At 43.6% G+C, this 72089-nt stretch overlaps 3 protein-coding genes and 1 pseudogene across 3 annotated transcripts; all 4 read right to left on the minus strand.

Moving 5' to 3' along the window:
• Window positions 1–13542: 13542 nt before the first annotated feature.
• On the minus strand, window positions 13543–16535 carry LOC145850363 (protein timeless homolog). Its single transcript, XM_082967500.1, has 7 exons — window positions 16530–16535; window positions 16345–16480; window positions 16087–16155; window positions 15794–15930; window positions 15092–15308; window positions 14693–14738; window positions 13543–14592 (listed from the first exon to the last, which is right to left on the minus strand). Exons 1-5 carry the CDS (start codon window positions 16533–16535, stop codon window positions 15117–15119), a joined length of 540 nt encoding a protein of 179 aa, XP_082823626.1. The 3' UTR covers window positions 13543–14592; window positions 14693–14738; window positions 15092–15116.
• A 95-nt stretch (window positions 16536–16630) lies between these two features.
• Window positions 16631–36153, minus strand: LOC106583246 (protein timeless homolog; annotated as a pseudogene).
• Window positions 36154–40373: 4220 nt separating this feature from the next.
• On the minus strand, window positions 40374–47261 carry prph (peripherin). The gene is made up of 9 exons (NM_001173891.1): window positions 46581–47261; window positions 43801–43861; window positions 43057–43152; window positions 42597–42761; window positions 42370–42495; window positions 41893–42113; window positions 41753–41802; window positions 41483–41556; window positions 40374–41324 (listed from the first exon to the last, which is right to left on the minus strand). Exons 1-9 carry the CDS (start codon window positions 47156–47158, stop codon window positions 41226–41228), a joined length of 1470 nt encoding a protein of 489 aa, NP_001167362.1. The 5' UTR covers window positions 47159–47261; the 3' UTR covers window positions 40374–41225.
• A 19211-nt stretch (window positions 47262–66472) lies between these two features.
• On the minus strand, window positions 66473–70549 carry LOC100380681 (tubulin alpha-1C chain). Its single transcript, XM_014167249.3, has 4 exons — window positions 70414–70549; window positions 68535–68757; window positions 67707–67855; window positions 66473–67597 (listed from the first exon to the last, which is right to left on the minus strand). The coding sequence occupies exons 1-4, from the start codon at window positions 70414–70416 to the stop codon at window positions 66623–66625; spliced, it is 1350 nt and encodes a 449-aa protein (XP_014022724.1). The 5' UTR covers window positions 70417–70549; the 3' UTR covers window positions 66473–66622.
• Window positions 70550–72089: the final 1540 nt, after the last annotated feature.

Here is a 72089-nt window from a genome sequence, read left to right on the forward strand (position 1 = left end):
GATCACTGCACCTGTACATAGCCCATCTGTAAATAGCCCATCCAACTACCTCATCCCCATATTCTTATTTTTTGTTGTTGTTGCTCCTTTGCATCCCAGTATCTCTACTTGCACATTCATCTTCTGCACATCTATGACTCCAGTGTTTAACCTGTTTAGGATAGGGGGCAGTATTTTCACGGCCGGATAAAAAACGTTCCCGATTTAATCTGGTTATTACTTCTGCCCAGAAACTAGAATATGCATATAGTTGTTTGATTTGGATAGAAAACACCCTAAAGTTTCTAAAACTGTTTGAATGGTGTCTGTGAGTATAACAGAACTCATATGCAGGCCAAAACCTGAGAAGATTCTATACAGGAAGTGCCCTCTCTGACCATTTCTTGGCCTTCTATAGCCTCTTTATCGAAAACAGAGGATCTCTGCTGTAACGTGACATTTTCTAAGGCTCCCATAGGCTCTCAGAAGGCACCAGAACGGGGAATGATGACTCTGCAGTCCCTGGGCGGAAAACAGTAGCGCATTTGGATAGTGGTCGATCTCAGAACAATGACACGGGTGCGCGCGTGCACGTGAAGAGTCCATTTTACATTTTCAGTCTTTGAACGAAAACAACGTCTACCGGTCGGAATATTATCGCTATTTTACGAGAAAAATCGCATAAAATTGATTTTAAACAGCGTTTGACATGCTTCGAAGTACGGTAATGGAATATTTTGAATTTTTTTGTCACGATATGCGCCGGCGCGTCACCCTTTGGATAGTGTCTTGAACGCAAGAACAAAACGCCGCTATTTGGATATAACTATGGATTATTTGGAACTCAAACAACATTGGGTGTAAAGTAGAAGTCCTGGGAGTGCATTCTGACGAAGAACAGCAAAGGTAATCCAATTATTCTTATAGTAAATCTGAGTTTGGTGAGTGCCAAACTTGGTGGGTGTCAAAATAGCTAGCCATGATGGCCGGGCTATCTACTCAGAATATTGCAAAATGTGCTTTCACCGAGAAGCTATTTTAAAATCGGACACCGCGATTGCATAAAGGAGTTCTGTATCTATAATTCTTAAAATAATTGTTTGCGGTGGGTATGCTAGTTCTGAACGTCACATGCTAATGTAAAAAGCAGTTTTTTGATATAAATATGAACTTGATTGAACAAAACATGCATGTATTGTATAACATAATGTCCTAGGAGTGTCATCTGATGAAGATCATCAAAGGTTAGGGCTGCATTTAGTTGTGGTTGTGGTTTTTGTGACATTATATGCTAGCTTGAAAAATGGGTGTGTGATTATTTCTGGCTGGGTACTCTCCTGACATAATCTAATATTTTGCTTTCGTTGTAAAGCCTTTTTGAAATCGGACAATGTGGTTAGATAAAGGAGAGTCTTGTCTTTAAAATGGTGTAAAATAGTCATATGTTTGAAAAATTGAAGTTTTGGGATTTTTGAGGAGTTTGTAATTCGCACCATGCCCTATCATTGGATATTGGAGCGGTGTTCCGCTAGCGGAACATCTAGATGTAAATTAGTTGCTAAATTGTAATTACTTCGCCACTACGGCCTATTTGTTGCCTTAATCTTACCTCATTTGCACACACTGTATATAGATTTTTTTCTATTGTGTTATTGACTGTACCTTTGTTTATTTCATGTGTAACTCTGTGTTGTTGTTTGTGTCGCACTGCTTTGCTCTATCTTGGCCAGGTCACAGTTGTAAATGAGAACTTGTTCTCAACTGGCCTACCTAGTTAAATAAAGGTGAAATAAATAACATTTAAAAAAATGTTCTTGACAGTCTGACAGCTGAGCTGCAGAGGCGTTTTTCAAAGAAGAATTGCGAGATAATGCAAGGGGTCCAGTCTCAACCCAAAGAGTACAACATTCTTGAATGAGGAGCCTCTGTTTGCCTTTGCTCAGACCTTTGAGTCAGATTTAGAGGACCTCAAACATGAGGTTCATCAAACCAAGAGGCTTCTTGATAGGAGAGAGAAAAGTGGAAGGGACAGACAGTCTACTCTCCTTGACTTTGTTGTGTTTCTAGAACCTTGTAAATGTTTCATTTTTTACATTTTATTTCACCTTTATTTAACCAGGTAGGCCAGTTGAGAACAAGTTCTCATTTACAACTGCGAACTGGCAGTTGTCTTCCATGAGCTATTTCGACTTTGTAAGATTTCTGTTGTTACACCAGTCAGCAGTGCTTCTTGCGAGAGAAGGTTCTCAGCTTTAAAACTGATTAAAACCCACCTTAGGACAACAGTGGTTGATGACAGGTTGTCACCTCAGAATTCTCAGTGTTGAGTCAAGGAGGGCATGCTCCCTCAACAAGGATGAGTTCGTGGAACATTTTGCCAGTTCTCACCAGAACCGCAGAATTATGCTGTTTTAAATCTACCTAGGATAATTTGCCACTTAGGCGGTCCCTCTGGTCATGATTAAAACATGCACTGTGTACTAACTAGTACACTGACATTCTAAAATGATCAATCCAAAGGGTACCATGTCACACAGGTTTAATTTGCTCTTGATTAGGCCAATTCCAAAACGTTGCTTTGCTATTAGTTAACATAATATATATGAGCATAAATATGATACTGTAAGTTTGTAATATTGATGGGCACCAAAATAATTTGTATTTTTCAAGTCCATTTCTGCTTGATACCTGGTATGTAAAATTGCAGTGTTTTTTTGTGAATTAAATGTTTTGTATGTTAAAACTTCTTAAGGACAGAACGAGTGTGGTGGTGTGACAGGTTAAAGGAAATACTCATAGCCTGTTATACATTAAAAAGTATTAGTAAGTTCATAGTATGTGAGGATCTTAAAACATCTAAGGTTAAAAAGATAATGCATTCTGTATTAGTTGATAGAGATTGATAACATTCATAATTGTGTTAAAGTTAAAATCCATCAAGCGTACAAAAGGTAAGAATTGTAAAAGGAATGTGTAAACGTTATATTGATTACTTTATTTTGTGGTGCCTAATTGAAGGGGAAAAGTGTTCATCTGTGATCTACTAAATGCTCTTTAATCTATGAGCCTGAGATCGATTGCTCTGGTCTCCACCCAAGTTCGCGGGGAAATCGCGGTCTTTTCCTCATTACAGTAAAAGTTCTCACTGAGGAAATAATACCGTATCACTCTCGTGATTATTTCTCCCCTTTTTCAGGGGCGTAACATTTTTGGAGGCTCCGCTGAGATTGCTGCTCAGATGTCCAGTTTCCACATCCTGGTCGCTGAATTCCGAGCCAGCTAAATCTCCACATAACAACTCAGGCAGGCTGCAGTGAGGAAAGTGTTGCTGTTCGAGGGGAGCTGGAAGTTGGTGGTTAAGTACGTGTCAGCTGAGGCCATTGATCGACCATCAGAGACAGTAAGGACCATCTAATTCAGAGTCAACTCCTGCACAGTAAAAGTTCCTCCTGTTCTGTCAACATGACGACCGCCTTGGGAGAACTACAGGAAGAGGTAGTAGGAGAATTGCACACCCTGACTAAAGACAAGTTACTAGAGATATGTGATTTCCTTGACATCTCAGGCGAACAGAGAAGAGATGTTCAAGATAAATCCTGCATATCATTGATGACTCACATTATGAGGTTCCTTGAAAGAGAGGAAGCTGCAGAGTTAGAAGATGGCGGCATGTCGGAATTGTTGCTACTTAAAGACAAAATGACAGAGATGATCAGTGGCATAGATAACAAAACAGGGCAAACTGACCAGGATATTGAAACAGCCGGAACACATCACAGAATAGAGGAACTGAGAACTGCAACCCCACAACAAGGGGTGGGAACTGAGCAGATTACTGCAGCCAAAGCCAGTGATTCTCTGCGTCAGCCCCAACCCCATGCTAATCTTCAGGTGAGCGTGCCGCTCTCACCCAGTGCACAGCCCAGCTCATACTGGCGCAAAGAGTTTAAAATTTCTGGTCAGATAGGTGAACCGGGCCAGAAAGATAAACAGATTTTTTCCAGCCTTGCCCATCAGATCGAGAATGGACTTAACAGAGGCTATCCCGAGGTAGAAATAGTAGACGCAGTAGTCAGGGCTATTTCTCCAGGCTCACAGCTACGCAGCTACTTGGAGGGTAAACCCCAGCTAACTCTTCCCACACTTAGATGTATCCTGCGTTCCCACTTCCAAGAGAAGAGTGCAACAGAGCTTTACAAACAGCTAGCTTCAGAAGCACAGCATAGCAAGGAGACCCCTCAAAGCTTCCTGATGCGCGTCTTAGATTTGAGGCAGAAAGTACTGTTTGCATCCCAGGAGTCGGAATCAGGGCTTAAGTATGACCCTGCTCTAGTCCAGCGCATGTGTTTACACACAGTCCTTACAGGTCTCCAGAGTGACAGTATCAGGATAGACATGCAGCCTCTCCTGCTAGATAGCGAAACATCAGATGAGGTTTTGCTAGAGAAGCTTAACATTGCTTGTGCTAATGAGATAGAAAGACGAAACAAAAGGCGGTTTAATTCCCCACAGCCTGCTACAACGGTAAATGTAGTCCAGTTAGAAGATACGCCATCTGCAAAGTGCCCTGTGAAGGAAGCCAAAGCTAAGATACCCGCAGAACTGTTAACAGAGTTAGCTGAACTTAAGACAGGTGTAGCTTCTCTAAAAGGTCTCAGTGCAGAGATTGCTCAGATTAAGGAGACATTACAGCAGCCTATGTTTCAGTCACCGCCTTGTGTCTATGCCCCACCTCCAGTTAGGAGGCCAGATAGGGACCCCCAGCCACCTGTTTCCCATCAGCAGTATTACAGCAACTACAGTCAGCCCCAAGCACCTGACTCTGCTCAGCATCAATATGCACCTAACCTGTATACCAACCGCTCTGCTCAAGCTCCAAGGAGGTGTTTTGTCTGCCAGCAGGCCAGAACAGATGCACGCTGCACACACTGCTTCCGATGTGGGAGTGGAGAACATTTTCAAGCTGGATGTAAAATCCGGGGGAGTCAGACCATCAAGAGAGGCCCCTTTAAACGGGGAAGGGTTACCGCTGAGGGACGAGTGTTAACCGTAGCTACCAAAAAGTCCCAGAAATGTGCAAATTGTGCCCGAGAAGATTCATTTGAGAACCTGAAATAATGTTCATCATGTAAAGAGACACTGTACTGTTCCAAAGTATGTCAAAACCAACATTGGACTAAACATAGGGAAAAATGCACTCACCTGAAAATTGACTCTACCAGGGAAAGGTTTTCCTGCACAGAGGAAAATGCCCACTCTTTACCATCCCTAGCTCAAGGTTGCCACCCCCGTAAGGTCACCTCGCTAGTCGGCAGACAGTGCCTTATTGAGTGTCACCTGAATCGCCACCACCTCCAAGCTCTATGGGACACAGGCTCTCAGGTATCGGTCATTGATGAACGATGGAAAGAGAAATCTCTCCCAAACGTAAGGCTGAGAGATGTTTCAGAAATCCTGGACTCACCTGATGGTCTAAGGTTGACTGCAGCAAATGGGACTGAAATGCCGTACCTGGGATGGATTGAAACAACTTTTCGGCTAGCCTCTGAAACTGACCAAACAAAGGAACTGATAAACCCAGTGCTGGTAATGAAAGGCTGTCACCTATCTCATCCCATCATAGGTTTCAATGTTATCGAGCACATCCTGACAATGACCGACAAGACTAAACAATACAGTACAGTAAAAACAGCTTTCCCAAGCCTCAAAAGAAACAAGGTGAGAGCTTTTATACAGGCTGTTAGCGCAGAACAGACAGATGAATATGCAGTGAAAACCAAGAAAGAGAAGGTTGCTGTACCAAAACACAGAAGCATTCAGATTGAGTGCCGTGTAGCTTCCCAGCCTTTCAAAGAGGACATGACAATGCTTTTCCAGCCAGACCTGAACCCGCAGTGGCCAGACGACCTTGAGTTCTTTGACACACTAGTCAGAGTCAGGAAAGGTGTTTTTCCAGTTATCATGCTTGATGTCTCTAACCCCACTGACCACGACATTGCCCTGCTAGGACGCACAATAATCGGTACAGTACAAACCATTATGACTGTGTTACATGCCCAGGTCTTTGAAAAAACTGTCACCCCAGCCACCGTGAATCACACAAGCGTTCAAACCCCATGTACTGCTACTGAACAGTGGGATCCACCAGTAGGTTTAAATCACCTAACCGAAGAGCAGAGAGAAGTTGTTAGGCAAATGCTTAGAGAAGAGTGTCACTCCTTCTCCAGATCAGACAATGACATTGGCTGTATTGAACGATTGAAAATGACTATTTCTCTAAAGGACTCTGAACCAGTCAAGCGCACATACATGTCAGTGCCCAGGCAACTGTATCAGGAGATGAAGGGTTATCTTTATGACCTCATAGCCCAGGGCTGGGTTAGGAAGTCAAACTCTTCATATTCTTCACCTGTCGTGTGCGTTCGGAAGAAGGACGGGACCCTCCGGTTGTGTATAGATTACAGAGACCTGAACAGAAAGACACATCCCGACCGCCAGCCTATCCCTCGGGTCCAAGACATCATGGACAGTTTAGGTGGTAATTCCTTGTTCTCCCTTTTAGATCAGGGAAAAGCATATCACCAGGGGTTCATCTCTGAAGAAAGCAGACAACTGACAGCATTTGTGACCCCATGGGGACTCTATGAGTGGATACGTATGCCATTCGGCCTCATGAACGCTCCTGCAGCTTTTCAGCGGTGTATGGAGGAGTGTTTGGAAGGGCTCCGGGATAACATCTGCATTCCTTATCTGGACGACACGCTAGTTTTCAGTAAAACATTCGACAGCCATGTGAATGATGTGCGAAAAGTTTTGCAGCGTCTCAGAGAGTATGGCATTAAACTCAAACCAAGTAAGTGTGATCTCTTTAAACCCCAGGTCCGTTGTTTGGGCAGAATAGTGTCTGCAGAGGGCAGCCGAGTTGACCCAGCTGATTTTGAAGCAGTAAGAGCATTGAAAGAAATCAGACCAGAGACTGTGGGCCAGCTCAGAAAAATGCTTGGTTTACTCACTTACTACAGACAGTACATCAAAGACTTTTCTAGGAGGGCCAGCTGCCTCACCACCCACGGAAAACAAAAACAAAGAAAGCAAGTCATGTGGTGCCCTCAAACAAGCCAATCCTGTGGACTGACCAGCATCAACAGGCACTTGAACAGCTGATTGAGTGTTTGCTTCACCCACCAGTCTTAGGGTTCCCTGATTTCACTCAGCCATTTGTTGTACACACTGATGCGTCACACCAAGGCTTGGGAGCAGTTCTGTATCAAAAGCAAGATGGGAAGCTTAGGGTCATTGCTTATGGCTCTCAAACCTTAACAGCCGCTGAGAAGAACTATCACTACCACTCGGGCAAGCTAGAATTTCTAGCTCTAAAATGGGCAATCACTGATAAGTTCCGTGATTATTTGTACTATGCTCCGACCTTCACTGTATACAGCGATAACAACCCGCTCAGCTACATTCTGTCTACGGCGGTACTGAGTGTGGCGGCGGCGGTACTGAGTGTGGCGGCGGCGGTACCGAGTGTGGCGGCGGCGGCGGTACCGAGTGTGGCGGCGGCGGTACTGAGTGTGGCGGCGGTGGTACCGAGTGTGGCGGCGGCGGTACCGAGTGTGGCGGCGGCGGCGGAACGCCTCACCAATGTCCAATGGTAGAGCGTGGAGCGAAATACAAATACCTCAAAAATGCTATAACTTCAATTTCTCAAACATATGACTATTTTACACCATTTTAAAGACAAGACTCTCGTAAATCTAACAACATTGTCCGATTTCAAAAAGGCTTTACAGCGAAAGCAAAACATTAGATTATGTCAGGAGAGTACCCTGCCAAAAATAATCACACAGCCATTTTCAAAGCAAGCATATATGTCACAAAAACCAAAACCACAGCTAAATGCAGCACTAACCTTTGATGATCTTCATCAGATGACACTCCTAGGACATTATGTTATACAATACATGCATGTTTTGTTCAATGAAGTTCATATTTATATCAAAAACCAGCTTTTTACATTAGCATGTGATGTTCAGAACTAGCATACCCACCGCAAACTTCCGGTGAATTTACTAAATTACTCATGATAAACGTTTACAAAATACATAACAATTATTTTAAGAATTATAGATACAGAACTCCTTTATGCAATCGCGGTGTCAGATTTTAAAATAGCTTTTCGGCGAAAGCACATTTTGCAATATTCTGAGTACATAGCCCGGCCATCACGGCTAGCTATTTTGACACCCACCAAGTTTGGGACAACCTAAACTCAGAATTACTTTTTGAAAAATTGGATTACCTTTGCTGTTCTTTGTCAGAATGCACTCCCAGGACTTCTACTTCAACAACAAATGCTGTTTTGGTTCCAAATAATCCATAGTTATATTCAAATAGCTCTGTTTTGTTCATGCGTTCATGTCACTATCCGAAGGGTGACGCGCGAGCGCATTTCGTGACAAAAAAATTCAAAATATTCCATTACCGTACTTCGAAGCATGTCAAACGCTGTTTAAAATAAATGTTTATGCTATTTTTCTCGTAAAATAGCGATAATATTCCAACTGGGAAACGTTGTATTCATTCAAAGGCTGAAAGAAAAAAATTGAGAATTCTCGTGAACGCGCCTCTCAGTCTCACTGTTGCCAGGCTGACCACTAACAAATTCTCCTGCTGTTCTTCGCCCAGAGACAGCAGACACCCCATTCCACTTTCTGGCGCCTTCTGAGACCCAATGGAAGCTTTAGAAAATGTCACGTTACAGCACAGATGCTGTATTTTTGATAGAGATGCAACAGAAGGACAACAAATTGTCAGACAGGGCACTTCCTGTATGGAATCTTCTCAGATTTTCGCCTACCATATGAGTTCTGTTATACTCACAGACACAATTCAAACAGTTTTAGAAACTTTAGAGTGTTTTCTATCCAAATCTACTAATTATATGCATATTCTAGTTTCTGGGCAGGAGTAGTAACCAGATTAAATCGGGTACGTTTTTTATCCGGCCGTGAAAATACTGCCCCCTATCCCAAACAGGTTAAAGAATTCTAGTGAACCACACTATCTGCCACATTGAAGATCTCTGGGTTAAGTGAATTATCACTTCTACCTCTAATCAGCAATCATAGGATTCATTCATGCTCCTTATATGCCAGGTTAGGGTTACACACACATTTTCTGTCATGGTCTATGGACCCCCTGAAGTAGCCTTGGCCACGCCCTGGCCACCCCATGTATAAAACTGTAGTTCCGCCACTGACTGGGAGACTAGTCAGGATCGAGGGAAAGATGAACGGAGCAAGTACAGAGAGATCCTTGATGAAAACTGCTCCAGAACGCTCAGGATCTCAGACTGGGGCAAAGGTTCACCTTCCAACAGGACAACGACCCAAAGCACACAACGCAGGAGTGGCTTTGGGACAAGTCTCAATGTCCTTGAGTGGCCCAGCCAGAGCCCGGACTTGAACCCGATCTAACATCTCTGGAGAGAGCTGAAAATAGCTTTGCAGCGACGCTCCCTATCCAACCTGACAGAGCTTTGGAGAATCTGCAGAGAAGAATGGGAGAAACTCCCCAAATACAGGTGTGCCAAGCTTGTATCGTCATACCCTGGAAAACTTGAGGCTGTAATCACTGCCAAATGTGCTTCAACAAAGTACTGAGTAAAGGGTCTCTATACTTGTGTAAATGTGATGTCAGTAGCAGCGTATGTGATGACCAAAAGGTTAGTGCAAAAAAAAAATAGTTAACCAAATAGCTACACGGACTAACTATTTACCTGTCTTATGGCTTGGGGGTTCAAGGTCCTGTTGGTTCCAGACATTGGTGCATCGGTACCGCTTACCGTGTGATCGCAGAGAGAACAGTCTATGACTTGAGTGGCTGGAGTCTATGACCATTTTTAGGGCCTTTCTGACACCATCTGGTATAGAGGTCATGGATGGCAGGGAGCTTGGCCCCAGTTATGTACTGGGCTGTACGTACTACCCTATGTAGCGCCTTGTGGTCACCAAGCAGTTTCAAATCAAATTGTATTTGTCACATGCGCCGAATACAAACGGTGTAGACCTTACCGTGAAATGCTTTCTTAGAAGCCCTTAACCAACAATGTAGTTCAAGAAATAGTTTCCATAACAAGCGGTGATGCAGCCAGTCAAGATGCTCTCAATGGTGAAGCTGTAGACTTTTTTGAGGATCCGAAGGCCCATGCCAAATCGTTTCAGTTTCCTGAGGGAGAAGAGGCGTTGTCGTGCCCTCTTCACGACTGTGTTGTTTGTGTATGGACCACGATAGATCATTAGTGATGTGGACACCGAGAAACTTGAACATTCCCGACTCGCTCCACTACAGCCATGTCAATGTGTTTCCTGTAGTCCACAATCAGCTCCTTTGTTTTGCTGACATTGAGGGAGAGGTTGATGTTCTGGCACCACACTGCCAGGTTGCTGACCTCCTCCCTACAGGCTGTCTCATCATCGTCGGTGATCAGGCCTACCACCGTTGTGTCGTAAGCAAACTTAATGGTTTTGGAGTTGTGAATGGCCACGCAGCCATGGGTGAACAGGGAGTACAGGAAAGGACTAAGGACGCACCCCTGAGGGGCCCCCGTGTTGAAGGTCAGTTTGGCAAATGTGTTGTTGCCTACCTTCACCACTTGGGTGCGGCCCATCAGGAAATCCAGGATCCAGTTGCAGAGGTAGGTGTTCAGTCCCAAGTTCCTTAGCTTAGTGATGAGTTTGGAGGGCACTATGGTGTTGAATGCTGAGCTGTAGTCAATGAACACCATTCTCACATAGGTGCACCTCTTGTCCAAGTGGGAAAGGGCAGTGTGGAGTGCAATAGAGATTGCATCATCTGTGCATCTGTTAGGGGAGTATGTGAATTGAAGTGGGTCCAGGGTCTCTGGGATGATGGTGTTGATGTGAGCCATGACCAGACTTTCAAAGCATTTCATGGCTAAACGTACAGTTGAAGTCAGAAGTTTACATACACCTTAGCCAAATACATTTAAACTCAGTTTTTCACAATTCCTGACATTTAATCCTAGTAAAAAATCCCTGTCTTAGGTCAGTTAGGATCACCACTTTATTTTAAGAATGTGAAATGTGAAAATAATAGTAGAGCGAATTATTTATTTCAGCTTTATTTCTTTCATCACATTCCCAGTGGGTCAGAAGTTTACATACACTCAATTAGAATTTGGTAGCACTGCCTTTAAATGGTTTAACTTGGGTCAAATGTTTTGGGTAGCCTTCCACAAGCTTTCCACAATAAGTTGGGTGAATTTTGTCCCATTCCTCCTGACAGAGCTGGTGTAACTGAGTCAGGTTTGTAGGCCACCTTGCTCACACACGCTTTTTCAGTTCTGCCCACAACTTTTCTACAGGATTGAGGTCAGGGCTTTGTGATGGCCACTCCAATACCTTGACTTTGTTGTCCTTAAGCCATCTTGCCACAACTTTGAAAGTTTGCTTGGGGTCATTGTCCATTTGGAAGACCCATTTGCGACCAAGCTTTAACTTCCTGACTGATGTCTTGAGATGTTGCTTCAATATATCCACATAATTTTCCTTTCCTCATGATGGTATGTATTTTGTGAAGTGCACCAGTCCCTCCTGCAGAAAAGCACCCCCACAACATGATACTGCCACCCCCGTGCTTCACGGTTGGGATGATGTTCTTCAGCTTGCAAGCCTCCCCCTTTTTTCTCCAAACATAACGATGGTCATTATAGCCAAACAGGTCAATTTTTGTTTATCAGACCAGAGGACATTTCTCCAAAAAGTACGATCTTTGTCCCCATGTGCAGTTGCAAACCGTAGTCTGGCTTTTTTATGGCGGTTTTGGAGCAGTGGCTTCTTCCTTGCTGAGCGGCTTTTCAGGCTATGTTGATATAGGACTCGTTTTACTGTAGATATAGATACTTTTGTACCTGTTTCCTCCAGCATCTTCACAAGGTCCTTTGTTGTTGTTCTGGGATTGATTTGCACTTTTCGCACCAAAGTACGTTCATCTCTAGGAGACAGAACACATCTCCTTCCTGAGCAGTATGACGGCTGCGTGGTCCCATGGTGTTTATACTTGCGGACTATTGTTTGTACAGCTGAACGTGGTACCTTCAGGCATTTGGAAATTGCTCCCAAGGATGAACCAGACTTGTGGAGGTCTACAAATATTTTTCTGAGGTCTTGACTGATTTCTTTTGATTTTCCCATGATGTCAAGCAAAGAGGCACTGAGTTTGAAGGTAGGCCTTGAAATACATCCACAGGTACACCTTCAATCGACTCAAATGATGTCAATTAGCCTATCAGAAGCTTCTAAAGCCATGACATTATTTTCTGGAATTTTCCAAGCTGTTTAAAAGGCACAGTCAACTTAGTGTATGTAAACTTCTGACCCACTGGAATTGTGATACAGTGAATTATAAGTGAAATAATCTGTAAACAAAAAACATTTACTTGTGTCATGCACAAAGTAGATGTCCTAACCAACTTTCCAAAACTATAGTTTGTTAACAAGAAATTTGTGGAGTGGTTGAAAAACGAGTTTTAATGACTCCAACCTAAGTGTATGTAAACTTCCGACTTCAACTGTAGATATTACAGACTGGGTCAGGGAGAGGTTTAAAATATCAGTGAAGACACTTGCCAGCACATGTTCTGAGTACGCATCCTGGTTATCCGTCTGGCCCTGCAGCTTTGTGAATGTTACTCATATCGACTATGGAGAGCGTGATCACACAGTCATCCAGAACAGCTGGTAATCTCTTGCAGGGTTCAGTGTTGCTTGCCTCGAATCAAGCATAGAAGGCATTTAGCTCGGGCCTGGGCAGCCGCTGCGGCCGGACCGGGTGCAGCCCCGCCACATCCGAGTGTCAGAGCCGGTGTAGTAGGATTCGATGTTAGTCCTGTATTGATGCCTTTCCGGTTTGATGTTTCTGCAGAGGGCGTAGTGGGTTTTCTTATAAGTGTCCCGCTACTTGAAAGCGACTGCTGTAGCCTTTAGCTTTGTGCAGATGTTACCCATCATTTTACCCATTGTTTATGGTTGGGATATGTACATACGGTCACTGTGGGGACGAAGTCATTGGTAAACTCTTCAATGGCATCGGATGAACCCCAGAACGTATTCCAAACTGCGCTAGCGAAACAGTCCTGTAGTTTAGCATCGGCAACATTGGACCACTTCCGCATTGAGCAAGTCACTGGTGCTTTTGTTTGTAAGCAGGAATCAGAAAGATAGAATTATGGTCAGATTTGCCAAATGGAGGGTGTAGAGCTTTGTATGCGTTTCAGTGTGTGGAGTAAAGTTGGTCTTGAGTTTTTTTGCCTCTAGTTGCACATGTGACATGCTGGTAGTAATTAGGAAAAACAGATGGTATGTTGTAAAGCTTAAGGATCTTGAAATGTTTAAGGATTAAGAAATTGCACAAATGCTCATCTCTTCAATAATAGAGGAATACTTTTAACATTGGTTCTTTCATGTGCTTAAAAATGTTCTGCTTGGCTCCTGAACAAATCCACCAGGAAATTGAGTTTGTGGTTGACAGATAATCTACTCTACATTGTCATGTGCCCCCTAGTGGTGAAAAGGGTGTGCTGGTGTACTCGAGCACACCCTTTTTTATTCATCAACATGCGCAGGTTTTACCTTGAACTGTAAAAACAGCAGATATTTTATTTCCCCAAAAGTGATTAAAGTTAACCAGTAATCTGCTTATTACAATATTGAGTTTATATGGACTGCCTCGAAATGCCACTTTCCACCCTATGGACCCTGATCCAAAGTAGTGCACTATAAAGGGAATAGGGTGCCATTTGGGACAAATCCATGGAAAGAAACATCTCTTTTTTTAATTCTTAAACCTGGGCATTGACAGTACAATCCCTGTATTGGCTAGACCTTTGAAAGACATACAGAACATTGAATACTGAAGAGAAAGACTGAAGAATATAATGACAAGCCCATCAAATGCATCATGTTTCCAATAAACCTGGAGCTATCTCGCTCTCTGGTCTTTGGATTTTCTCTAAGACTTGTTTACCGCCTTCTCAGAAATATTTGGTAAGTGAAGGTCCAGCTTTCCCCATCCTCAGTCCCCATACAGCCCTGTAGAGGCATTGTGTAAGATGATGCTTCAATCATATTGGGTCCAACTGGATTCCTCAGATTGGTGGAGGATGAGGGGAGTTTCCCCCATTCCATGTAAAACACTGAGCACCTAAGTGGAAAAGCTGGATATAAATAAAATGAATCAAACTGAAGACTTCTCCTCTAATCATCATCTTGCTCATTGTCAATCAAAACCATCTGTCGTCTGCCCTTGGCAGGGGCGGACTGCGTCCCTGTCAGCCCCGAGGTCCAGAGTGAGGGAGTCCTCTATCAGGAGAGGAGACAGCAATGCTAGCAAAACATGTCGTACTAATAATTTTGTTTCTTCTTTAACAAATGCCAGTCATTGTCATTCTTGCCAAACAAAGGCAAAGGAGTTTGTGGGTAAAACTAACAGGACTAGATTATGATTAGGTTAAAGCACAGTATCTCCATCCTCGTCGCTGTCAACAGCACTCTGCTTCTCTTGCTGGAGGTCTTCTTATTCTCTGAAGATCTGTGATGGTCAAGGAGAGGAGAAAACAGGCAGAAAATAAACAGGCAGCGCTATGCTATTGCATAAGAAATACACTGTGTACAGAATGGAGAACTCTCACCTCTGAGGTGCACTGTCTGAATCTATATCCTCAACAGGTGTGAAATCTGAAGAGAAAGAAATGGCTTGTCAGATATAAGTGGATGTTTGCGCATATACAGTAGTTAATCGCATTCCGATTTTTGGTAACACAAAATAGCATCAGTAAAACAACGTACATTTGTGAAGAGTTTGATGGAAATATTACATCCTCTAATAAAGTTACGGTTAACTAAGCAACAACCTTGGATCAATTCTATGAGATCTCCACAATTCAGAGTTATCAATGGAGTATGAGATAATGGCTATTCACTAGTGCACTACTTTTGAACACAGCCAATAGGGTTTTGGTCAAAAGTAGTGCACTACATAGTGAATTGGGTGCCATTTCAGACACATCCAATGTCTTTAATCTGCTGACCTTTGTGTTCTGCTGAGGCAGATGGCTATTTCCTCTTGTGGGCCAGCAGCAGGCCTCGGAGGGCCTGGGCTCTCTGCTCATGGGAGTCTGCCTCCACCTGCGGCTGCTCCTGGATGGGGCTCCTTGGGAATGGCCGCTCTGATCCCTCTCCCCCTACCGTCGGGGATCCCCTTAACTGGGACGGGTTCATCTTGGCTGGGATCCTCCAGAACGTCTCCTAATCGATCATCAGACACACATTACCTATACAGTAGTCTATGGGAAAGCCTGCCGAAGTTTTGAAAAACACAGACATCACTTCAATTCCTTTTATTAATGCAACATTTACAAAGTTGTGTGCCTCATAAGCTGCATCTTGCCTTAAAGTTGGAATCCTTAATCGTGAAACTACCACGTCCGTTTGTGATAATACAACAACAAAGTGACTGCAAGCAATGCTGTTTTTTCTCTCGGACATCAATGAACAGCAGGAATATGTACTGCAATTTTTGGGTGCGCATTGCGACACTCACCTCCGCTCAACAACAAAAAAACGATGATGTCCACTGTGCCGACAGTGGCAGTTTCCCCTACTGCGGATTCCACCTTTTAACTAAGTAAATACTTTTGGGGCTTAGTCCTGCAATTTAATGTGGGTAAGACAAAAAAAAATGATATAAAAATATATATTTTTATATAGCTGAGTTTCCGCCTAAATCCCACCTGCTCATCGGCTGGTACTCGAACCCCTATTTGTGCTTGGACCCCTATTTTCCGTAGTAACCTCTGGAAGCTCCTTTTCTCCATTGCGTCCTCATTCTCCTCCGTCAGAGGGACAGGTGGTACAGGCTGAGACAAGCCTGATGACGAAAATAGAATATTAACTGCCACAATAAATCACAAATGTCCTCAACCACACTTCAAAGATGCAGCAATTCACAATGATAAAGGAATACATACTAAGTGTCCCCCTCCCCCAGTACTTTTAGTCATTTTTTACGTGAATTTCCACTCACCTTCTTCCTCACGGTCATCTGCTGTTTTGTTCAGGCAGTTCTGTAGCCACAACAGGGGTCCTGACATACCTATAACAAAATAATACAGCTTTAGGGACCATTTTTCAAATGTTGACAAACAAACTGTTTTGGGGCCTTCTTGCCAATGGGAAATCTTCTTTGATTTTGTGTAATGTTAAAATGAAAAGAACCTCCTACTATACTGATACCTAGATGGGGTAGTCTGTAAAAATATGAACATGAATGCCCTGCTCTCACCTTCCTGCCGTAGACTGTACACCATGGTCCCCAAGCTGGCATTCTTCTCAACCGTGCTTTCCCGCTCTGCTACCCTGCTTTTCCTCCATCTGGCTCCCTGAGCCTGCCTCTCCTGCTCCTCCCCCTCGCTCTCCTCCTAGTGCATCATCATTATCTCAGCCCATGGATGGGCTCTTCTGTTAGACCGCCATGAGGTCAGCCAGAAACTCTTCTTCAGTTTAACAGATTACACACCAATACTTTGACTTTCTTCAGTCATAATAGTAGTGCTACTTTTATGACATTTCTAGACTGCCAACCTATTCGATACTGGACACCCAATACAATAAGAGTCAACAAATGTGAAATAAATTCCCCTCACCATTCCAATCCCAGAGCTCTTCCCCGGAGCGTTAGGGTTGCGGCATCTTCTTCTTGTGGAGTTCCTGTCAGTCGGAGACTAGGCCCATGCTGAGCAGCTTTTCCACCAAGCGGGCACGGGACCGTTTAGCCACCAACCTCTTCAGGATGTTCCCCAGCACGTCTACGGAAATATAACAATCACTCAGAACTGGGTTCAAATATTATCTGAATTCAAAATACTTTAGCTGGGCTTGATTGAGCTTCCCTGGCACAATGGAACCAATAGAATGAGCGCAAAACGGCAAACTGAAAGATTTCAAATAGTAATTTAACCCAGGTCTGCAACCATTATCACCACGGAGACGAAGAATACTGCAACCCTTATCAACATGGTAACATTGTCTAGCGTCGGAATCAAGAAAACCTTCAAAACGTACCATCCGAGTCTCTGAACTCCTCAAACAGCATCTGTAGCTCTTCCTCCTGTTCCTCTGTCCACAGGACAATATGAGTGCCTTTCCTTCAGGGAAGTCAGATCACAGGTTACAGGTCAGGTTTTGTCCTTTCAATACTCTAACTAGTACTGACATGTAAACAGTATGTTACATCCACAGACATTAATATAGAATCTCAAATGGTAAAAGCTAGCAGGTTACAGGATGTAGCCTAGACATGATGGCCCCCAGACAGACACTGACTGACCTCAGTTTCTTCAGGTCTTTGACACCGTCCACCAGTCCCATCGCCACCAACTGGGCCACCACTTGCTGACGCTGATGGGTGGTGTTGCTAAGCAACGGCAGCAGAGTCTCCACAATGTGTGGCACTGTGAAAGTCAAAAGTTCAAGGACAGAATATGGGACAAGCATATCTATGTATGGAATGGTTACCATAAAACACCAGTTAAATGAAATGATTGGTGATAAAATGTCAGGAAATTAAAAATGAGTGGTGCCGTTTGTTTACCTTCAGAGTCGCGGTGCTCCTTGTAGAGTGTTCACAGCGTCTCCTCTTCCTCTGGCATCCATTTTGCTTTCTTCTTGGACCCCTCTCTGAAACAAACATGAGAACAATAAATCACTTTTAAAAATGGAAACCTTGAAAAGCGCATAGTAAATGCGCACACACTTATTTAATTGACACCCAGGCACATACACACACCCTTCTCCAGGCTTGCTGTTGCCTTCTGTCATCTCACGTACAGCTCCCACATTCTTCAAGAAGAGCAGCTCTACGTAGGCCTTGTTTTTGGCCGCCAGGGCAAGGAATCGGTTCAGCACAAACTTAGCAAAGGTCACCAGCTCCTGTAGGAGGAAGAGAAAAACATGAACTTGTAATTGTATTATAGTCCTTGTGCCTGGGTTAACCCTCTAGAGTAGATGTCCCCATGTAAATTGAATTAGCATAATAAAAAAAATCAGTCTGTTTAAGCTAGAGATCTTTTTTGCATGGGCTCAATCCACCGCATCCGCCAATGGCAGCCTTCCGCATCTGCGGTGGAAGGTGGCCGAGCTACAAGTGTCACGTCTGCTCCTGCCATGCCCTCTAGTGATCATCCTGTGTCTCCTTGACCTGCCGCCGCTCCCCCAGTGCTCTCTCCCTCTCTGTGTGTGTGTGTGTGTGATTGTGTGGGTGGAGACAGGTGTGCTGGAGTCAGAGCAGATACCCATCAGCTGCAACCTGATCCATTATCAAGACCTCTACAAATACTCAGTCCTGCCACTTCCACACTGCCAGATCGTAATCTCTGCTCAGTTAGTCCATGTTTCTAGCCGTTTCTTCCTGTTTTCCCTTGCCTGACGAGGTTTTCATCTCCACTACAGTTGAGCCTGCTCTGACTTTGATCCCTGTCTCCAGTCCGACTTCTCATCAGTCCTACTACTCTGTCCTGGATTCCCCATTCTACGCTCCCTTGGATTCCCCTCCGGACCTGCTTACCCTGTCCCAAAACCTCTCGCTCCAACCTCAGCCTCCGCACCTGGTTTCCGGCAACCCGCCCGAGCTTCCCCTGGCCTGCACTCAATCTTCCCAACCGTGTTTCAATAAATACCCTGGTTACCTCATCCCAGTCTCCTCGTCGGAGTCTGTTCTTGGGTTCGCCTGTTCCGCTCCGCGTGACAACAAGCAGTGTTTGTCAGACCCCGAGACAAAAACTTCTGTAGCGCCTGAACAGTTTTGGCTACACACTGATATGACTCGCACAAACACGTACGTGTCGGTTGTTTTGCTCTAGGACGCTCACAAGCCTCATCTGAAGGTAGCCCGGGAGCCAGTTATAAAAAAGAATATGGAAGCATACTCAGTGTACTAAACATTAGGAACACCTTCCTAATATTGAGTTGCCCTCGTCAGGGCATGGACTCTACAAGGTGTCGAAAGCGTTCCACAGGGATGCTGGCCCATGTTGACTCCAATGCTTCTGACATTTGTGTCAAGTTGGTTGAATGTGATTTGGGTGGTGGACCATTCTTGACACACACGGGAAACTTAAGCGTGGAAAAACCCGGCAGTGTTGCAGTTCTTCATACAGTCAAACCGGTGAGCTTGGCACCTACTAACCCATTGAAAGGCACTAAAATCTTTTGTCTTGTTCATTCACCCTCTGAATGGCACACATACACAACCCATGTCTCAATTGTCTCAAGGCTTTAAAATCCTTCTTTAACCCATCTCCTCCCCTTCATCTACACTGATTGAAGTGGATTTAACAGGCGACATGAATAAGGGATCATAGCTTTCACCTGGTCAGTTTCATGGAAAGAGCAGGTGTTCATAATGTTTTGTACACTCTGTATATGGAAATAGTTTAGTGGCTAGAAAAAGGGGGTTAATATGTGTAAAAAAATATGTAAATAATTTCCTGATCTTTCTTATCTCTTAGATATAGGCCAGACATTTTAAAACAAGCTTCCTTTTAATTAATTTTTTGACTTTCCATGAATGAATCGCTTATTCAAAGCTTTTCTATGGGCTAATCATTTGTTAATATTTGTTTTGATACATAAAGTGGTCATCAAATATCAAATAATATGTAAATGATCCTTGGTATGACAATTTTAAAACAATTCCAAATGTTAGCTTAGTAGAACCCCCCCCCCCCCCCCCCCCCCCAGCTTAGACTGAAGGATTTTTCACCCAAAGGGGCTTGATCTCAATGAATATAATTTTAGTTACCTCCTCATCCATCCTACGTTCAGGGGGGATGGGTCCCTGGGAACAAAACAAACAGTGTCTCTTCATGGAAAGAACGCACATCCAAATGCGCATCAGCCCAGCTTGAAAAAAAAGGAAAAAAAGGGGGTTCTAGTCATTTTAGTACATATGAATGTATCTGCTACTGTACATCTGTCAGATTAAATCATATTGATCCCATGTTTTATAAAGTACCACAGACAGACACTCACTGGGCAGGTTGGCTAACGGGATCTGTTTGAGGAGCTCCAGTTCCTCCTCTTGCTCCACATCAGCTGAACCAAACACATCTCCCTCCGGCCACACCTCCCTGTGAACAGTAATATTTAGAGAGACAATTATGACAACATTACTTTTTGTGATTACAAAGTCAATGGTCCAAAAAGTAGGCTCAGATCAAGATGCTGTTTTGACCATTGGTGGATTGACCCACGTGGATGTAGGGCACTTTGAGTTTAAGAAAAGGACATTCAAATAAAATTAACAAGTATTAGTATTCAATGGCAGATGCATCTACAGTATAATAGACTTTCCAAAAATAAGTCTACGGGAGCTAAGTCAAATTGAGTGGGACTGACCTGGCGGCTCGGAGCAGGCCCAGAGCCTCAGGGCCCAGTCTGTTGAACAGGGAATCCTGGATACGCACCATGGCCTCCGTCCTCTGCTCCTCCAGGGGAGTGTCTGACGCAGCGTCAAACGGCACAGCGCCCTCTGTCAGAGCCTCCGACAACTGCAGCCACACAGAAAGTGAGACCCAGATTCAGCACTCGTACACATGCTGACAGCAACACAATAGGGCTGCATCTCAAATCAAATTGTATTTGTCACATGCGCCTAACACAACAGGTGTAGACCTTATTGTGAAAAGCTTACTATAAGCCCTTAATAAAGCAGTTAAGAAAATAGATGTAAGAAATAACTTACTAAATAAACAAAAGTAAAAAATAAAATAAAAAAGTAACAAAACATTTATGAGGCTATATACAGGGAGTACCGGTACCGAGTCAGTGTGCGGGGTAGGTAGGGGTAAAGTGACTATGCAAAGATAATAAACAGCGAGTAGCAGCAGTGTAAAAATAAATGGGGGTGGCCATTTGATTAATTGTTCAGCAGTCTTATGGCTTGGGGGTAGAAGCTGTTAAGGAGCCTTTTGGACCTAGACGTGGCGCTCCGGTACCGCTTGCCATGTGGAAGCAGAGAGAACAGTCTATGACTTGGGTGACTGGAGTCTTTGACCATTTTTTGGGCTTTCCTCTGACACCGCCTACTATATAGATCCTGGATGGCAGGAAGCTTGGCCCCAGTGATGTACTGGGCCATACGCACTACCCTCTGTAGCGCCATACGGTCGGATGCCGAGCAGTTGCCATACCAGGCGGTGATGCAACCGGTTAGGATGCTCTCGATGGTGCAGCTGTGGAACTTTTTGAGGATCTGGGGACCCATGACAAATCTTTTCAGTCTCCTGAGGGGGAACGGCATTGTCGTGTCCTCTTCACAACTTTCTTGGTGTGTTTGGACCATGATAGTTTGTTGGTGATGTGGACACCAAGGAACTTGAAACTCTCGACCCGCTCCACTACAGCCCCGTCGATGTGAATAGGGGTATGTTCAGCCCTCCTTTTCCTGTAGTCTACGATCATCTCCTTTGTCTTGCTGACATTGAGGAAGAGGTTGTTGTCCTGGCACCACACTGCCAGGTCTCTGACCTCCTCCCTATAGGCTGTCTACCTCAATAGATGAAACAGTCTTCCTCTACTTGTCTCATGTAATACATCTGCACTGATCTGATCTACACATACATAGGGGAAAGCAATATGGTATTTGATTATTTGCTGTCACCAGTCCAGCTCTTTCAGACTAGTCAATATTATGAAGGAAACAAGACAAGGAGAGGAATCCACTTTAGACAGATGCACCCATGAACTCTTCCCTAGCTGTTTGTTGCAGTCTAATACTACAAGGTGAAGCCATGAGGGCAGCAATGCAACCATCTGGCTCAGTGAATGGAATGGACTGGTGGAGAGTAGACAAGAAAAGCTAGCTGCTCCACATGTTAACTGTCCCCTGGCTGACCCTAAGGCTGATCCCCAACAATGACCTTAAAGCCGATGGCCTTCAGCTCCTCTGCCACGGCCCCCCATGTCACTAGGGACAAAGGGTTGGGCCGTCAATTGATGTTTGTATGTTCAAATCAACAACAATCGGTTTTCAAAAACATACGTCTTTGGCAAAAGATAGCAAAATTGCTAAACTATGTGATTCACTATTCCCACTCATTCCTTCAGCCCGTCACCCCTCTAGGGCCCCCTATCTGTCTGTGAGTAGAGGTTGAGGCTCACCTGCACCACCAGGTTGTTGCGTCCCTTGCAGAAACGCAGGAAGAGATGGGTGGACTCTAACAGGTCCCTGATGAAGGAACGCAGCTGCTTGATCTCATCAAACTTCCTCAGCAGAGTCAAGAAGATCTCCCTGTACTCCATCAGGTAGAAGATGTTACCTAGAGGGGAGAGAAAGGATTTAGATGTTTAGTTTAGAAAAATTATGAAAGAGAAAACAAAGAGGTGATGAAACAAGAAAAAAGGAGGAGAGGAAGAGAGGGGTCTCACTCGATGACGTTGACGCCCTGTCTAATGTTCTCGTCTCAGGAGCGGTCCATCTCGTTCACCGTCAGCAGCAGCTCCTGGCACGCCTTCAGAGCCAGGTGCATCCTGGGAGAAAAATACAAAAATGTATTTCTTACGTTCAAAACCAAAGATATACAAATATTTATAAGTTATCCTCCATGTGGGCCCCAAATGGTCCATTATGATAACATTCCAGTTTGACTTCAAACTTTTGGTGCCAACATGGCGGCCTTAAAACAGTTATAACCCAGTTCGCCACATCCACCTACAGGACCAGGACATGGCCTCCTTGCGGTCAGTGAGCATCATCATGTAATAGTTGGTGATGTTGCGCTCGATGAAGTGGAAGACACGGATGCACATGGTTTAGGAGACCAGGTCGGCACGGAAACAGTTGACGCGGTTGAAGGCCATGAAGAAGCTGAGGGCCCAGAGATAGTAGGTCTCGTCATACTGCTGCGCCTGTTCCCTGATCAGCCCTTCCTGTGGAACCAGACAGAGACCGGGGGTGCTTTCAGTTCACTTGAACATTTGTGGAATGGTTTGTACTGAGCGACACGTTTTTCCAAAACGTTCTTGAACAGACTTGGAGATTCCTAAGCTCCGTTCGGTGGGTGTGCTGGGGTGGGGCTTGTTGCAATGAGCGGCGTATTTAAAAAGCACTAAGCATTTTGAACCCACAATCCCTCCCCATTTTTCAACTGGTCATTTAGAACAGCACTGTTTCAGTTCAATTGAAAATTTCTATTACGTTTTTATGTACGGAACGCAGCCCAGCTATCACTGCTGTGGCAAACTGCACTTAGATCAGATCTGTTTACATATGTAGGCCTGAGAGATGGCACCGAAGAATATGGCTGACGTTTTACATTCTCCCAACCAATTGTGCAATTTTGTTATTTTTCTTGCGTTTTGTGTAACTTATTTTTTTACTTATTGTGTACATAATGTTGCTGCTACCGTCTCTTATGAACAAAAATAACTTCTGGACATCAGAAAAGCGATTACTCACCACGGACTGGAAGAAACCTTTTCCTTTAACGAGTCTGATGAGAAGGATATCCTGCTTTCACAGGAACAGGCCCAAATCCACGCCTTTTGCGTGAAGAAAAGACGCCGGAAAAGGGGACGCAGATCGGGGATCCTTCTGAGAATCTGGAGGCGAGCAAGTAAACTCCCAATGCCTTCCAGTCTCCTTGCTAACGTCCAATCGATAGAAAATAAAATTGATGACCTATTATTAAGATTATCCTACCAACGGGACATTAAAAACTGTAACATCCTATGTTTCACAGAGACGTGGCTGAACGAAGAAATGGACAATATAGAGCTGGCAGGATTTTCCATGCACCGGCAGAACAGAGACGCTACCTCTGGTAAGATGAGGGGTTGGGGTGTGTGTCTTTTTGTCAATAACAGCTGGTGCGCGATGTCTAATATTAAAGAAGTCTCAAGGTATTGCTCACCTGAGGTAGAGTACCTTATGATAAGTTGTCGGCAACACTATCTACCAAGAGAGTTCTCATCTGTATTATTCGTAGCCGTCTATTTACCACAACAAAGCGAAGCTGGCACTAAGACCGCTCTCGACCAACTCTAAGGCCATAAGCAAAGAAGAAAATGCTCACCCAGAAGTGACCGGGGACTTTAATGCAGGCAAACAAATCAGTTTTATAAAATTTTTACCAACATGTCACAAAAAAATCCTAGACCACCTTTACTCCACACACAGAGATGCATACCTTTTCACTGGTCAGGACATGACTGCCATGGATTACAGGCAACATCCGCATCGAGTTAAAGGCTAGAGCTGCCGCTTTCAAGGAGCGGGAGACTAATCCGGATGCTTATAAGAAATCCGCTATGCCCTCAGATGAACCATCAAACAAACAAAGCATCAATACAGGATTAAGATTGAATCCTGCTACACCGGCTCTGATGCGAGCCTACCAGACGAGCTAAATGCCTTTTATGCTCGCTTCGAGGCAAGCAACACTGAAGCACGCACGAGAGCACCAGCTGTTCTGGATGACTGTGATAACGCTCTCGGTAGCCGATGTGAACAAAACCTTTAAACAGATTACCAGGATGTGTACTCAAAGCATGCGCGGACCAACTGTCAAGTGTCTTCACTGATATTTTCAACCTCTCCCTGACCGAATCTGTAATACCTACATGTTTCAAGCAGACCACCATAGTCCCTGTGCCCAAGGACACTAAGGTAACCTGCCTAAATGATTACCGCCCTGTGGCACTCGCATCGGTAGCCATGAAGTGCTTTGAAAGGCTGGACATGGCTCACATCAACATCATCCTCCCGGACACCCTAGACCCACTCCAATTCGCATACAGCCCCAACAGATCCACAGATTACGCAATCTCAATCGCACTCCACACCGCCCTTTCCCACCTGGACAAAAGGAACACCTATGTGAGAATGCTGTTCATTGACTACAGCTTAGCGTTCAACACCATAGTGCCCTCAAAGCTCATCACTAAGCTAAGGACTCTGGGACTAAGCATCTCCCTCTGCAACTGGATCCTGCACCCTCAGGGGTGTGTACTTAGTCCCCTCCTGTATTCCCTGTTCACCCACGACTGTGTGGTCAAACACGACTCCAACACCAACAGTGGTAGGCCTGATCACCGACAACAATGACATGGCCTATAGGGAGGAGGTCAGAGAACTGACAGTGTGGTGCCAGGACAACAACCTCTCCCTCGATGTGAGCAAGACAAACAAGCTGATCATGGACTACAGGAAAAGACGGGCCAATTTACTGAATGGGGTTACAGCACGACCTAACACAGTGAACTCTGACCTTCTCCTCGTAGGGGTCAGCGGAGACAGGCAGTACATTCCTGACCAGCAGCAGAATCCTCTCTATCAGCAGGTTGTCCTCCTCCTGCCTCTGCTCCCAGTCCTGGGAGACGAGAGCGAGAAGAAGCAGATAGAGGGAGAGAGGGAATTTTTTAACACATGGCCAATGCTTCTCACTCTCTTTTTTGGAAAATATTATTTGTGGAGGACTCTATTCTGTGGTGTTGGTCTGAAAGTGCAACACTCACTAGTTGCAGCAGATTGTACAGGGTTTTACTCAGAACTACAAAAACACTCTCATTGGCAAAGGTCTGAGAGATGGGGAGAACAGTCAATCACACCGTAGTCCTCCACTCTTCCCCACTAGAGTGGGCTCAAATAGATAATCATCACAGATTATGCATCCCAAATGGAACCCTATTCCCTATATAGTGCACTACTTTTGACCAAGGCCCATAGGGAGGGGATATTCGATCAAGCAACCTTTCGGTTACTGGCCCAATGCTCTAACCACTAGGTTACCTGCCGCCCAAAAATTAACCAATAATTGAGGGGAGAAAATACACAACGATAGAAGAAATGCCTAAATAATTTATATATAAATAGATCTGGGCAAATGGCTCTGGTTGTAACTCAAAGCTGTAAACGAAAAGCATCTGAAAGTCATTTCCAATTGCCTTTTACAAATCTGAATCTGAAAAAAATTCAAACAGTCCCTTTACAAGTCAGAATGTTGAATAAACGTCATTTGAACTTACTCCACCTGTTGTCTGTGTGGTTGGTACTTTTGTCTCCTGAAACTTGAGACAAAAGCGATTCACCCATTCTAACCAGGGGTTTATATTTTGCGCAGGGCAGTACCAGCTTTTTAAAAAGGTCGGTTTAATAATACTTTCCTGTGGATGTGGATATTCTCTCAAATTTGAAAGACAAAAGAACCAACCGCACAGACAATAGTTAAAGTTCAAATGAAGTGTATTAATCTTTCTGGCTTGTAAAGGTCACTTTCCACATTTTTGCAGTGTTTTGTTTCAGACTGTGTAACCAAGGTATCACAGACTGATGTATTAGGCAACATCTCCAAGAAGCAGTCAATGTTTACTTCTCGAAGCCTAAATGTTCTCAGGTATGGGTGAACCTAGAAATTCACACCTCAAGTCATTCTAGCAAACCAAGTTCCTTCTGCCATACCAATGCCTATTCCATGTTTCCATTAGCCTACAACCTCAATATGCGTAAAGTAAATTGGGTGGACTTAGTCTTAATTGTTTAGGTGAAAATTAACAGTATAAAAATGCAATAACCTAGCCCAAGAATATTTAACTCAAGAGTTTAAAAATGAGATTACACAAATGTATACTACTAACAAAATGTCAACTCTCCTATGTTACACACATTGCATGCATTACTTTTCCAGAAGTTGCATAAAGGCTCTCAACCACAAATTAGACACTAACACAGTCAGCTACTGGAAAAAAAACATCCCAAATACACAGTATCATGAGGACTAAAAAAGTAGGCTTAACTGCAAACAGAACATGAACTGATACATCTCATTCTCTCATGTCATAATACAGGTGTTGTGCCAAAAATCTCCCCCCTGACAGAATTCTCCCCCCCTTAGCAAAAAATGCAAAATGCAACAATTTCAAAGATTTTACTGAGTTTCAGTTCATATGATGAAATCAGTCAATTGAAATGAATTAATTACGCCCTAATCTATGGATTTCACATGACTGGGAATACAGATATGCATCTGTTGGTCACAGATATCTTTAAAAAAAAAATGTACCTCAGGATCTTATCACGGTATCTCTGTGCATTGCAATTGCCATCTATAAAATGCAATTGTAGCTTATGCCTGCCCATACCATAACCCCACCTCCACTTTGGGGCACTCGATTCACAACGTAGACATTACCATACACGTGGTCTGCGGTTGTGAGGCCGGTTGGACGTACTGCAAAATTCTCTAAAAGGACATTGGAGGAAGCTTATGGTAGAAAAATGAACATTAAATTATCTGGCAAAAGCTCTGGTGGACATTCCTGCAGTCAGCATGCCAATTGCACACTCTCTCAAGACTTGGGACATCTGTGGCATTGTGGTGTGTGACAAAACTGAACATTTTATAGTGACCTTTTATTGTCCCCAGCACAAGGTGCACCTGTGTAATGATTGTGCTGTCTAATCAGCTTATTGATATGCCACACCAGTCAGATGGATGGAGTATCTTGGCAAATAATAAATGGTTACTAACAGTGATGTAAACTAATTTGTGAACAAAATGTGAGAGAAATAAACATGGAAAATCTTTTGGAAAATTTCTGCAATCTTTTATTTCAGCTCATGAAACATAGGACCAACACTTTACGTGTTGCATTTATATTTTGTTCAGTGTATCTAATGTTAGCTAAATATGGTAATTAATCAATTGGCTACATTTCTTTCAATTTACCTGTTAGCAAAGGTGCCAGCTAGAGATGACGTGCAGGAGCTTGCAGGGACTTGTAGTCTTGCATGATGTGATGCAAATGAGCATTTTTGAATTGAGCACAAATAGAGCCAAATATATTGATAAAAGTCACCTTGTCCAAGAGAGATTTACATGGTTATCAAAACGTCATGGCAGGGTAAGCCTACACGAAACACAGCCCTTATTTTAAGTGTTTCTAAAATCTCCTATGGGAAAAATGTATGGTAGAAAAAAGGATTGGAACAATTTCCTTGTTTAACCGCTAGGTTTTGTGGGTATTATGACACCTCCATTGGTGGGGCTCTTTTGAGTCTTCACATAGGAATGGTGTCACGTGATCGATGGCTTTGTCCATTAATTTAATACAGTCATTGTTAGTTGAATGGCAGCGAGTTTCACTCCACTGTTATGGAAGATTTAACAGTTATGAGACACACTCGATTCCTATAACAGAAACAATGAATCTCATGGTTTGCTGTCCAAATTGTTTGCTAAGTTAGCTAGCTAGCAAATAATGGCCTGTGTTTGTTCGTTTACACAATCATTCAATCACACAATTTTGGCAATTATACATACCAGACCAAGCCGTAGTGATGACAAAAGGGACCTTTGTGGTCAGACTACATTAATCAGTATCAATATATTTCCTTAGATATTAGCGAATTAAAATACAATAAGAGTCCATGCACTATCCAGTTTAGCGCCAAATCTCGCGCCTAAACGATTCATGACGATTCTAGCAGTGTTACCAACTCCTCAGTAAGGAAAGTAGCTATTGGCAGTCCTAAAAGTCGCTAGAAGTTGCTAAATGACATCATCACCTAATTTGCATAATTGGCCATGTGCATGTAATTGTGATGGATGCTGTAGGAGAGAGGAATAACGTCGTGGGAGAGACAAAAAGTGAGTAAAAAACACCCTAAATGTTTAGAACTACAAATTAACTTTCTTCTGTCGATTCTTGTTTTGTTTAAATGTCACAATTCCAACCCTCCTTCTTTATCCGGGCTTGAGACTGGCAAAAGTGACCCAAAAGAGACACTCTGGCGGAGTTACTTTGTTTTTTATTTAATTTTTTTGTTGTTTAGTTTTTTACATTTACATCCCGCCCTGAATGTAAGCCAGGGTGGGATCAGCCAGCGGCGGCTTCCCGCATGCACGATTCATTTGCAGTCTGGATGCGGAGGGGTGAACATCTCCTGCTCTGACTGCAGCTGGGAGGGACTGCTGCGCGAGGACTGGACTGTGAGTGCTTTGGGACGGGGGTGGGGCCCACGGCAGAACCCGCTGCTCGTTGAGAAGAGTAAGAACGATACGTGCTTTCACGTCAGCATCTCCGAAAGTCTCCAATAACACCAGAAAAAGTCCCTAGATTTGTCGCTAGTCGCTTTTTTGAAAATGTGTCGCTAGAGGGGTCTGAATACTCGCTAAATATAGCAACAAAGTCGCTAAGTTGGCAACACTGGATTCTAGTCGGATGTTCATCTTCTTTGGGATTTGTTTGGAGGACCGCATCCAACTTTTTGGTGCATACACAGCCGCCTAACATACTGGAGTGTGAGGCCAGTCACGGCCTACCAACATAAAATCCACTTCATTAGTCCTATTCCTCTAAAAAAGTGAAATATAGCCCTAGACACCACCACCTACACTAATTAAACACACACTATCGCCATTCCACTACTTTGACCCTATCTGCTCCTGCACCATGCCAACGGCCTGGGAGGACGGGACACCACCCCTCAACACACCCTGTAACTCTTCTGAAGTCAAATCTTGTATACCCAAATACTTCTCTGGAGATACTGCTACAACATCTATTTTCTGTGATTTACACTCCATTTCTGTGGTACAGTTGATAACCATTGATATGAACGATAAGAAGCCAACCGTATTGAAGCATAAATCACTCGTCGTTGGCCCTCTGTTCTGGCACAACTCTACTACTCACTGAAATCCTTTCAGGATCCCTCACCCTTGACCCATCCTCCTCTACTTTCTTCACTGCCTCAGCACACAACACTTTCTGCACTACTTTGACTCTGGCCACTTCAGTCTGCCTCTCTCGCACTGGACACTTCCGATCCCCAGCAACATGGGCACCCCTACAGTTAACACACACAATTTTACCGAAACTACACAATCCTCTGTCTCATGCCCTCCTGCATACTTCCCACATCTTTGAATCTCCTTCCTACACACTGCTGCGACATGACCATAAAATGTTGCACCTGAAACACCACAGTGGATTCGGCACAAAAGCTCTAACTGGATAACTGATTTATCCTAACATGACTTTGTTGACTTTGAAAGGCAGCGAACAAGTACACAGTAAATTATACAGTGTTAAATCAACAGTGTTTGTGTTAAATTTAACACTGGTCCAGTGTCTATTCGGGTCCACACTTTTCAGTGTTAAATTAACACACTGTTTAATGACAGCCTTATTTGCATATTTCCCAGGGTGCCTTGCCTTTTGAGTGAATTGTAGAGTTACTCCCCTTGACTGTATTTGTTAGTGACAGAGACATGGTTGTTGCATTCATTCATTTTCAGTCCTGTCGCCTTCACCAAGTCAGATCCTACACAAATATGTTATCGTTAAAATCCAATTATTTAAGATGATAAGATACATTTTCAGAAGGACTTATTTTGAGTATTTATTTCTCATGTCACTATTTTAAAAAACTATTTATCTTTAACTCTGCATTGTTGGAAAATAACCGGTAAGGAAGCATTTCACTGTTCTACAACTGTTGTTTACGAAGCATATGACAAATACATTTTGATTTGAGTTTTTGTATTCAGAATTACTGCCAGGGTTGGGAAGACAATATGAGAGGAATTTGGCCCGGTGGCCAGTAAAATTGTGCCTTTTTAAGTTGCGCATCGCACAGATTTCGGACCCGAATGTTAACCTGGATAGTAGAAATAACAGTTTACTAACCCAGCTGGCCAGTGCCCCAAAATCCTTGTCGAGATGGGTGTGAAAGAGCTTGACTGGCCTGCACAGAGCCCTGACCTCAACCCTCATCGAACACCTTTGGGATGAATTGGAACGCCGACTGTGAGCCAGGCCTAATCGCCCCACATCAGTGCCTGATCTCAGTAATGTTCTTGTGGCTGAATGGAAGCTAGTCCCCACGGCAATGTTCCAACATCTAGTGGAAAGCCTTCCCAGAAGAGTGGAGGCTGTTATAGCAGCAAAGGGGGACCAACTCCGAGCAGGTGACCGCAAACTTTTAGTCATGTAGTGTATATGAAAACGGCGCATAAAAAAAGTAAGACATTTTAAAAACTGTGATTTTCACTTTAAGATTTGCGGTGATGTGGGGAGCAAGAAAATAACCTACCTTGGGCTAGAAACTCTGTCTTTTTATAATAATAATTTATTACATTTCTTTAGCACTTTTCATAGAATCTCAAAGCTCTAAAAGAACAAAAAAATTAAATAAAACCAATATATCATGACAGGTCAACCAATAGAGGCCAAGTCTTTGAAAGCTGCATCCTCCAAAGATGGAGAATGTCAGTTCATGGCTTGAGCGAAGGGAGCTAGACAGAGGATGGTAGATGACGGTGAAGTAGTCTGCTGATGATCTTGTATTGGGCAAGTCTGGGAACCAGCCTGAATCTTATAGCCACTGGACTTCTTTTTATTATGGGGGTGGGGGGTTTACCACGGATCATAGAAATGCGCTGTTTTCACATACAGTGCCTTCAGAAAGTATTCAGACCTCTTGAATTTTTACTACATTTTGTTACATTACAGCCTTATTCTAAAATGGATTAAATAAACATTTTCCTCAGCGATCTACACACAATACCCCATAATGACAAATCGCAAACAGGTTTTTATACCTTTTAGCAAATGTATTAAAAATAAAAAACAGTAATACCTTCTTTACATAAGTATTCAGACCCTTTGCTATGAGACTCGACATTGAGATCAGGTGCATCCTGTTTCAATTGATCATCCTTGAGATGTTTCTACAACTTGATTGGTGTCCACCTGTGGTAAATTCATTTGATTGGACATGATTTGGAAAGGCACACACCTGTCTATATAGGCAGACGGAAGCCATTCCTCAGTAAAAGGCACATGACAGCCCACTTGGAGTTTGCCATAAGGCACCTCAAGACTCCAGCAAGATTTTCTGGTCTGATGAAACCAAGATTGAACTCTTTGGCCTGAATGCCAAGTGTCACGTCTGGAGGAAACCTGGCACCATCCCTACGGTGAAGCATGGTGGTGGCAGTATCATGCTGTGGAGATGTTTTTCAGAGGCAGGGACTGGGAGACTAGTCAGGATCGAGTGAAAGATGAACGGAGCAAAGTACAGAGAGATCCTTGAGGAAAACATGCTCCAGAGCACTCAGGACCTCAGACTGGGGTGAAGGTTCACCTTCCAACAGCACAACGATCCTAAGCACAGAGCCAAGACAACGCAGGAGTGGCTTCGTTACAAGTCTCTGAATGTCCTTGAGTGGCCCAGCCAGAGCCCAGACTTGAACGCGATTGAACATCTCTGGAGAGACCTGAAAATAGCTGTGCAAATCAAATGAAATCAAAGTTTATTTGTCACGTTCGCCGAATACAACAGGTGTAGACCTTACAGTGAAATGCTTACTTACAGGCTCTAACCAATAGTGCTGAAAAAAAAGGTATGTGTGTGTGTAGGTAAGTAAAGAAATAAAACAACAGTAAAAAGACATTTGAAACTAACAGTAGCAAGGCTATATACAGACACCGGTTAGTCAGGCTTATTGAGGTAGTATGTACATGTAGGTATGGTTAAAGTGACTATGCATTAATGATGAACAGAGAGTAGCAGTAGCGTAAAAAGAGGGGTTGGCGGGTGGTGGGACACAATGCAGATAGCCCGGTTATCCAATGTGCGGAAGCACTGGTTGGTCGGGCCAATTGAGGTAGTATGTACATGAATGTATAGTTAAAGTGACTATGTATATATGATAAACAGAAAGTAGCAGCAGCGTAAAAGAGGGGTTGGGGGGGGGGGCACACAATGCAAACCATTCAGGAGTCAACCTGTTCAGGAGTCTTATGGCTTGGGAGTAAAAACTGTTGAGAAGCCTTTTTGTCCTAGACTTGGCACTCCGGTACCGCTTGCCATGCAGTAGTAGAGAGAACAGTCTATGACTGGGGTGGCTGGGGTCTTTGACAATTTTTAGGGCCTTCCTCTGACACCACCTGGTGTAGAGGTCCTGGATGGCAGGCAGCCATACGCACTACCCTCTGAAGTGCCTTGCGGTCAGAGGCCGAGCAATTGCCGTACCAGGCAGTGATGCAACCAGTCAGGATGCTCTCGATGTTGCAGCTGTAGAACCTTTTGACGATCTCAGGACCCATGCCAAATCTTTTTAGTTTCCTGAGGGGGAATAGGCTTTGTCGTGCCCTCTTCACAACTGTCTTGGTGTGTTTGGACCATTCTAGTTTGTTGTTGATGTGGACACCAAGGAACTTGAAGCTCTCAACCTGCTCCACTACAGCCCCATCGATGAGAATGGGGGCGTGCTCGGTGCTCCTTTTCCTGTAGTCCACAATAATCTCCTTAGTCTTGGTTACGTTGAGGGATAGGTTGTTATTCTGGCACCACCCGGCCAGGTCTCTGACTTCCTCCCTATAGGCTGTCTCGTCGTTGTCGGTGATCAGGCCTACCACTGTTGTGTCGTCTGCAAACTTAATGATGGTGTTGGAGTCGTGCCTGGCCATGCAGTCGTGGGTGAACAGGGAGTACAGGAGGGGACTGAGCATGCATCCCTGGGGAGCTCCAGTGTTGTGGATCAGCGTGGCAGATATGTTGCTACCTACCCTCACCACCTGGGGGCGGCCGGTCAGGAAGTCCAGGATCCAGTTGCAGAGGGAGGTGTTTAGTCCCAGGTTCCTTAGCTTAGTAATGAGCTTTGAGGGTACTATGGTGTTGAACGCTGAGCTGTAATCAATGAATAGCATTCTCACATAGGTGTTCCTTTTGTCCAGGTGGGAAAGGGCGGTGTGGAGTGCAATAGAGATTGCATCATCTGTGGATCTGTTTGGGCGGTATGCAAATTGGAGTGTGTCTAGGGTTTCTGGGATAATGGTGTTGATGTGAGCCATGACCAGCCTTTCAAAGCACTTCATGGCTACGGACGTGAGTGCTACGGGTCTGTAGTCATTTAGGCAGGTTGCCTTTGTGTTCTTGGGCACAGGGACTATGGTGGTCTGCTTGAAACATGTTGGTATTACAGACTCAATCAGGGATATGTTGAAAAAGTCAGTGAAGACACCTGCCAGTTGGTCAGCACATGCCCGGAGCACACGTCCTGGTAATCTGTCTGGCCCCGCAGCCTTGTGTATGTTGACCTGTTTAAAGGTCTTACTCACGTTGGCTACGGGGAGCCTGATCACACAGTCGTCCGGAACAGCTGATGCTCTCATGCATGTGTCAGTGTTGCTTGCCTCGAAGCGAGCATAGAAGTGATTTAGCTCGTCTGGTCGGCTTTTGTCACTGGGCAGCTCGCAGCTGTGCTTCCCTTTGTTGCCTGTAATCCATGGCTTCTGGTTGGGGTATGTACGTACAGTCACTGTGGGGACGACGTCCTCGATGCACTTATTGATAAAGCCAGTGACTGATGTGATGTATTCCTAAATGTCATCGGAAGAATCCCGGAACATGTTCCAGTCTGTGATAGCAAAACAGTCCAGTAATTTAGCATCTGCTTCATTTGACCACTTTTTTATAGACCGAGTCACTGGTGCTTCCTGCTTTAATTTTTGCTTGTAAGCAGGAATCAGGAGGATAGAGTTGTGGTCGGATTTACCAAATGGAAGGTGAGGGAGAGCTTTGCACGCGTCTCTGTGTGTGGAGTACAGGTGATCTAGATTTTTTTTCCCTCTGGTTGCACATTAAACATGTTGATAGAGATTTGGTAGAACTGATTAAAATTTCCCTGCATTAAAGTCTCCGGCCACTAGGAGCGCCACCTCTGGGTGAGTGGTTTCCTGTTTGCTTATTTCCTTATACAGCTGACTGAGTGCGTTCTTAGTGCCAGCATCTGTTTGTGGTGGTAAATAAACAGCCACGAAAAGTATAGCTGAGAACTCTCTAGGCAAGTAGTGTGGCCTGCAATTTATCACAATATACTCTACTTCAGGCGAGCAAAATCTAGAGACTTCCTTACATTTACAAATATGCACAGACTGCCCCCCCACCTCGTCTTACCGGAGTGTGCTGTTCTATCCTGCTGGTGCAGTGTATATCCCGCTAGCTGAATATCCATGTCGTCATTCAGCCATGATTCCGGGAAACATAGGATATTACAGTTTTTGATGTCCCGTTGGTAAGATATTCGTGATCATACCTCGTCTAATATATTGTCCAATGATTGCACTTTGGCGAGTAATATTGATGGTAACGGCAGCTTTCCTACTCGCCTTCTGGGGTTCCTGATGAGGCATCTGGCTCTTCGTCCTCTGTACCTGCGTCGCTTCCTCTTGCGAATAACTGGGATGTCGGCCCTGCCGGGTGATTGAAGAATATCATGTGAGTCTTGCTTGTTGTTGAAAAAATATTTGTCTAATCCGAGGTGAGTGATCGCTGTCCTGATATCCAGAAGCTCTTTTCTGCATAAGATACAGTTGCAGAAACATTATGTACAAAATAAGTTACAAATAACGCGAAAAAAAACCACATAATAACACAATTGTTTGGGCGCCCGTAAAACTGCTGCCATTTCTTCCGGCGCCATTTTACTAGTGCAGCGACGCTTCCCATCCAACCTGATAGAGCTTGAGAGGATCTGCAGAGAAGATTGAGGAAACTCCCCAAATACAGGTGTGCCAAGCTTAGAGCGTCATACTCAAGAAGACTCAAGGTTGTAATCACTGCCAAAGGTAAAGGGTCTGAGCTTGTTTTATAAGCTCATGTGGGCTGGGAATCCTGCATTTTTTTTTAATGAGGAAAAAAAAACAATTTAATCAATTTTAGAATAAGGCTGTAATGTAACAAAATGTGGAAAAAGTCAAGGTGTCTGAATACTTTCCGAATACACTGTATTACCTCAACAACCTGGTACCCCTGCCCATTGACTCAGTACCAGCACTCATTTTATATATCCTCGTTATTGTTATTTTATTGTGTAACTATTCTTTTTGCTAATCTTTTTACTTTTTAACTCTACATTGTTGGGAAAGGGCTCGTAAGCATTTCACAGTAAATTCTAAAGATGTCATATTCGGGCTACTTCTCTTCCCCCGCATCGTCCTTATGATTGTGCCATTGATCTCTTCCCCGGCAACACTTCACCTCGTGGTCGGCTATATTCTCTGTCCAGCCGGAGACCAAGGCCATGGAGGAGTACATTGAGGATTCTCTGGCTACTGGAGGCATCCGTCCGTCTGCATCTCCTGCCGACGTGGGGTTTTTCTTTGTGGAGAAGGACAAGACCCTGCGTCCATGCATTGACTACGGGGGTCTTAATGATATAACGATCAAGAATTGTTACCCCCTACCACTCCTCTCCTCAGCTTTCGAACCTCTCCAAGGGGCCACCATTTTTTCCAAGCTGGACCTTCGGAATGCCTACCACCTGGTTTGGATACGCGATGGAGATGAGTGGAAGACAGCATTTAACACAGCCAGCGGACATTATGAGTACCAGGTCATGCCGTTTGGACTCACCAACGCCACCGCTGTCTTCCAGGCCCTGGTAAACGATGTGCTCCGGGACATGCTAAATCATTTTGTGTTCGTCTACCTTGACGACATCCTGTTTTGTTTCCCAGTCTGCCCAAGAACATGTTCTCCATGTCAGACAAGTCCTTCAGAGCCTCCTGGAGAACCAGTTGTTTGTGAAAGCCGAGAAGTGTGAGTTCCACCGCTCTACAATCTCCTTTCTGGGATAGGTCATTGCGAATGGAAATGTCCAAATGGATCCTGAAAAGGTGAAAGCAGTGGTAGATTGGCCTCAACCTACATCCAGGGTGCAGTTACAACGTTTCCTGTGGTTCGCTAACTTCTACCGCCGTCTCATTCAGGGAAACAGCACCCTGGCGGCCCCCTCTTTGCACTCACCTCTCCCAAAGTACCATTCACATGGTCTCCAGCTGTTGATAGAGCCTTTGTGCACCTGAAGCATCGGTTCACCACAGCACCCATCCTCGTCCATCCGGACCCGTCCCGTCAATTTGTGGTAGAGGTTGATGCTTCTGATGTTGGAGTGGGGGCCATCCTGTTCCAGCAATCTGCCCAGGACCAAAAGCTCCATCCCTGTGCCTTCCTGTCCCATCGTCTCAATCCTGCAGGAAGGAACTACGACGTAGGCAACCGAGAACTTCTGGTGGTCAAGATGGTGCTGGAAGAGTAGAGGCACTGGCTGGAAGGACCGACCATAAAAATGTGGAATATCTCCGTACAGCCAAGCACCTTAACTCCAGGCAGATCTGGTGGGCTTTGTTATTTACAAAATTCAACTTCACCATTTCCTACCGCCCAGGGTCCAAAAATGTGAAGCCTGATGCCCTCTCCTGCCTATACAGTTCCTCTGCCACACGCTCGGTCTCCGAAACCATTCTCCCTACCTCCTGCCTTGCGGCTTCAGTGGGTTTGGGTATTGAAACCTTGGTTCCCAAGGCACAACGTTCCCAGCCTGAACCTGAAGGGAGCCCAGCTAACCGGTTGTTTGTCCCTAACTCAGTCCGGTCCCGGGTCCTGGAATGGGCTCATTCCTCCAGGCTGACCTGTCATCCAGGTTCTCGTCGAACACTAGCCTTCCTCCGACAATGTTTCTGGTGGCCCACAATGGTTCCTGACGTCTCTGTCTTCGTCACCGCGTGCACTGTGTGTGCTCAGAACAAGACTCCACGGCAAGCTCCTTCTGGCCTCCTTCAGCCACTACCTGTCCCTCATTGTCCCTGGTCCCATATCTCTCTGGACTTTGTCACTGGGTTACCTCTGTCTGATGGCAACACTGTCATTCTGACGGTAGTGGATCGGTTCTCCAAGGCCGCCCATTTCATCCCTCTCCCCAAACTATCCTCTGCCAAGGAGACGGCCCAGCTCATTATCAGCAGGTCTTCTGGATCCATGGACTGCCGGTGGACATTGTCTCCGACCGGGGTCCTCAGTTCTCGTCTCAGTTCTGCAAGGCGTTCTGCACTCTTACTGGGTCATCGGCCAGCCTATCCTCCGGATTCCATCCCAATCCAACTGCCAGTCGGAGCGAGCTAACCAGGACCTGAAACCACCCTAAGATGCCTGGTCTCAACCAACCCCACTACCTGGAGCTGGCAACTGGTCTGGGTGGAGAATGCCCGGAACACCCTTCCCTGTTCAGCCACGGGACTCTCCCCTTTTGAGTGCTCCATGGGGTATCAGCCTCTGCTCTTCCCAGAACAAGAGCAGGAAGTCAATGTACCCTCGGCCCAGATGTTTGTCCGCCGTTGCCGACGTACCTGGAGAAGAGCTCGGGCAGCACTTCTCAAGACCAACTCCAGGTATCATCAACAAGTGGATCGCCGTCGGACTCCAGCTCCCCGCTACCACATTGGGCAGAGGGTATGGCTTTCCACACAGGACCTGCCCCTTCGGGTGGAGTCCCGCAAACTGTCCCTCCATTTCATTGGTCCATTTTCATCTCTAGAGTCCTTAGTTCCACTGCTGTCCATCTCTTGTTACCCCGTACCTTCCGTATTCACCGTACTTTCCATGTGTCTAGGATTAAGCCCCTCTTTCACAGCCCTTTGTCTTCTGTCTCCAGACCCACCCCTCCTCCTCGGGTCATCGATGGCCAGCCGGCATACACGGTGAGACGCCTCCTGGGTGTTCAACCACGGGGCTGGGGTTTCCAGTACCTGGTTGACTGGGAGGGTTACAGCCCGGAGGAGAGGTGCTGGGTTCCCACTAGAGACATCCTGGATCCAGCCCTCATCGCCGACTTCCAACGCCGACACCCCGGTCAACCAGGTATGCGCCCAGGTAGGATGCCAGGTGGCGCCCTTAGAGGGGGGGTACTGTCATACTCTGATCTGTTTAATCTGTCCTTGTGCTTGTCTCCACCCCCTCCAGGTGTCGCTTATTATCCCTGGTGTATTTATCCCTGTGTTTTCTGTCTCTCTGTACCAGTTCGTCTTGTTTGTCAAGTTAACCAGCGTTTTTGTGTCTCAGCTCCTGCTTTTTCCAGTCTCTCTTTTCTCGCCCTCCTGGTTTTGACCCTTGCCTGTCGTGACTCTGAGCCCGCCTGCCTGACCACTCTGCCTGCCCCTGACCTCGAGCCTGCCTATTGTCTTGTACCGTTTGGACTCCGACCTGGTTTATGAACTATCGCCTGTACCCGACCTGCCTTTTGCCTACCCCTTCTGCTATAATAAATATCGGAGCTCAACCATCTGCCTCCTGTGTCTGTATTTGGGTCTCGCTTTGTGCCCTTATACAATGTATTGAATTTACCACAATCAAGTTGTAGAAACATCTCAAGGATGATCAATGGAAACAGGATGCACCTGAACTCGATTTCAAGTCTTATAGCAAAGGGTCTGAATACTTATGTAAATAAGGTATTTCAGTTTTTTTATTTGTAATACATTTTCAAACATTTAAAAATAAAACTTTTTTCGCTTTGTCATTATGCGGTATTGTGTGTAGATTGATGAAGAAAATGTTTAATTTAATGAATTTTAGAATAAGGCTGTAACGTAACAAAATGTGGAAAAAGTCAAGAGGTTTGAATACTTTCCGAATGCACTATATGTACATGTAGGTATGGGTAAATGTGACTACGCAATAAGGATAGATAATAAACAGAGTAGCAGCAGCATATGTGTGTGTGTGTGTGTGTGTGTGTGTGTGTGTGTGTGTGTGTGTGTGTGTGTGTGTGTGTGTGTGTGTGTGTGTGTGTGTGTGTGTGTGTGTGTGTGTGTGTGTGTGTGTGTGTGTGTGTGTGTGTGTGTGTGTGTGTGTGTGACGTCAATATCCATGTGATGTGTGTTTTGTGTGTGTGAGAGTTTATGTATTGTGTGAGTGTATTGAAGTGTCAGTGTAGTATGTGTGAGTCTGTTAAGTCCCAGGGTTCTTAGTTTAGTGATGCATTTGAAGGGTACTATGGTGTTGAATGCTGAGTTATAGTCAATGAACAACATTCTCAAATAGGTGTTCCATTTGTCCAGGTGGGAAAGGGCAGTGTGGAGTGCAATAGAGATTGCGTCATCTGTGGATCTGTTGGGGTGGTATACGAATTGGAGTGGGTCCAGAGTGTCTGGGAGGATGGTGATGATGTGAGACATGACCAGCATTTCAAAGCATTTCATGGCTACAGACGTGAGTGCTATGGGGCGATAGTCATTTAGACAGGTTACCTTGGCGTTCTTGGGCACAGGGACTATGGTGGTCTGCTTGAAATATGTAGGTATTACAGACTGGGTCAGGGAGAGGTTGAAAATGTCAGTGAAGACGTGTGGATCTACTAATAAAATCTTTATAGAGGGGGCTTCAGCACTGTCTCGCCCCTCCTTGGAGCTGCCCATGGGTAGTAATATGAGAGGAATACACATGAATGACAAGACAAACCCCATAGCTCTGTTCCAGTTTACTTTAATTGCATTTGTATTTTTTTGTATTCTCTATAGCTGTCAGAAACACACATTCTCATATGTTCGCATAGCACATTTCCCTGTAAGGTTTTTGTATTTTGAGCAGAGCGCAATGTGCAGAGTATGTGGTGCAGCAAGTGCAGTATTCTACCATCAATCCCATTGGTGGTCCTTCTCTGGCAGGATATTTGACATTGAGAGTTCCATGGCGCTATACAGAGACATTTTCCCTTTAAACTGTTCCTTATTGATATCCACTGTCTCTCAAAGCTACATCAGATTGTGTCCTTCTACTGGAGAGAATATGTCAGAGAAAAGCTTTTTCTGTGGAGGGATCACTAAAACCCTGTTGCTTTGTTATGCCACTTTCTATTTCCCCTTGGTGAACGATAAGCAGCTACAAAACATGTTATGTAAGGGATTTCAATGTAAATTAAGGCCTCAAGTGATGTATCAATAAAAATGTTTGATTTGCAGCAAGAGCTACTCAAGTTTGCGTTCATTCACTGCTTGATAGCACTATCGTGTCTGTGTATGCTCATGTAAGGCTGTCTTTGTCTTTTTTCTTCAATGAGGAATGATTGGTTATTAAAAATAACCCCACGGTCACATCCTGTGACTAAGTTTGCTATCTAAGAGATTTCTTCAAGTTTTAACATTGCACAAATATCTACTACAGGCTCTCTGCTCAACAGAAAATATCTGTTAAAGGGTGAAAGGTGAGAAGCAATTAAGGAGCTTTAAACTATTTATTTTACTTCTTGCTTTTCTTGTTTCCCTCTGTTGTGTTGTATTGTTACATCTACATCTGGAACAGACGATTGGTACCTAACTATTCTAGTCATCCCTGCCATTCCTATCATGGTCCCTGTCATTCCTGCCATGGCTGCCATCCATCTCGCTCCTCTCCTTCTCCGTCTTTGACTCCTTCACCACCTGAAGGAAGAGAAGAAGCGAAACAGACCTCAGTCAAATTACATCACTTCCAGCAAATGCTGTATAGTGAAATTACACTGTGTAGTGAATATCATCATGGGGACATGGAAAGTATGGAACACATTTTCTTGATACCAGGAAATGTTTTGAATGTTTACCTCTCCATCACGAGTCTCCACTGTCTTAATCACCACGGGCTTTCTTTTAGGGGTGTCTGGGGTGTGGTCATAGGCTATGAGGTGATAAGTCTGATTTAGTAACATTGATACTGTGCATGATCATTTATATCAATTTAATCAATGATGGATATGTTAAATCTAAAGATGATACTGACAAGTATCTGTGTTTTTGCTTGGAGAAGGAAATAAAGTAATAGTAGAAGAGAGAGAAAAAAAGACTAGTATTATTGGCAATATGATGTATCTCACCCCTATCACCACTACGGCCGTACTGGGAGGGGTGCATGGGAACAATAATCCTAAAGAGAAATTAAGCAATAGGATGTTAGCTCAGGAACATGTTCATAATCAAACACAAGTAAGGATGTCCTAACCCTTATCCTCCTCACCTGCTCTCCTCTCCCTCCAGCAGCTTGCGGTAAGTGGCGATCTCTATGTCCAGGGCCATCTTGACATTGAGCAGGTCCTGGTACTCCCTCAGGTGGCGGGCCATCTCGTCCTTCAGGTGGTGTATCTCCTCCTCCAGGCGACCCACGTTGTCCTGGTAGTTATTGGCCTCCACGCCAAACTGGTCTTCCATCTCACGCATCTGCCTCAGCAGAGCCTCGTTCTGAAAAATACACACATACTGTACATATGAGGACAATTGTTGGGGGAAGATTCTGTGGGAGATTTTTTGGGGAGGAAATTATGAGGGATTTTGCTCACTCGCATCATCCTCTACTTACATGCGTGACCCACTTGGGTGATTCATGGCTGGCAGCCATTTTGGGCTAAGCCTGAGATCAATGTACTCTAGTTCCTCACTCGGCCAGTGTAAACTGGGGGTGATTACAGATAAATAGGAAGGTTCTGTGAGGCCTCACCGTGCTCTTCAGTGCATCGATCTCACAGCTGAGGGACTGCATCTGCCTCCGGTGCTCATTTTGCTCCTGCTTGGCCTGCCTCAGAGCATCAGTGTTACGCTTGGCAGAGTCCGTCAGGTCAGCAAACTCCGGGAGCACAGAAAAAACACACAAATAAGGACAGGTGTTACTCTGCGTGTGTGCATGCATGAGTGTGTGTATGTGTCTGTGTATTGTTCCCCCCTCACCTTGGACTTGTACCACTCCTCAGACTCATGCATGTTCTTGGAGGCGATGTTCTCGTACTGGGCCCTGATGTCCTTGAGGGCAGCAGCCAGGTCAGGCCTGGCAGTCTGTTCCACCTCCATCTTCATCTGCTGGGTCTGGACACTCACCTGCACGTCCTGGATCTCCTGAAAAGACCGCAGAGCAAGTGAGAAGTTTAGTGGAAAAAAAGGCCTCTAAATGGCAGGTACAATCCAGAAAGGTATGATGCAAATATACTTTAGTGAACTATTCACAAAAATATGTACAGAAATAAATGCAAGTAGGAGCAGATCAGCTTACCAAATGAGAGGTAATACACCAGGACCATAACATGGCCATCAGGACCACAGTTTTATTGTTATTCATAAGGATCATAGTGGACTATAATGGGCCATCACAAGATCATGATTTGTGCTCAACCATCTCAGCAGCGGCATCTACCTCTTCATGCAGCTTTTTGAGGAACTCAATCTCATCCATCAGAGACTCGATCTTCCTCTCCAGCTCCAGGCGAGACAGAGTTGCATCATCCACATCCTGGTTTTAGATCAAAGTACTATTAGTAAGTAATTCATCAACCCCAAAACAGGTAAACAAATGCTATTGTCTTGGTTAGATAACACTAAACAGTGGGTAGGTTGCATATGGTAATATATCAACAATGCAGTGCTATCAATATTGTGTTTTGTCATTGTTATAACCCACTGGGCACAGACGTCAATTCAACGTCTATTCCACGTTGGTTCAACGTCATTTCATTGAAATGACGTGGAAACAATGTTGATTCAACCAGTGTGTGCACAGTGGGAAGTATCTTGGGTTGTATTCATTCGTGCACACTGTTGCAAACCGTAGAAGAATGTTTTGCAATGAAAACAAACATTTCTTATTGGAGAAGTTCAGATTAGTTCTTCACCGTTTCAGCCTGTTTGTTTCTGTTTGGTTCTTAGTGAATATACCCCTGATTTCCGGGTTCTCAGAGCTGCCATGTTATCATAATAATCAGCTCTATCTCAGCGAACCAGAAGATGTCACTGTTATGCAGGGCTATGAGGAAAAATATGCTTTGGGTTGCATCATAACTGGTGTGTGATTCAATCAGACTTTTACAGTCAACTATCGACTCGCTGCCCAAAATATTGATTTGGTGTACAGTGTGATGGTTTGAGTCTAGGGTGTGTTTACTTTGCGGAAGACAATCAGGTTACTCTCAGCCTCAGCTCTCTTCTGATTCTCCTCATCCAGCCTGTATGAAGAGGGTGGGGGGTTAGGGTGTGGTCACACATACAAGGAGAACATATATATTACAATCATGCATAGGCCTACTGTTGTAAATTCATGTTGTGATTTCATGTTATCTATTTAGGGGACTCCTTAGAATAAATAAATACATTAATGGAAAATAAATATACATTACATGAAATATATAAGACAATATATTTTGTAGTTAATAAACACACATCCTCTGTATCTCTTTATGGCACTTAATAACTTTTTTATATCGTTTACAATGCTTGGGCTTTAGTCTAGGTTAAGTCCTGCTCTGGACAAAGGAAGCTGAAGCATTGGGACAAGGCTGAACACAGTGCTAATCGCATAAGTGCTATCCAAGGTGTCATCCCAAATGGCACACTATTCCCTATATAGTGCATCCCCCATATGGCTCTGATCAAGAGTAGTGCATTATATAGGGAATAGGGTGTCATTTGGGACAGAGACCAAAAATGTCTGACTGGGTATCATAGGCCTCCTCTGGAAGAAGCATCAGCTGGCAAAAGAAGCCTCTGGATCAATTTGGTAATTCAGAAGTCCTGTAAAAGGGTTAGGGTTAGCGTATCCAACGGGGTCAGCAGCTGCTACTCCAAACACATTTTGGCAAATCACTTGTTAGAGGTCATGTGGACTGCACACACCCTGTTTTAATCCTGACAGCTCTGGGCATTCTGCTGCCAAAGACAAAACTATGTAAGCCTATTGTATACTGACTGATCTGACTAAGCCTTCCCTTTCCCAAACGTGAAATATACTTTATGCTGCCTCATCTCATCTTTAATTCATGCTGTGTTGCAGGGGTCCTTTTTTCCTAATGGGGTCCCTGGCATTGTCCCATCAGCACAAGAAGACACTGAACACCCACCCCCTAATGGAGCCACTTTCATTGAGCCACATAGATTTTTCCAGATACAATTTTCTCCCCGCCTACACCCCATTTCCCGACCCCTCCTCCTCTTCCTTCTCTTCCGCCTCCTCCCTCTCTCATCACTCTCCCTACTTCTTTCCTGGCTCCACCTTGTGCACAGTCTATCCATCCTCTTCTGTCATCTCTCTCTCTCTCTCTCTCTCTGGGTCAGGGATGTGTATGTGTATTTACATGTAGCTAGTGTGTCTACAGAAATTGTTTACGATAATCTAAGTAACTTAAGTGGGGAAAAATACTGTTTCCCATAACTGGTTGTCAGATTCTTCTAAATGTTAGCTTTCAAAGCTAAATATTGTGATTTGGTTTGAAAGGGCTGATGGAACTGCAGCGTAATTTCAAATTACATGTGTAATTGTGTCTATATTTAAATTCCATGCATGCAGGGACTTTCATCTTCCTTTTAATTAAATGTGTTTCATTTAATAAAACTGCATGTACTGGATGTGGGGGTTTGCTGCCTCATCTCATCTTTAATACATGCCGTGTCACAGGGTTCCTTTTTCCCCAATGGGGTCCCTGGCACCGCCCACCTGGCACCGCCCACCTGGCACCGCCCCATCAACACAAGGAGACACTGAACACCCACCCCCTAATGGAGCCACTCTTATTCAATCACATTGATTTAACCAGATGCTATTTTTCTCTGCACCTACACAACCTCTCCCCACCCCCTCCTCTTCTTCCTCCTCTTATGCCCCCTCCCTCTCTTATCCCCCTCCCTACTTTTTTCCTGGCGCCACCCTGTGCGCAGTCTATCCATCCTCCTCTTCTGTCATCTCTCTCTCTCTCTAGGGGCGGGAATAGACATGGGGAGTGTTTGTGTATTAATATGTAACTAGTATGTCTACAGAAATTGTTCTGATAATCAAACTCAAATGGGGAAAAATACTGTTTCACATAACTAGTTGTCTGAATTTTCTCTAATTTAAGTTTCAAAGCAAAGTATTGTGGTTTGGTATGAAAGGGCTGACAGAACTGCAGCATCACTTCAAATCAAATGTACTGTGTCCATATTTACATCCAATGCATGAGGAAGTTTCATCTTCCTTTTAATTACATTTCTTGATTTAATAAAACAGATTTAATAAAATAATCTGCAGATGCTCAACAAATGCTGAGATGTTCAGGGAAAGTTTTTAAATGCTGCTAATGTACACATGTTCGGCTAATGTACAAATGTTCTGCTACTGTATCCAATGCCTTGTTTTCCTTGGTGTCCCATTCGTTGCTTGGTTATGATATGCTGAAGCACTACATCTTGTTTTTTTTGTTGGATTCTGTCCATTGCCATGACATTCAGCATGCACACACACACACACACACTCACACTGCAGTAAACCACAGTGTGGTAGTATGCTGCGGTGCTTTTGTTTCTGTCCTTCCAAAGTGCCACGCCCCAGCTAGACAGCCACTGCTGAGGGGAGAGTGGTGGTGATGTGGTGAAAGTCACAGACTGTCCACAGTCACACGCCCTGCCCATGTCCCCTCCCCGACAGGCTCTGCCCAGAATGTGTCAATCAACATCAGAGCCCAAAAAACAGCCAGTCCCCTGCCACCTCTGCCAACTTCCTAAAATACACTTCCAATTGTTACACCCACCTTTCCAAACACCACTACCACCCAAAATGTATCTGCGTCACTCATGCACATACCCAACTATAACCCCCCACCTTCCTTACCCTAACCCTCACTTCCCAAATCTACCCAACCATCCTCCATACCCCACCCCATCCTAACCTCCCTCTCCCTCCTCTGTGTCACCCACCTCTGTTTGAGGAGATTCATGTCTTCGGCCAGGTTGTCCCTCTCAACCTGGTACTGGTCCCTCTCCTTGCCCACGTGGTCCAGCTGGCGCCTCAGCTCCCTCAACTCCTCCTGGAAGAGCTCGGTGGCCCGGTTGGGCTTTCCCTCCTGCAGCTGGCCCTTGAACTGGCTCAGCTCTTGCTGCAGCCCGCTGTTCTGCTGCTCCAGGTAGTGCACCTTGTCAATGAAGCTGGCGAAGCGGTCGTTGAGGTCCTGCAGCTCCACCTTCTCGTTGCTGCGGGTGGCCAGGAACTCGGCGTTGACCGCATCGGCCAGCTGGAAGTCCACCTTTTCGTAGGTGAGACGGGGCAGCTGGGTGCTGGAGCGCTGCCGCTGCTGGTGGTGGTAGTTGGAGGAGCGAGAGGACACCACGGGTGATATGGAGCGCATGTAGCGCCCGCTGGACATTGGCTTGCGGGAGTTGACAGACGAGTAGGAAGGCGAGTAGGAGGACATGGAGATGGGGTTGGGGACCCCGAACGTGCGGCGATAAGAAGTGGAGGTGCGGCCTGAATGGTGGATCATTGAAGGGTGGCTCATGGTTGAGGTTTGGTGGTCTCTAATTCTGCTAACTATCTAATTCTTGCTATCTATCTTTCTAGCTCTCCTTCTTGCTGTCTCTGTTTGTTGGAGCCAAAGGTGCCTCAGAGCAGGGAGTGAAGCAACAGGACGTCCGACTGAGGAGTGCCGGAGCTTTTATACACACGACATCCCATCCTCCTCACCCCCACCCCCCGCTGCCTCTCTGCAAACAGCTCCTCCCCACCCCCACCCTCCCTCCCTCTTTTCTAGTCTCCAGATCCCCTGCCTCCTTCCTCTATCCATCACTCCTCAACATACATGCAGTCTTAGGCCACACCCCGGCCTACAGTAGCAGGCCCTCCTCCCTCCCTGTGTTTTCTTTCTCTCTCTCTCTCTCTCTCTCTCTCATTTTCCATCTGCCCCTCCCTTTTATCCGTAGCACATGGCAGGAGGCCAAACTGTCTCCCACGTTAATGTCTGTATCTCTAAAGATGTCTCCATCGCCAAGCCACCTCCCTCTCCTCACATTGACAGCTGATACAGTGTATCCTCTGTAGGATGCTGTGTCCGCTTCCTGCATTTCTTTCTCTACTTTTCCTCTCTTGATTTATCAGTACATCTCCTCCTATTGCTCTGTCCCACTCCTTATCACCATCAACTTCTCTTTCACTGTTAATGTCCTTAATTTACTGTTCATGTAATGGTAGATATACATAAGTGATATCATCAATGTGATTATGTAAGACATTTTAAAGCTGTTCAACAAAGTAGTTTGTCCAAATAAATCCCAAAACCAACAAAAATCTTTATTATTCAGGTTCTTATATCACAAAGCTCATTTGGTTATCACTGCAGAGCTGAATGTATTTCCTCGCTCTGTATCTTCCCTTTATTTCCACTGTAATGGAATATTATATTGATATTCTGGGAGGCGAGGGCAGAGCAACTACGGTGCAATTCTATCCCGTATGGCTAGTGTGCACAGACTGGTATCGAGTGATCTGTGTTTGAATCCTATTTTGTAAATTAGGATTGGCAAGATCTCCTCAGCAGCTGAACAGATTTCAGAGGAACACTTTGTTTTGTGTGGATCCAGTCATGTCCTCTGAGCCCAGACACAATGACAAGATCAAAATTTCATATTTTCATTTTTTTTGTGGGTACTTCGGGTAAATCATATTTTTATTGTAACAAAAATAATATAAATACATAATGCTTAACCTACAGTACATGGGTAGACTCTGGACTGAGTAAGGGACAGATCGAAATTTACTGGGGGAGGGGTAGTCCAAACATTTTTTGTTGCTTAGTGAAGAGTTGTGTGTTTTTTTATTGGGCACAGGGGAGGGTAGTGCGTTTTTTACCTGGTTACCTATTTTCCCTATAAACCCTAATAAAGGTTAGAAACATTTGTGAAGGTTTGGTATGGGGTGGCTATAATTAAGCTTTAGCTACTGCAGGCCGATGATATGAAGGCAGTGTGCCCCGGTGCGCCAACTGACTCTGACAGTTGGACTTGAGGAGAGGAAGTCTGTTTCAGGCCTACCAGAGTTACTCCTATTTAAAAAATATATATTTTAAAATTTTATTTAACCTTTATTTAACTAGGCAAGTCAGTTAAGAACAAATTATTTACAATGACAGCCTACCCGGACGGCCAAACCCGGACAACGCTGGGCCAATTGGGCGCTGCCCTATGGGACTCCCAATCACAGCCAGATGTGATTCAGCCTGGATTCAAACCAGGGACTGTATAATCTAAGAATATAATTGAAAATTAACAAATTAGCCTCCTTCTGTATGTCTATATCTGTATAGCAGACGCAGTAGCCATCTGACATAAATAAATGCATGTCAGCATCAGCGTATCTCTATCTCTCTCTCTGGGGTTAGGCCTAAGCTTCTCTACATATATATATGGTACAGACACCTTTTTCAGAGACCAATGACCAATATGTGGTGCTCTTTGTTTCTGCATTTATTCATGACAAATGTACAGAGAAGTGTTCAGTGTGAAAGAGCCAGTGGCTCTCTGGTCTCAGTACCAGTAAAAAGTTTGGACACACCTACTCATTCCAGTTTGTTTTTATCGTTCATATTTTCTACATTGACATCAAAACCACGAAATAACACATATGGAATCATATAGTAACCAAAAAGTGTTAAACAAATCAAAATATATTTTATATTTGAGATTCTTCAAAGAAGCCACTCTTTGTCTTGATGACAGCTTTGCACACTCGTGGCATTCTCTCAAGCAGCTTCACCTGGAATGCTTTTCCAACAGTCTTGAAGGAGTTCCAACATATGCTGAGCACTTGTTGGCTGCTTTTCCTTAACTCTGCAATCCAACTCATTCCAAACCATCTCAATTGGGTTGAGGTCAAGTGATTGTGGAGGCCAGGCCATCTGATGCAGCACTCCATCACTCTCCTTCTTGGTCAAATAGCCCTTACACAGCCTGGAGGTGTATTGGGTCATTGTTCTGTTGAAAAAGCACAAACCAGATGGGATGGAGTATCGCTGCAGAATGCTATGGTAGCCATGCTGGTTAAGTGTGCCTTGAATTCTAAATAAATCACAGACAGTATCACCAGCAAAGCACCCCTACACCATCACACCCCCTCCATGCTTCACGGTGGGAATCACACACGCGGAGATCATCCGTTCACCTACTCTGTGTCTCACAAAGACACGGCGGTTGGAACCAAAAATCTCAAATTTGGACTACTCAGACCAAAGGACAGATTTCCACAACTAATGTCCATTGCTCGTGTTTCTTGGCCCAAGCAAGTCTCTTCCTATTGGTGTCCTTTAGAAATTGTTTATTTGCAGCAATTTCACCATGAAGGCCTGATTCATGCCATCTCCTCTGAACAGTTGATGTTGAGATGTGTCTGTTACTTGAACTCCGTGAAGCATTTATTTGATCTGTGATTTCTGAGGCGTGTAACTCTCATGAACTTATCCTCTGCAGCAGAGGTAACTCTGGGTCTTCCTTTCCTGTGGTGGTCCTCATGAGAGCCAGTTTCATCATAGTGCTTGATGGTTTTTGCGACTGCACTTGAAGAAACATTCAAAATTCTTGAAATTTTCCGCTTTGACTGACCTTCATCCTACTGTCGTTTCTCTTTGCTTATTTGAGCTTTTCTTGCCATAATATGTACTTGGTCTTTTACCAAATAGGGCTATTTTCTGTATAACACCCCTACCTTGTCACAACACAACTGATTGGCTCAAACGCATTAAGAAGGAAAGAAATTCCACAAATTAACTTTTAACAAGGCACACCTGTTAATTGAAATGCATTCCAGGTGACTACCTCATGAAGCTGCTTGAGAGAATGCCAAGACTTTGTAAAGCTGTCATCAAGGGAAAGGGTAGCTACTTTGAAGAATCTCAAATATAAAATATATTTTGATTTGTTTAACACTCTTTTGGTTACCACATGATTCCATATGTGTTATTTCATAGTTTTGATGTCTTCACTATTATTCTACAATGTAGAAAATATGAATGATAAAAACCCTTGAATGAGTAAGTGTGTCCAAACTTTTGACTGGTACTGTATATTAAAATATTAATATCATAGAGTGGACACCTAAGCCTACTGTATAGGCCTATGCATGCAATTAAGTTATATATTTAGTGCTCAAATCCCTGACAGCTGAACCGTGACAATTATGATTTTTGGAAAGTAGCTTCAAAACACAAGGAATAATGTTTTTGTAGTTTGTTATTGCTGTTTTTAAGGGCACGTAAATGTGACCAACATTGTCACACCCAAATCTGTTTCAGCTGTCTTTGTGCTTGTCTCTACCCCCATCCAGGTGTCGCCCATCTTCCTCGTTATCCCCAGTGTATTTATACCTGTGTTCTCTGTTGGTCTGTTGCCAGTTCGTTTTGATACGTCTAGCGTTTTTTCAGTGCTCCTTTCTGTCTCTAGTTCCTATTCATCTGGAGGTTGAGCATTTTTCATCTCTATCTATTTAATTGTATATGTACAGTTTATTCAGAAAGTATTCAGACCCTTTGACTTTTTACCACATTTTGTTATGTTACAGCCTTATTCTAAAATGGATTACATTTATCTTAAATCATCATCAATCTACACACAATACCACACAATGACAAAGCAAAAACAGTTTTTTAGAAATTCTGATCAATGTATAAAAAACCGAAATACCTTCTTTACATAAGCATTCAAACCCTTTGCCATGAGACTGGAAATTGAGCTCAGGTGCAGTCTGTTTCCATTTATCATCCTTGAGATGTTTCTACAACTGGGTTGGAGTCCACCTGTGCTAAATTAAATTGATTGGACAAGATTTGGAAAGGCACAACTGTCTATATAAGGTCCCACATTTGACAGTGCATGTCAGAGCAAAAACCAGGCCACGATGTCCAAGGAGTTGTGCGTAGAGCTCCGAGACATGATTGTGTTGAGGCACAGGTTTGGGGAAGGGTACCAAAAAACTGTCTGCAGCATTGAAGGTACCCAAGAACACAGTGGCCTCCATCATTCTTAAATGGCAGAAGTTTGGTACCACCAAGTCTCTTCCGAGAGCTGGCCACATGGCCAAACTGAGCAATCGGGGGAGAAGGGCCTTGGTCAGGGAGGTGACTAAGAACCTGATGGTCACTCTGAATGAGCTCTAGAGTTCCTCTGTGGAGATGGGATAACCTTCCAGAAGGACAACCATCTCTGCAGTACTCCACCAATCAGGCCACTCCTCAGTAAAATGCACATGACAGACCGCTTGGAGTTTGCCAAAAGGCACCTAAAGACAAGATTCTCTGGTCTGATGAAGCAAGATTGAACTCTTTGGCCTGAATGCCAAGCGTCACATCTGGAGGAAACCTGGCAACATTCCTTCGGGGGAAGCATGGTGGTGGCAGCATCATTCTGTGGGGATGTTTTTCAGCGGCAGGGACTGGGAGACTAGTCAGGATCGAGGCGAAGATGAACGGATCAAAGTGCAGAGAGATCCTTGATGAAAACCTGCTCCAGAGCGCTCAGGACCTTAGACTGGGACGAAGGTTCACCTTCCAACAGGACAACGACCTTAACCTGTTAGGGCTAGGGGGCAGTATTGACACGGCCGGATAAAAAACGTACCCGATTTAATCTGGTTACTACTCCTGCCCAGTAACTAGAATATGCATATAATTATTGGCTTTGGATAGAAAACACCCTAAAGGTTCTAAAACTGTTTGAATGGTGTCTGTGAGTATAACAGAACTCATATGGCAGGCCAAAACCTGAGAAGATTCCATGCAGGAAGTGGCCTGTCTGACAAGTTGTGTTTCATCTTGGCTCTTTTTATTGAAGACTGAGGATCTTTGCTATAACGTGACACTTCCTACGGCTCCCATAGGCTCTCAGAGCCCGGGAAAAAGCTGAACGATATCAAGGCAGCCTCTGGCTGAAACACATTATCGCGTTTGGCAAGTGGCCGATCAGAGTACTATGGGCTTAGGCGCGTGCCCGAGTCGACCCCATGCTTTATTTTCTTTTGTTTGTTTACCTAAACGCAGATTCCCGGTCGGAATATTATCGCTTTTTTATGAGAAAAATGGCAAAAAAATTGATTTTAAACAGCGGTTGACATGCTTCGAAGTACGGTAATGGAATATTTAGAATTTTTTTGTCACGAAATGCGCCATGCTCGTCACCCTTATTTACCCTTTCGGATAGTGTCTTGAACGCACGAACAAAATGCCGCTATTTGGATATAACAATGGATTATTTGGGACCAAACCAACATTTGTTATTGAAGTAGAAGTCCTGGGAGTGCATTCTGACGAAGACAGCAAAGGTAATAACATTTTTCTTATAGTAAATCTGACTTTGGTAAGTGCTAAACTTGCTGGGTGTCTAAATAGCTAGCCCTGTGATGCCGGGCTATCTACTGAGAATATTGCAAAATGTGCTTTCACCGAAAAGCTATTTTAAAATCGGACATATCGAGTGCATAGAGGAGTTCTGTATCTATAATTCTTAAAATAATTGTTATGCTTTTTGTGAACGTTTATCGTGAGTAATTTAGTAAATTCACCGGCAGTGTTCGGTGGGAATGCTAGTCACATGCTAGTCACATGCTAATGTAAAAAGCTGGTTTTTGATATAAATATGAACTTGATTGAACAAAACATGCATGTATTGTTTAACATAATGTCCTAGGGTTGTCATCTGATGAAGATCATCAAAGGTTAGTGCTACATTTAGCTGTGGTTTGGGTTTATGTGACAGTCTGATTATTTCTGGCTGGGTACTCTGCTGACATAATCTAATGTTTTTCTTTCGTTGTAAAGCCTTTTTGAAATCGGACAGTGTGGTTAGATTAACGAGAGTCTTGTCTTTAAAATGGTGTAAAATAGTCATATGTTTGAAAAATTGAAGTTTTTGCATTTTTGAGGTATTTGAATAACGCGCCACGGGATTACACTGGCTGTTGAGTAGGTGGGACGCAAGCGTCCCACCTAGCCCATAGAGGCTAAGCAAACAGCCAAGACAACACAGGAGTGGCTTCAGGACAAGTCTCTAAATATCCTCGACTAGACTCCAACACCTCCTTGATTACCTGCCCTATATACAGTTGAAGTCGGGAAGTTTACATACACTTAGGTTGAGATAATAGTAGGGGTGATAGTAATGTGTGGGGGATACATTTTATTTGTCACATGCTTCATAAACAACAGGCGTAGACTAACAATGAAATGCTTATTTACGTGCCCTTCCCAACAGTAAAGAGAGAAAGAAAAGATAAATAATAGAAAAGTGAAACCTAATAAAACAAGTAATAATAAATACACAATGAGTAATGATAACTTAGCTATATACAGTTGAAGTCGGAAGATTACATACACTTAGGTTGCAGTCATTAAAACTTGTTTTTCAACCACTCCACAAATTTCTTGTTAACAAACTATAGTTTTGGCAACTCGGTTAGGACATCTACTTTGTGCATGACACAAGTAATTTTTCCAACAATTGTTTACAGACAGATTATTTCACTTATAATTCACTGTATCACAATTCCAGTGGATCAAAAGTTTACATACACTAAGTTGACTGTGCCTTTAAACAGCTTGGAAAATTCCAGAAAATGATGTCATGGCTTTAGAAGCTTCTGATAGGCTAACTGACATCATTTGAGTCAATTGGAAGTGTACCTGTGGATGTATTTCAAGGCCTACCTTCAAATTCACTCGCCTACGAATTCTCAGAAGGCAGCCCGATCTCCGCCCCCCTTTTCTCTATCTTTTCTTCACGCAAATGATAGGGATTTGGGCCCGTTCCCGAGAAAACAGTAAATCCTTCGCGTCAGACACGTTAAAGAAAACATCTTTGTCCAGTTCGAGGTGAGTAATCGCTGTTCTGATGTCCAGAAGTTATTTTCGGCCATAAGTGACGGTAGGAGCAACATTATGTACAAAATAAGTAAAAAAATAAGTTACAAACAACGCGAAAAAATTTACAAAATAGCACAGTTGGTTAGGAGCACGTAAAATGGCAGCCATCCCCTCTGGCACCATTATTGTCCTGTCTGCAGAGAAGAATGGGAGAAACTCCCCAAATACAGGTGTGCCGAGCTTGTAGCGTCATTCCCAAGAAGACTCAAGGCTGTAATCGCTGCCAAAGGTGCTTCAACAAAGTACTGAGTAAAGGGTCTGAATACTTTTGTAAATGACATATTTCCAGGGTTTTTTGTATTTGTTTTTTTAGCATTTGCTTTGCTTTGTCATTATGGGGTATTGTGTGTAGATTGATGAGGGGGGAAACTATTTAATCCATTTTAGAATAATGCTGTAACCTAACAACATGTGGAAAAAGTCAAGGGGTCTGAATACTTTCCGAAGGCACTGTATATGTAAAAAATAGGGACCACAATGGAAATAAGTCCCCGACTTTATTCTGCCAATTGATGAATGGAAAGAGACATCCGTTACAAAACCCCCAAAAAGTTTAACGACATTCAGAGATTGTCAAGCCAAGCTTTGATACTGGGTAAGCCTATAAGGTAGGGAGGGATGTAATTTCTATTTGTCAAGATTGACAGTCTATTTATTGTGGTGTTGAAAACGCAAACCATGATATCGAAGTGCCCGAAGTTGGTATGCTTTGTTTATTGGTTGTGTGGTGCATTGGCATAGAAAATGTTGCATATATTTTATATAATTATAAATATGGCATGACAATGTTGAAAATCGATTTCCCCTCGCTGATCGTTGTCTGCAGCCAGTGCTGCTCGTAGTGTAATGAAGGGAGAGTGAGCTCGTCTGTGATGGTCGGTGAACCCTCAACCTTATGGCCTGTAGCTCTGCGTGGCATCAAATGTGCAACAAAAGCATGCTGAAGTGGCAAAGTCTATATCCACGTTTATAAACACAGGTTCGCTATAGTTATTGTTTTTTTTATCATAAAAACCTCTTTGGGAAAAGTGGGGCGCTAGCGCACCATCTCGACAACATCCGGTGAAATTGCAGAGCGCGAAATTCAAAATACAAAAATTGTAATATTAAACATTCATGAAAAGACAAGTGTCTTACATCGTTTAAAAGCTTAACTTCTTGTTAATCCAGCCGTTTTCTCAGATTTCAAAAAGGCTTTACGGCGAAAGCATACCATGCGATTATCTGAGGACAGCGCCCCGCGTACAAATGCATTAAAAACATTTTCCAAACAAGCAGAGGCGTCACGAAAGTCAGAAATAGCGATAAAATAAATCACTTACCTTTGAAGATCTTCCTCTGTTTGCAATCCCAAGGGTCCCAGCTACATAACAAATGGTCGTTTTGTTCGATAAAGTCCTTTTTTATATCCCAAAAAAGTCTGTTTAGTTGGCACGCTTGATTCAGTAATCCACCTGTTCCCCTCGTTCAAAATGCATACAAAGGAATCCCAAAAGTTACCAATAAACTTAGTCCAAACAAGTCAAACAACATTTCTAATCAATCATCAGGTACCCTAATATGTAAATAAACGATAAAATTTAAGACAGAGAATAGTATGTTCATTACCGGAGATAAATAACGAAGTGTGCGCCCTCATCCACATGCGCCACAAGACTACAGTCAAAATGAGAGCCACCTAGAAAAACTACAAATTCTAGCTAATTTTTCAAAAAATAAGCCTGAAACTCTTTCTAAAGACTGTTGACATCTAGTGGAAGCCCTAGGAACTGTAATCTGGGAGGTATTCCTTGGGTTTTCCCATAGACAGCCATTTGAATGGGTGGTAACCTCAAAAAAAAGAAATTCCGGATGGATTCTCCTCGGGTTTTCGCCTGCCATATCAGTTCTGTTATACTCACAGACATTGTTTTAACAGTTTTAGAAACTTCAGAGTGTTTTCTATTCAATACTACCAATTATATGCATATCCTAGCCTCTGGGCCTGAGTAACAGGCAGTTTACGTTGGGCACGTCATTCATCCGAATTTCAGAATACTGCCCCCTATCCCTAAAAAGATAAACATTATTTTTAGTTAATTCTATGAGAGGGAGGGTGTTCAATTTATTTTACAGGACAAGAGGAGGGTCAGGTGAAAATATTTTTTATGTTGGGGAGGTGGGTGCATTTTCTTTCTGACACCTTGAGTTGGACCAGCCAGTAAATCTGTCCCTAAACCTTGAGAATCTGAGGAAGAAGCATCAAGTTTCCAAGGTGATAGACTTCTTCATGTGTTTCTTATGAGTACAGGGTGTGCTGCTGCAGGACAGAGAATTATGGCATCAGCATGCTTCAGTTCAGCTGGTGCCTAGCCAAACTCGGCTATCCGAACCGAACAAGTGTGCTCGCATACTCCCTTAAAAGACCTTCGCTTGAAAAACGAAAGCAATAGTACTGTTTGTCCATTTTGAGACGCCGTAGCTCAAAATAGTCAAAATTAATCTAAAATAACTCAAGAAATCTGTCATTAATTTGACGTTTAGTCAAATAATTTTACATCTAACTAAGATGTTGGTGCAGTATTTCTCAATGAAAAAAATTGCATGAAAACGAGTCATCTCTCGTTGAATGACAACAAAGACTTATTTTTAAATCCCTACAGTCACAGATGAACGTACGTAGACTTCAGCTCTGAACTTTGGCTTGCCTTCAGAAAAAAATGTGTGTGCCCGAACAGATGACAAAATCCTCACCAAAACATCACAAAATGTAGTCATAACAGTTTCAGCTGGAAAGCCTTTATAGGCCTTTATAAGCCTTTATAGGACTGGAGACAAAGAATGCAGGAAGTGACTAGGAGTAATCCTGTATGGTGTCATTAGCAAAAATCACCCCCGGTAGTGACAATGTGACATAAAAAACATTGACTTCAACATTTACAAGGAATCTAAGAAAATAAGTAAAAATTGACATTTTAAACAATTGTCATATTCAAAGTATACAGAAGCATAATAGGTTGATACTGAGTGAAATAATACCTTGCTAGTAAGTAAAATTACGTTGAAAACACATTTTTTCCGGATGTCAAAAATATTTATTTTTCAGACATTGAAAATATGTAGTTTCCGGAGGTTGAAAATAAATATTTTCCTAACGTTGAAGTCAGGTACAATTTAGGTGCTGAATGAAAGGTGAAAAGACGTAGTTTCCGAATGACAAAAACGTATTTTCTGCACGTCTAAAAACACTTATATTCCAGACTTTGAAAATACGTATTTTACAGAAGTTGAAATCAGGTGCATTTTTGGTGCTGAATGAAAGGTGAAAATACATATTTTTCCGGAAGTTGAAAATCATTAATTGATTCTAAAGCCAAATTTCAACTGTATATACAGTGCATTCGGAAAGTATTCAGACCCCTTGATTTTTCCACATTTTGTAACGTTACAGATTTATATATCCCATAATGACAAAGCAAAAACAGGCATAGAATATAGGTCAATTTTGAGTCTCATATCAAGTCTACTCCAGCCAAACCCGGACGACGCTGGGCCAATTGTGTGCCACCCTAGGGGACTCCCAATCACAGCCGGATGGGATACAGCCTGGATTCGAACCAGGTACTGTAGTGACGCCTCTTGCACTGAGATGCAGTGCCTTAGACACTTGCAAAGCATGCTGGGTATTATTTGAAAGTCAACATTTGGTCTGTGCGGACCAGAGCCAAATCTGAAATGATCATAGATGTCTACGCTATGTTTCACAAGTTTGAACAGCACAGTAGAGCACAGTACAGTAAAGTACAGTACAGTAAAGTACAGTACAGTATGGCATGACACGGTGGAAGATAGTAGAGTTTTATTCAGAATAGTTGAGTACAGTAGAGTAGAGTAGAGTTTAATTCAGTAGAGTTCAGTACAATGCAATGCAGTTTAGTATAGTTCAGTAGAGTAGAGTATATTAGAGTAAAGTAGGGTACAATACACCACACTATACTTTACTTTTATTTATTTTACTGTACTCTACTGTATTGCACTCCCCTGTACTGTATCGTACTGTACTATACTCTACTTTTCTTTAAGGTACTGTGTACAGTATTATGTAAAGTACTGTACTCTGCTGCACTCTACCGTACTTAGGGCTGGGTGGTATACTGTATTTTACTATACACCGCTATTGATGCACGGACAGGTTTGGGTTTTTACTTTACCTTCTATAACGGTATTTGAATGTTAAATGTGATATGCCATGTGTAATGTCAATTTTTATAGATTAGACCGCTACTTGAGTCATCCCTCTCCGCTCTCTCTCTCTCTATGCCGCTTTCCACACAGACCTAGCCCTGCCCCCTGTCACTCAAGGAGCGCATTTGTTGTTGCTTGACCACGAGACACTTGCCTTCAGTCTGCATGGTCAATGCAGCATATGCAAAACGTCAGTACAGAGACAAAGTGGAGTCGCAATTCAACGACTCAGACACGAGACATATGTGGCAGGGTCTACAGACAATCACGGATTACAAAGGGAAAATGAGCCACGTCGCGGACACCGACATCTTGCTCACAGACAAGCTAAACACCTTCGTAAGACATTTAAGCGTGTTGTCGTGTCTTTGGCATCATTAAAACTGAAGACATATTTATCAAATAACTCTCTGTAATTATTATTACGCGACTAACCTGATTAATCATGTAACTGTAATTAACTAGGAAGGCGGGGCACCAAGGAAAATATTCAGATTACAACGTTATAATTTTCCTAATATAACTTTCAGAAATTTTCATATCTGATCAATTAGTCTTCGAATGAATCACTTATTTACCTCACGTCAGTCTCATTCCAAACGTCGTAAATTGTTGGTTATCTGCACGAACCCTGTCTTCACTATGAGTCATCCATACATCAATTGTCTTAAAATCATTTATGTACTAAGTAATTCACAGAAATGCATAACAAACAGTAGATATCGTTACAAAGAAATTATAGAGGAATGTGCCCTAGTGGGCTAAACCGGCATGGCGGCTTCTTAGACAAAAGGGGAGTGGGGGTCAGCTGAGGAGGCACTACAGAGTTGATAATTATAACAATTGAAATGGTAATCCTTTGCACATGAACGCTCACTCATTCGGGAACAATTGAAATCAATATATATATTTACGCTCAGTGTGTTGTCGGGATCTCTGTTGAAAAGTTTGTTTCTGTTGGAGAGTCTGTCCGCTCTCTCTCTCTCTCTCTCTCTCTGTCGTGGTTAGAATGGGTAGTTCAGAGTGACATTCATTAATGTCGTTATAGGACAGATGTTTCGGCGGTTGTCGGTCTATGCGTTCAATAATACCAAATTCCTAGCTGCAGACTAGTAATTAATATCAAAGACTTGTTCTTATTCTGTCGGTATCGATAGTCTAAGAGTTTAACCACATGGTATGGTTAAAAGTTCAGCAAGAGGAAAGCTTGGTCTCCTCTCAAACCTTGGCCCTCTCGTTATCGAGGTAAGCTGGTCTCCAACCTTTAGCCATCTCGTAATTGAGGTAAGCTCGGTCTGGTGATAGAAAAACCTAGGTGGGGGTTTTATTTGGAAGAGCAGAAAAGGGCCTGTCCCATGTCCCCAGACCATAACTGTGCTCATGGGCGGTCCTCTGATTTAGTTAAATTCCAAAGGGAATTGGAGTTTCCTTCATTAAACAGTCCAAAATCACATTACACAATTTCACAAACAGTTCCATCCTTTATTCATTCATTTTATACAACCATTTAGACGTAAGTCTCATAGCTGAGGCTATCATATAAACATGATTATGGTAATGTGGCCATATTGTCTCTCATGAGTTTCACAAAATTGTACCAAACGGACCAGTTCATAGCTGGATTCTTCACAGATCTGTTATACCTTCTCCAGAACCTGAATATTGTTCGGTTGTCAAGTTCTGTGAGGTAGAAGAAATTCCTTGGTGTGGTCTATGAAAACTCATTGTCTCTATACTGTGGCCATGAGGAGAGAATCTCCTCATAGGAATTTATGACCTCTTCTTTCAAAGCCTGGTGTCAGGAGTATAGAGGTCGGGGGGATGGTGCATAGAAAAGGGCTGGTGCAGAGGGAGGGGGGTCACTTGTGCTCACTGTACCCAAAGAGGGCAACATGATGACAGTGTTAAACCTCGCAAGACGGCATCCCTAGCCGCGTCCTCAGAGCGTGCGCAGACAAGCTGGCTGGAGTGTTTACGAACATATTCAATCTCTCCCTATCCCAGTCTGCTGTCCCCACTTGCTTCAAGATGTACACCATTATTCCTGTACCCAAGAAAGCAAAGATAACTGAGCTAAATGACTATCGCCCCGTAGCACTCACTTCTGTCATCATGAAGTGCTTTGAGAGTGTCACGTCCTGACCAGTATAAAGGGTTATACCCGGAACCGAGGGGGTCTGCCTGTGACCCGGAACCGAAGGGGTCTGCCTGTGACCCAGAACCAGGTGAGTCTGCCTATGACCCGGAATCAAAGGAGTCTAGCAGCAACCCGGAACTGAGTAAGTCTATTGACAATCCAGAACTAAATATGAGTAATGGTGTATCAAATAAGTCTGCCTACAGTGTGGAGTGGAAGAGGTCTGCCTACAATCCGGAACGAGGGGAGTCTGCCTACGGCCCGAAACGGATTAAGTCTGTCAGCATTCTGGAGGACAGTAGGCCGGAGCCTGAGGGGGGGTGTAGCACAAGCCTGAGGGGGGTGTAGCACAAGTGCCGTCGGTGACGGCAGCCACCCTCCCTTCCCTCCCTTTAGTTTAGGGGGATTTTTGTGTTGTTTTTTTTTTTTTTTTTTAGGTACATCCGGGGTCTGCACCTTTAGGGGGGGGGGGGGGGGGTACTGTCACATCCTGACCAGTATAAAGGGTTATTTGTTATGGTAGTTTGGTCAGGACGTGGCAGAGGGTATTTGTTTTATGTGGTTCGGGGTGGTGGTTTATTTAGTAGGGCGTTTGATTTATTATTTCCGGGTTTTTGGTCTATGTTCTATGTTTTGGTATTTCTATGTTCTTTCTGGTTTGTTGTATTTCTATGTTTAGGTTAACGGGGGGTTGGACTCTCAATTGGAGGCAGGTGCTTTCTCGTTGCCTCTGATTGAGAGTCCTATATATGGGTAATTGTTTGGTGTAGTGTTTGTGGGAGATTGTTTCTTGTTTTGCTGAGTGTGCCTGACAAGACTGTTTCATTGTTCGTGAGTTCGTTTTGTTTTGTTGTTTTTTGGTGTTCTTGTTATTTAAATAAATATACAAGATGAGCATCCACATTCCTGCTGCGTTTTGGTCCTCCATTCCAGACGACAACCGTGACAGAGAGTCTAGTTAAGGATCATATCACCTCCACCTTACCTGACACCCTAGATCCACTTCAATTTGCTTTCCGCCCCAATAGATCCACAGACGATGCAATTGCCATCGCACTGGACACTGCCCTATCCCATCTGGACAAGAAGAATACCTACGTCAGAATGCTGTTCATTGACTACAGCTCAGCCTTCAACACCATAGTACCCTCCAAGCTCATCATTAAGCTTGGGGCCCTGGGTCTGAACCCCGCCCTGTGCAACTGGGTCCTGGACTTCCTGACGGCCGCTCCCAGGTGGTGAAGGTAGGAAACAACACCTCCACTTCGCTGATACTCAACACAGGGGGCCCACAAGGGTGTGTGTTCAGCCCCCTCCTGTACTCCCTGTTCACCCATGACTGTGTGGCCATGCATGCCTCCAATTCAATCATCAGGTTTGCAGATGACACAACAGTAGGCCTGATTACCAACAATGACGGACAGCCTACAGGGAGGAGGTGAGGGCCCTGTGAGTGTGGTGCCAGGCAAATAACCTCTCCCTCAACGTCAACAAAACAAAGGAGCTGATCGTGGAATTCTGGAAATAGCAGAGGGTGCACACCCGTATCCACATCAACAGGACCGCAGTTGAGAAGGTGGAAAGCTTCAAGTTCCTGGGGTACACATCACTGACAATCTGAAATGGTCCACCCACACAGACAGTGTGGTGAAGAAGGCGCAATTTGGCTTGGCCCTTAAGACCATCAGAATTTTTTACAGATGCACAATTGAGAGCATCCTGTCGGGCTGTATCATTGCCTGGTACGGCAACTGCACCGCCCGCAACGGCTGGGCTCTCCAGAGGGTGCGGTCAGCCCAACTCATCACCAGGGGCACACTACCTGCCCTCCAGGACACTTACAGCACCCAATGTCACAGGAAGGCTAAAAATATCATCAATGACAACCATGGCCTGTTCACCCGCTATCATCCAGAAGGCGAGGTCAGTACAGGTGCATCAAAGCTGGGATTGAGAGACTGGTAAACAGCTTCTGTCTCAAGGCCATCAAACTGTTAAATAGCCATCACTAGCCGGCTACCACCCGGTTACTCAACCCTGCACTTTAGAGGCTGCTGCCCTATATACATAGACATGGAATCATTGGTCACTGTAATAATGGTACACTAGTCACTTTAATAATGTTTACTTACTGCTTTACTCATTTCAAATGTATATACTTTATTCTATTCTACTGTATTTTAGTCAAAGCCACTGACATTGCTCTTCCTAATATTTATATATTTCTTAATTCCATTATATTATTTTTAGATTTTTGTATTGTTGTGAATTGTTAGATACTACTGCACTGTTGGAGCTAGGAACACAAGCATTTCGCTACACTCGCAATAACATTTGCTAATATGTGTATGTGACCAATACGTTTGATTTGATTTGACATGTAACAACATTGGTTGAAGTTGAATTGAACAGTATTAAACAATTAGAATGGAGAAAGACCCATTGAAATCACTTAGAATGTACAGTATGTGTTGCCACCGTAGGATCACGCACTACTCATAAAGCAAATTTTGAACTTTTATTATTCAAAAACATAAAATACCGTCAAATACCGTCATACCGCCAATTTTTTTTTAAATACTGTGATATGATATTTTGGCCATTTCGCCCAGCCCTAACCGTACTGTACTGTGCTGTGCTGTCCAAACGTGAAACATGGATGTCTATGATTGGTCCAAATCTGAACCAAACATAGTCCTTGGACATTGAAATCAAGGCCCGGACTGCACAAAAAATATATATATACAAACAAAAAGACGGTCAGTCCGGATAGGACCAAAAAAAGACGTCCTAAGGACGTTGCCGTCAGTAAATGCTTACTGGGTTGTTACTGTATTGAAAAGGGTATATCACACTGCCTGTGCTCAGCTGTTGCTCAACGTTATTGTACTGCAGAGCAAAATTTAGAAAAGTACTCTCTGTGAAATTTTCAGAGGCCAACATGTATTCTACGGCAGAGGCAAATTAGTTGGCAGCTCTGTGTGCTGGGTTGTGTGGGTTAGTGTGCGTCAGTGGAGGCTGCTGAAAGGAGGACGGCTTCATAATAATGGCTGGAATGGAGTCATTGGAATGGTATTAACCACATGGAAACCACGTATTTGATACCATTCCATTGACTCCATTCCAACCATTATTATAAGCCGTCATCCCCTCAGCAGCCTCCACTGGTGTGCGTGTGTGTATGTGCTTGTCTGCAGTTGTTTTAGTTGATGTCTGAAAAGACATGTTACCGATCCGTTTTAAGGAATGCTGAGCATACACCTTGTCAACTGTGGGAGGTTCTCCCGCTCTTTTACATCCCTCCCTACCTACCGGTCTCTCTCTCCCTCCCCCTCTCTCACTTTCTCTCTCTCAGGATCTGCCCTTCTCCCTCCTGCTCTTTCATTTGCTCTGACTCCCTCCCATTCCTCTTCAATTGTTTTTGAGATACAAAGATCACAATTTTGCTCCCAATTATTCAATCGATTTAAAACTTTTCATCCACCAAAGTCTCTCTCACTCTCTATGTATGGTTGCATGAGTACAGCAGTACAGCACTTGGCCAGCTGCTGCCATGTCTGACTTTCTCTGTAATTCATTTCCTGTTGTTGGGCTTTGCACTACAATCGAATGAACCTGCCTTATAATCAATGAGTTTGCTCTTTTGCTTCCTCTCTACATGCCTCTGTCTTTCCTTAATGGAAGACTACACACTGCAGCAGCAATGTTTCACTGTTTCTTTTTCTCCAGTAATGACCAATATTCCCATATGACCATTGATGAGGTTTCCTATGTCCTGAGTCTCTATCTGCATCGCCTCCCTTCACACACACACAAGAAAGCACGCACACACAAGCACACACTTGTACAGACACACACCAAAGCTATCTTATCTGACCCAAAATCTAGGACACAGTCACCATGTAATGTACAGACCTCATGTTTCCTGTATTAGTACCTCCTTCCAGCAGACGTGTACAAAGCAGCGGCCATTTCAAAGACATGAGTGTGTCTTGCAACTCACCTACAGCTGCAGCACTGGCCACACAGGTCAGACCAGGTAGGTAATGACAGTGTGAAATGTGGCAGGAAACACATGGTGGCATTAGAGGCAACATGCTCTCAGTATGTTGACATTCTCCCCCTGCATATCTAACCTCAACAGTCAAGCTTAAAGTTCATGAAAGTCTGAAAGTTAGAACAAAGAAATCAGAAATCATTCATAAAGTTTTCATGTGTTACAACAGCATCGTAAGCCATTGGTAAGAAAATTCCATGCTTGTAGGGAGACATTGTGTTATTTTGTCATACACAGATGACTCCATATTTGTACATGATCACACAGCTGCTGTTTGGAATGTTAAAATGCGGTCTCAGACTTTTAATGGCTAATCACAATAATGGAGAGTAGAGAGAGAGCCCCAAGTTAAATAATTTCCAACCACCACAGGGACTTCAGACCCTCTGAGTAAATGAAGATCCTCTCCATAAGGCCTTTGAGAGGAGTTGACACAATACCAATGATCCTGGTCCCTACTACAGCTGTCCAACCATGCTCGGCTTGGGGAGAAGTAAGAGGCCTGAACTCCGTTTATTTGAAGTCATGTGTCTATGCTGTTTGAATTTAGGGTTGAGCAAAATATTAATAAAATTGTATTTTAAAACAGTAATATGTGTCAATATGTTTATGAAAGTTATCGCACAAAAATGTCACTTCTGTGATTATTTTGGCAGACGACCAGAGTAGTTAGTCTAACTGGTATGCCTAATGACAAAGTTCTAACCTCTTGGCCTTGTCCAGTGTACACCTTCTCAGATAGCTGTGAATAGCCTGGTGGTTTGGGCTTTAGTCCCTTTATTTTAATTGAACTACTATTGTCTCTTTGTGGGGCATCTCACACTGACATTACTGCTGAGCCAAAGGCCAGGAAAAAAATATATTTGCCCATATCATTGCATGATATACTAAGAGGGTTATCAAAGACTCCACAAAAGGCAATTCAAACACTCCCACAAAATCATTCTCTATTGGTTTCCAAAAGTAGACAATGCAACTGTTACGCTCCACTAAATATCTTGTTTTCAAAGTTCAGGCCTACCCCCCCATTCTGTCACCTCAGCTGCCTACAGCCTGTAAAGAGGATAGGAAATGCGGTTGCAGCGTGTTTTAAACATGTTCACGTCACTCACAAAGGGCATTAATGACACCGGCATGAATGTAATATGCTGCACTTTTCTTTTATAGCTCTACATCATCCTGCGCACACTATGATCAATGACATGCACTAACATCCTCATTAAATATAACCAGTGCTTAAAATGTTAAGTCAATCAAGAACAGTCATTCTATTGAAGGGGATCAAGACTCATTGTGTTGTCCCACATTTCTATACACTAGTACTTTCAGTTCTACTGACTATATTTGCATAGTTTATGAGATAAGTCACCAACACTCAGCCTCATTCAGGGCAAGCTGCGATATCCAACACAGCAGAGCACTCATAGCAAGTGCTGTATTTTGTATTATGAGACATTACTTATTGTAAGCAGGTCAATAAACCACAAACACATTCACAAACATTTAAAATGGACTTTTATTGCTTAAAGGAGAGAGCAAAATGTAAAAGTCAAGGTTACAAAGGGACAGCAAAAAAATGGTTTTAGAAGGAATGTTGAGGAAAAAGGTTAAATGTGTTGACAGGCTGAAAATTCCTGATCCTAATACTTTAGTATTCTTCTCCCTCATCCTCTCCCTCCACGCTATCTGCTCCCACCTCTTCATAATCTTTCTCCAGGGCAGCCATGTCCTCCCTGGCCTCAGAGAACTCTCCCTCCTCCATACCCTCACCTACGTACCAGTGCACAAAAGCACGCTTGGCGTACATCAGGTCAAACTTGTGGTCAAGACGGGCCCAGGCCTCTGCCACTGCAGTGGTGTTGCTAAGCATGCACACTGCCCTCTGGACCTTGGCCAGATCTCCACCAGGTACCACAGTTGGGGGCTGGTAGTTGATACCAACCTTGAAACCAGTTGGGCACCAGTCTACAAACTGGATGGAGCGTTTTGTTTTGATGGTGGCAATGGCAGCATTGACATCTTTGGGCACAACGTCGCCACGGTACAGCAGACAGCAGGCCATGTACTTGCCGTGACGTGGGTCACATTTCACCATCTGATTACATGGCTCAAAACAGGCGTTTGTGATCTCTGAAACAGTCAGCTGCTCATGGTAAGCCTTCTCTGCCGAGATCACAGGGGCATAGGTGGCCAGGGGGAAGTGGATACGGGGGTAGGGCACCAAGTTGGTCTGGAACTCTGTCAGATCAACATTGAGGGCACCATCGAATCGGAGGGAAGCAGTGATGGAGGACACAATCTGACTGATCAACCTGTTAAGATTAGTGTAGGAGGGACGCTCAATATCAAGGTTCCTACGGCAGATGTCATAGATGGCCTCATTGTCTACCATGAAAGCACAATCAGAGTGCTCCAGGGTGGTGTGGGTTGTCAGGATGGCGTTGTAGGGCTCAACAACGGCTGTGGACACCTGAGGAGCTGGATAGATGGAGAACTCAAGTTTGGATTTCTTGCCGTAGTCAACAGACAAGCGCTCCATCAACAGGGAGGTGAAACCAGAACCGGTGCCACCTCCGAAGCTGTGGAAGACCAGGAAGCCCTGGAGGCCAGTGCACTGGTCAGCCTGGAGAGAGAGGGAGGAGGGAAGATTTTACATTTTAGGTAATTATTGAAGACAATAAGTATGCAGGATGTACAATAAGACTACTAAAAAGGTTCTTGGAGATTCTCACCAGTTTGCGGATCCTGTCCAGAACCAAGTCAATAATCTCTTTGCCGATGGTGTAATGCCCACGGGCATAGTTGTTGGCTGCATCCTCCTTCCCAGTGATCAGCTGCTCAGGGTGGAAGAGCTGGCGGTAAGTTCCAGAACGCACCTCATCTGGAGAAAGAGATATAGATATATTAGCTTTTCCCAAGACTAAAGAGATAGATCAGGGGTATTCAGCCGGGAGTCAGTGGCCCCCTATGGGTCTGTGAAGAAACTGCAGTAGGTCCACAAAAATATATGAATTCATTTAATTGTTTTTATGAATATTGCTAGCAACAGAATAAACAGATTTTGAATTACATAACTACAGTAAAATAGAATCTCTTCTTTCTAATGATTTCAACTTTATTCCTCAATTCCTAATATTGAGTAAATTCCACCCATAGGAGCGAATTACACACTGAAGTATGCGACATAGGCTTTGAAAAAGCACCCACGAGTACAAGTCGCAGCAAGTGCCGCTGGTAAGCTTTCTTGACCGAATACATCTTTGCAAACACAAAAATGTCTTAGTCTATTAGCTAGAAAGGTAACTACAATGTTAGAGTTTAGTTTACACTTCCAATTATAATGTGGGGGAGGTCAATTAATAAAGACAACCTACCAAATCATTAATTTTAAAATTCTCCTTGCCATAATCATTCACCTGACAAGACATGAATTTTTTTAAATTGCTAACATTTTATGCGGTCGGCGATTCGCTTGGGTGGGCGTCCCTAGGCAAGAAAAGGTTTAAGACCACTGAGCTAGACCAATGTTAAGTCATTATTTCAAGACAAATTGATCTTACCGATGACAGTGGGCTCCAGATCTACAAACACAGCCCTGGGGACGTGCTTGCCAGCTCCAGTCTCACTGAAGAAGGTGTTGAAGGAGTCGTCTCCTCCTCCGATGGTCTTGTCACTGGGCATCTTGCCATCGGGCTGGATCCCATGCTCAAGACAGTACAGCTCCCAGCATGCATTGCCGATCTGGACGCCAGCCTGGCCCACGTGGACGGAGATACACTCACGCTGTGGGAAAAAGTACAATCATGTCAAATTGAGTGCTCAGATATTGGGATTTTCCTACAGAAGCGTTTCAGTTAATAAAAAGAGAAACACCTTTTCATGAATTCACCATTTTGACTGTGGGCCAATGTGCATCTGTGTTTTCAAGTTATGCATAGCTTTGGCTCTAACACCAGCACACCCAGGTCACCTGACTCAGTGATTACATGCAGCTATGGGGGATAAAGGCCTGCTCCATGTTGGTGTCAGAGCAAGAACATGACCTGCAGGCAGTAGGTGTTGGAGTAGAGTAGCCTACTCACAGCCCTGAATCATTGAAGGGTTTAGCCTTGAGTGATAACAGCTCTTCTGAATTGAATCAAGATTTAGACAGAAATTTAAGGAGACACTTCCAGACCATTAGTGTATTTCATAGGCTACAACCACACATTTTGTAATAATGGATTTAAATATATACATTTGGCCTAATCAAACAACGACGAAGAATTTACTAATGATTTCAGTGTTATAGGCTATGGCAAAGTCCTTGCTCTGCGTGTCATGCTTTTAACATGAAGTCACCATTCGGTGCGCTTGACAATGGGTGCGATTATAGCTGTCGTCTGTGGTAGTCCCCGTTGCAAATGCAATTTAAAGTCATCATGTCAAAGATTAGCGATGTATAGGGAGCAGTATAAAATCCCTGATATGGCACAACTGTAACGATGTTATTTTCCGCGGGCAGAAAATAATATGAAATAAAAATAGCCGCAATAGAGATGCAGACCGAGGCAAATATGCCATTTGAAGTGGTACTGCCTTTTCCAACAAAACGAAATGTCGTCTCCCAAAATAAAATGTGCAATACAGGTATTTGGACTATAGGGGGGTTTACTATAGGCCTATAATCGGTTTAGAATCATAAAATAGGCTACGTCAGCCAGTACTTTCCTTTCTCTACACAACATGGGCAAACACCACGTGGTCTGATTTTCCCAGATTATTCTGGTATTGGACAAGAATGTTCAGAAACATGCCCGCCCTGGCATACGATTATTTTCGTACTGCTCATGACATTTCCCACCCCATCAACTTTCACGGGCGTTAGCCTATAAAATGCGAGATTGTGTAAATCACATGATTAAGTCATCTTAATTGTGAGAGATGATTTCTGATTTTACACTGTAGCCTAGCCTACAGTTATGATTGTGACCATGACCGCATTGACACAATGAAACCGCCCTGCTCCGTTGAGTTGGCCGCGTGCCACTTTCCGCAATGCAACAATGTAACAAAGTAAGAACCTATGTGGTCAAGGAGCGAGGGGACAGGAGGAAGAATAAGCGCCGCCCTACATAAGGAATAGGCCTCTGATGCTGTGGCGCAGTAGTAGAAATTAACGAAGACTTAAATCGACATATGTTAAAGGTCACTTTGATAGGCTAACACAAAGACAATAATATTATGGCATTTTCATGTCGGCTATATGTGTCAAATCGGATCATGTCTGATGATTGTCACTGAACTTCCTTTTTCCCCCCAAAGATAAATCATACAAAAGAACGGTTTCTTAGATATATGCAAGTTTGATTAGTATGTCATAACCAACTCGTATTAAGCGATGATGACACCACATTTAAGGTAAATCACAATTCCAGTCATTTTCATATTCATACTTACCATGTCTAAGATGAGGTGTTTAAAAGAGCAGTAAAGATAAAATAAGAAACCGTAGATTTACGACCAACTCTCACAGAGGGACCTTAAGGAGTCTAATGTGAGAAGTTTAAGCAATGTGTCAGGGTGGGGCTTTTTATACTGCTTATGACGGTCCACCACATTTGGGCGGGCTTTGGACACAAATGTACCACCCATCTGGAAAAAAGAGGCGTTCTTGATCGTTCTATTGGACCATTTGAACATGTAGGCGTACGTGGATGCCGATGACACGAAAGAAGGAAACCGTTAGGTTTATAATGTAGGCTACAACCAAAGTTCAAGGCAGTTAGGATAAGCACATTCCCATAGCATGACAAAGAAGTCTACTGTCATACAGTCAAGAGCGATATTCCAAAACTATTTTAGATATAAAATAACTGAAAACGATAACAATGTTATCTTAAGACAATAGCCAACATATTTTTATGTCATCCTTAGATTTATTTATCTTATGTTTTTGCTTTAGATTTAATCATACTTTTTGAGATCTTTTTGTGGAACTGCTTTTGCTAATGGCTTAATAGGATATAGCCCAAGTAATTCTGCAGCTGAGAATCTTTCTATGGTGACTTTGTAGCCTGTAATTTGGAGGACACTGTTGTCATTTTACTGGTCTCAAGGAAACACTTACTTTGCCCTAGCTTCTTTGAGACAAGACACTTGGGATAGATGCTTATGTAAGACTCAAGACTTTGGGGAAAAGAAGGAATGAATATAGGCCTAGGCTATTTTAGGCACTTCTAATATTAGACTATTGGTTTGGTAGGCTATAAGAAAATGTTACCTGGTATGTCATGGAAAACTGGAGTAGGCTGTAGACTATAGGTTTTTTCCTCTATATTCAAAGATGTATAATACCTCAAACATTTAGTGCAATAGCTACAGTGGACACATTAGATACCAACGTTGATGGCAACATTAAAGTGGGTTTTACACCATCTTTCAGTCCAAAGATGAATAGATATGCCATTAACTCCACCACACACACACACACACACACACCAGCCACTTTGCTGAGTCATTAAAGTGGGCTATTACACAGTGATTCATGAAGAAAAGAAGCAGAAGGCATGATATTTTGGCCGGGTTTGGCCGGTGTAAGCCGTCATTGTAAATAAGAATTTGTTCTTAACTGACTTGCCTAATTAAATAACAAAAATAATAATTATATTAGAAATGAAAATGTAACATGTTTTGTGCTACACCTGCTTACAAAAACTACTATCATGATCTCCATATATGGTCATAGAATGAATAGGCCTTGCCCTAAAAATGCTAGATTACATAAGGCATGGAAAAATGGATAGCATCACTGTTTTTGAAATATACGCCTAAAAAAAATGGACAGTGATCTGTCAGTAGAGTATTTCTGGTACAGTGTAGGCCTACTCATGAAACAGCAGATACTACAACCATGCCAAACCACAGGAGGGAGCCAGAGTTTTTGATTATGAATATATTGTTTATAAAGCCTTGCACCAGTCCAACTAGCTTAGCAAACTGCTAAGGATAACAATTTGTCAAATTTCCTGCTAAGGTGAATATAACATTTCTAATGTCTCATCAGTATGAAAACGGAGCTTTGCCACATACTGCAAGCAAAATAAGTAGTTGGACATTACAAAGACAGACATGAT

The sequence above is a fragment of the Salmo salar genome, chromosome 22 (genome assembly GCF_965601325.2).
Source record: "Salmo salar chromosome 22, fSalSal1, whole genome shotgun sequence".
NCBI classification, from domain to species: domain Eukaryota; kingdom Metazoa; phylum Chordata; class Actinopteri; order Salmoniformes; family Salmonidae; genus Salmo; species Salmo salar.

Bases quoted from the DNA above. Each gene is read 5' to 3' on its own strand.
- LOC100380681 (XM_014167249.3), bottom strand. The intron at 67,856-68,534 runs GTAAGATCAATT...CTCTTTCTCCAG, and splicing joins TCTGGAGCCCACTGTCATCG to ATGAGGTGCGTTCTGGAACT. The intron at 67,598-67,706 runs GTGAGAATCTCC...CTCTCTCTCCAG, and splicing joins TGGACAGGATCCGCAAACTG to GCTGACCAGTGCACTGGCCT.
- LOC145850363 (XM_082967500.1), bottom strand. The intron at 16,156-16,344 runs GTGAGAGCAGGG...ATTTTGTTATAG, and splicing joins GTACAGTCTACGGCAGGAAG to GTATGTCAGGACCCCTGTTG. The intron at 15,309-15,793 runs GTGGGATTTAGG...ATGATCGATTAG, and splicing joins GAGTACCAGCCGATGAGCAG to GAGACGTTCTGGAGGATCCC.
- prph (NM_001173891.1), bottom strand. From the start codon at position 47,158: ATGAGCCACCCTTCAATGATCCACCATTCAGGCCGCACCTCCACTTCT. The intron at 41,557-41,752 runs GTGAGATACATC...ATCACCTCATAG, and splicing joins CGGCCGTAGTGGTGATAGGG to CCTATGACCACACCCCAGAC. The intron at 41,325-41,482 runs GTAAACATTCAA...CTCTTCCTTCAG, and splicing joins TGGAGACTCGTGATGGAGAG to GTGGTGAAGGAGTCAAAGAC.